Source organism: Protopterus annectens, chromosome 9.part0, assembly GCF_019279795.1.
Source record: "Protopterus annectens isolate FY-2018-M chromosome 9.part0, PAN1.0, whole genome shotgun sequence".
Lineage (NCBI taxonomy): Eukaryota > Metazoa > Chordata > Ceratodontiformes > Protopteridae > Protopterus > Protopterus annectens.
In genome coordinates, this window is record NC_056743.1 from 1308795749 (window position 1) to 1308867837 (window position 72089).

Here is a 72089-nt window from a genome sequence, read left to right on the forward strand (position 1 = left end):
GGAAAACAAAGAATACATTCTAACAAGGGAATGCAGAACTGGTCATCTTTTGAGCAGAGCAGTGCTTGAGACAAACCGAAGTAACACCCAATGTCATGGGATTCATTATAATGCAGCATCAATCAACTGCAAATTCAAGACAACAATAACCCGTATTTTACTTAGACAAAGTGTCCTGTTATGATTGTAGCAGGTTTTGAGCTTGCTAAGTCTGTAGATTGTAGGGTGCTACAGTGGGGAAAGTTTATACACCGAGAACCCTCTTGGGCATATCAAGCATGCATACTTTAATGATGATTGCTGCTCTATAGCACAAAGGTGTCAGACACCTGCTTCACAAAACGTCTACAAATCAACTGCATTTTCCATGTTATATTTGTACGCCTTTTCAAGGCAATTCACGAGTTCAGAAAATATAATTTTTTTTATCAATGCTGATCATTCAAAACATTTGCAAGATAAACAGTTAAATACAGAAGAGTGTACCTTTTGTATTTAAGAAGTTATTTTACACTGGAGGGGGGGGGGGGGGTCAGTTAGAATTACATCCTTACACAGGGGTCAGGGTTAACATTTGTCCATACCCATTGAACCTTAAATACATTATACATAAACCATGCTTCCAAGATAATCTGCCACGGTTGTCTTTTTTTTCTAACCAGCAAGAAGACTTTAAATTATCTCTCACTTTATTATTTTTCTATATTTGTGCATTCCAAACAGTCTCCACCAAGCATAGCTGTCAAAATCTTACCTCCAGAATCTTGGACAAATCCAGAAATAATCAGGGACAGTCAGGGACTCTTTTTAAAATATTGGTACTAATACCTTTAGAAGATGACAGGGTAAGACACTATGAATTAACATTAATTTTCCGGAGTAAAGGGAGTATATAACATTATTATTATTATTTATTACGTGTAATCGACCACATTGTTTCCCAAAGTCACCAGTTTTAGGAGGGATTAGGATGGACAGGGACAGAGGGACATTTTCAACCAAAATCAGGGACGTCCCAGACTATCAGGGACAGTAGAGAGGTGTGCGCCCCCCCCCCCCCCATCCTCTTTTTTCTCTGCCTAAAGTATGTTTCTTGTTGCATAACATAAATCAGTCCCGGTTACTGCCGAAGGTAATCGGCATACACTCAAATTGTAAATGTCTTTCGTGCGTAACTGACAAGCAAATTGTACTGAATAATCTTTGTTGAAACAAATAAAAATGTAAACACAATGCTCCAAATTCCAAAAGAAAATAAACTGCATCAATCCAGAGAAATAACGGTGATTATATGGGTCAGTGAAAGGATGCTGGTGAAATTTTAAATGCCGTAATGGTTGAAAATACTTTCCCTTCCTTGTAAATACGCTTTAACTGGGGTTGAACCGACACCCACGCGTATTTTCCCTGATGACTATTTTATTTTCAGCTTCACTCGTATCATTAAAGCAAGCTACCATGACCATCAAAGTGGAGCTAGTAAGATTATTTCGTGCTAAAATATGCTGAAGAGCAAAAACAGTATAGCATACCTCTCAAATGTCACCGATTCTGACTTAGATTTTAGCCTTGTCCCTTTTAATCCCTCCTAGAATTGGTGACTTTTGGCGAAAAGGCGGTAAGTTACACTTAATAAATAATGAAACTAATTAAGAACTATAGTTTCTTTTACTTCATGAAATGTATCTTAATTCACATTTTCTTACGCTGTCAATATCTTAGGCTACTAGTACAAACATTTTAAAGTGTCTGTAATTATTTCTGGATTTGTTCCCGATTCCGTTGGAAGGTGTCTTTGACTGCTGGAGAGCTTTGGATACTGTAAACCACATTAATCCTGACTACGACATGATAACGTCCACTGAACTGACTAAACGCATCTTTACTATATTTTGCTTTATAGTTTTCATCTGAAATGCCCACTCATCCTATACAACAACCTTATGAATAACTCTAGAGACGAATTTATTACAATAAGCCAGAGGACAGGTGTGTTGACTTAAAATGACTTAACATTCTCCAAAGCTTTCTTAATTCTAGGCAACAGTAACGTATTCTTTATAGGAGGTTCCCCAATTGAGCATCATTCCATTATGTTAAAGTTATACTTAAAGACGAAGTTAAATTCTCAGGATCAGGAGATGTTACATAGCACATCATTTTTCTTATGACACCCCTCGAGGGTACTTCATTTCGGGGAAAGTTCCTCATTTTGAATCTTAAAAAAAACTCCATGTACTTATCTAACAGTTCCACATTGAAAGTGTCCGTCACAGATTCAGTGTTAGGATTTTTAACTGATATCAATGGTAAATAATACTGAATAATATTAATTAATCAAAATAACTTTTATAAGTATAAAGTAACACATTTAACCATCCTGCAAGCGTCCTAGTTGAAGTTGTTAGTTAGCTCTAAGTGTTTAGGGTTTGCCCATTTGTTCCACTTTATGAGGGATAGTCGCCCTCATTTTGGAGGTCCTACATGGATGGACTCAAAGCCCTGTCACTTATTGCTGGTATCCTCCAGACTGCTAAGAGGTGACCTGTGTCTGGCTTATATGACACCCTACTACCCATTACCAATGGAGTTACTGCAGGTCAGCAAGTCAAATGGCATCAGAAATACTCATCTAGGGAGCTAAAGCTCTTGTGTAACAACAGAATGGTTTGGAGAGAGAGGCATATCCTGCAGGGGATACGGCTGCTGTGGAACAGAAAACATAAAACAAAGTTCATCCCTGTCCATATTTAAGCTCAACTTGGCTCTATGGATGGGAAACAGAAATGTTTCTCCAGGACTGCCCCCCGTACTACCAAGGGACAGAGATAGCTCTTAAATGCTTTATCCCATGCATGCGTCCCTTCAAATGACTTATGGTATGTTCCTAGCTTCTCTGATTAGGGGTATCATATAATTATCCACCCATGGGATGGGTAAGGCCAAACTACAAGCAAATGGGATAAGTTATTTCAAGCACAAAAGGGGACATTTGCAAAGCTTAAAATGGCCCACAAGAGCAGCTAGCCTAGTACTTATGTATGAACCTATGAATGTTGAGACAGTACAGTTGTGTTAGTAAACTTAACATTACAGAAGATGGTCCAAAGATCACATTTGCAGTAGCCTAAGCTATATGGGTTATATCCTGTTAAGGATATAACAGCCAAATAGCTTCCAACACTTGAACTTCCACAGACCCAAATCATTAGTCAGTACAAGCTGAGCTGACTAAAAAGTCAGGTTTCGGCACCAAGGCCTTCCAACCTTTCATGCCACTAGAGACAGGGAGGTTAAAACCCCGAGAAGGACAATGCTAGGAAAACAATAATAATAAATGTTCACATCCTGGTATAAAAATACAAAAATAAGGGGGATGGAGAGTGGGAGCTGCTACTGTAGCAGTTATTCAAATGTCTACTATTACGGTGCATTTACTTGCACAACTGTATTATGCACTACATATGGATAACTGCTGCAGTAGCCTACTTTGTATGAGAAGATTGCTGTAGCTTAAAATGACTGAAAGGAGGAAAGATGAGGGTTCAGTAGGCTCTGGAAAATGGTTCTAGCAAAACCTGTCCTAGACCTGGAGAAGGAATTTAGTTTAAAGTTCATTGTACAAGCATGCAGAGAGGGCCCAGTCACTACTTCTAGAGTACTTCTAGAATCTAACCCTTTCCAATAAAACACAGATGAAGCCAAGGTCTTAGTAGAATGAGTCTTGAACCTGTCTGGAATAGTTTTGTTGTAGTGGGTATAAGAAAAGATAATAGCAAGAGAACTATTTGGAAATAGTCTGTTTTAGTACATGTCCATTTTTACCTTCACAAAAAATGAGCAACTGATCAGAAGTCCTGAAAAAAGTATGTTCTGTCAAGGTAGCACCTGAGTTGTCTGAGGATATCCAAGGTATGGAGTATCCTTTTTCCTTCATTTTTAAGTTCTGGAAAAAAGACAAGGGGATGGATAGTAAAATACAATACCACTCTAGGCATAAATGAAGGATTACTTCTTAAGGAAACTTTATCTTTCTGGAAAATGAGATAAGGTTGATGCACCATAAGAACTTGTGACTCAGATACTCTTCTTGCAAAGGTTAAAGCAATTACTAAGACTGTTTTTGTTGTCAAAAACCTCTGGTCGTCTTGATGACCTGGCTCAAATGGAGCAATAGTTAGATTTTCCTAACACTAAATTAGGGCCCCAAGGAGGAGACAGCTATTTTCTGGTAGGCTTGGCATGCAGCACTAGTTTCAAATACATTTTCACATGAGACTGCGTTGAGAGAGGGATATATATATATATATATATATATATATATATATATATATATATATATATATATATATATATATATATATATATATATATATATATATATATTATACGTGTGTATATATATATAGAGAGAGAGAGAGAGAGAGAAACAACCATGCTGAAATGGCAATTAAATTAAGTTTCTCTGAGGAGTAAGACAGGGCATAGAATCATAACTCACACAAATAATGTAGAACCAGAGAAACACCAGCCCTGAATATATGCTTTTTTTTTCTTGGCACCAACTACAGAACCATTTCCATTTATGTACTAATATATGATTTTCTAGTAGCAGCATTTCTTGTCTTAATTAATATTTGCTGCATGTCTTTAGAAAAAAATAGATGGCTAAAACATATTAAAATTCTTTAATCCAGGCAGTCATTTGTTGTCATTTAGGTTCAGGATGAAGCAAAAAAAAACTGGTCTTATGAGAGCAAATCTAGTCTGTGAGGAAGCTTGTGGTAATTGCCCCTGACCATTTCCAAAAGAAGGGAGGACCACTGTTGCCTGGATCAGAAGGTAGTCACCACAATGGTCTTTGGGAAGTCCTTCTGAATTTTCAGAATGATAATGGATATTAGTGGAAAGGGTTGAAAGCATACAGGAACATTCCTGTGTCAAGAAAAGAAAATGCATCTGTTTCCAAGATTTCTTTAATGAAGTCCTGGAGAAGAATTTTGACAACAGAAAGATCTATTTGAGATGTTCCTCAGAGATTGATCAAATCTTGGAAGACCTTCTGATTCATTTGCCATTGGTGTGGGTTTGTCCTGGTCCTACTCAGCCTGCTTGCTACACAGTTTTGTTCTGATAGTATGCAAGATGCCTGCAGAGTGAGAATGTGCTGAAGAGCAACATCCCAGGCTACTAATGCCAGTCTGCAGAGAAGTAAGATCTGTTTTCTCCTTGCTTGTTTATATACCACATCACTGTGGTTTTATCTGTAAACACTTACCTGAGGACCACCGATGATTGAGAGAAACAAAATCATTTATAAAAGCTAAGATCTCTTTTATGTTTATATGTTTTGGTCCATCTTTTTTGTTCAAAAAACCTTGGACTTTTATCCCCCTAGACACTAATCCTTAAGCAAACTCTGAGGTATGTGTAGTGACTGACTCTGCTAGAGCAGAAAGGTAGAGTAGAATACATGGATTCTGTGAAATTTGGTGTCTCCAACAAAACCATCCCTTTTCACAAATATGAAATATCAGGAGGTGTTGGTGCTGTGATAATAAAGATTTCAAGTGCCATTGGATTTTTTTTTCATTTGGAATCTTGCAAGTGGTATCATGAGTATCACAGATGTCACAAGAAAAAGTATCCTGAAGAATTCTCTTGCCAAAACCATAGTATGAGTGGAAAAACTAAGGAATAGACCTATATACAGATCTACTTTTTCCTGTGGAAGAAAAGCTCTCCAAAATAATATGTTAAAAAAAAGACAATCATATGGGAAGGAGTCAGACAAAAACTGTTATGTTCTCCTGCAATCCCAGTCTGTGTAGGAGAGCCCTTATCCGAGTGAGAAATTCCTGACACTTCACAAAAAGACTCTGCAAAGATAATCAAATCATATAAATGACAAAAATGTGAATGCATTGCAGTCTGCAGTAGCTATCATAGAAGCTAGACATTTTATGAATGTCCTTGGAGCAGTGTTTAGACCAAAGACTAACGCAGAGAGCTAATAATGTGACCAAGGCACAGAAAACCTTAATAAACATCTAAAATCTGGATTCACTGGAATGAGATGATATACATCTTATAAATCTAAGATTACCAGAAAACCCAAGTGGGAAATAAGTGCTAAATTGTAAATTGACAACATTTTGAACTTGGACACTACCACAAACTGGTTCAGAAAGGAAAGATCCAGATCTGTTCCCTAAACATCTTCTTTCTTTGGTACCAGAAACATCTTTGAATAAAACTCTTCCCCTAACTGAGGAGGTGGGATAGCATCTATCACCCACTAAGACAGCATATGCTGAAAGATAGGAGGGAAAGGAAGTGTTTTGTGTGGTGGGTGAGGAGGAACCCCCCCCCCCCAAAATGTGGAGAGATTATTTTTGCCACCTACAATCTTGATGGATTACTTTTAGAACCCAACTGCCTAAAACAATCTGTTGCCAAAGATTAAAATGAAGGTTCAGACTTTCTGGAAGAATTAAGGGACTGTCAGGGTGGGTTGGAGGAGTCCTTTAAATAGTCAATCAGACATATTAGACTGTCTTTGTTCTGGGGGGTTCTTGTTCTCTGTTTGGAACCTCCTGCCATTGCTTTTTAAACATTTGCTTTAGAGGGAAAGTTGAATCCCTCGATAAACATGGAGAAGGAGGGTTAAAAATCTGAGAGATCCATTTAATTGGCTTGCTTCTGTCATCACATGCTTTAATAACCTCTGCAGCAGAAGACCTCAAAACTAGGTCTGTATCCAAGGGAGAATTCAGAATTTCATTATTGGCATTCTGTGTGTGTGTGTGTGTGTGTGGGGGGGGGTTGAAAATGCAGCTAGGCATACCTTCTCATAACAGGTCGAGTGGCAGCAGCCCTAGAAATGATATCAATAGAATCATATGCACATTTCAAACAATGGGTAGCCTCCTGAAACACAGAAGGAACCAAGTTAACACAAATCAGATTTCTCCTCAAGAGGAAACAGAAGACAAAACATTCCTCATACTCTCAAAAGGAGACATGAACTTTAACATATGAGCTTGACAGTTGAGAATTCTGCAAACAAGTGCTACAGAAAAATGCACTTTTTCTCAAATGTATCAAAAGCCTTCCAGTCCTTGTTAGAAGGACACAGATTAGCATTAACCAAATGCTTAGCAGCAGCTGGATTTCCTAAAGCAATAGCTGCTGGGTCTGATCTAAGATGATTGTATAAAAACTTAAAAAAAGGAGGAACTTTATAGAATCTGATTGCTTTCTTGGGGCAGCAGGCTGGCTGTCAGGTAAGTTACAGGCTGTGAGAAAATCATTCCCCAAAGCAGAAAAACAACAGGAAGAATAGGAGTTGGTTCTGGGAACTGCAGTTGTAATAAATCATGATACTTTCAGGGACTGAGAAAAAAAATCAGTACTTTCCCAATTAAACAACTGACTGATTATCTAAACAGTTTCAGAAAAAAGAGAATCCTTCAAAGGAACTGGCCAAAATCACCAAAATCCAAATCCTCATCAAAATCCAAATCAGAAATCCGTGGAGAAAAAACTTAATCTGTTCCTTCACAATCGGTTTGAGGTTCAATCTTTTGAACCTCTTCAGAAAATGAATAGGCCATTTTTCACTTACCAGAGACAGCCAAACAAGAGGGGTCAAGACCCTGAACTAAACTCTGTGCTAAGCCCAATACAATACTTCTGTTCTGACTAAGCCAGACAGGGGAATACATATGTCTGTTTTTTTGTTTCTTTTTGACTGGATATTCTGAAGAAAAATACCCACTTTGCCAGGAAAGCCTTCTCTACAGATGGGAATAGCTTTCTAGCTAGGCAGAGTGACACTCTTTGCCCCTTCGCCCAGGACCAACAAGACTGGCTGTCCCTTGCTTGTCAAGAATCCAACAATTGCAGAGGATGTGTCTAACCCCAGGCCATGGTTCCTGTAGGGACTGCACCAACAGGAGCCTGGGGAAAAGATGAGTGGTCTGAGTATACAGTTTTGGCCACAGTAGAGTCACCTATCTGCAGCTGAGGCACTTTCACAGTCTACTGTAGTGGCAAAGGATGTTTAATAATTGTTTTCTTTTTCTGGCTAGACAAAGGAAGAATCAAAAGATGCCTCATTCACAGGGAAGCCCGAAGCAATAATCAGTAAAACAGGTAAGTAGTAAAAATGTAGCTCTTTCCCCATAAAAAAACACAATAACAAAGCACTTTAAACACTTACCCTAGCCCCCAAATGCAATTAAATAAACTGGCACCTAAGAAAATGTTGTTTAAAATAGGTTTTAACTTTTACCACAAATGTAAAAAAGTGATGACCCCATTAAATAGCAATTAAAAGTCACATGACAGTAATTAAAAACACTTTTTCTTAGCTTTAAATTTATAATTATACCAAAAAGTACAGTTTCTGTCATTATGACTAGACTGGAAGTTTTTCCACAAAGAGAACATATCTGCCTAACGATGGAATGCCAATTGTTGATCCTTGAAAACCTACATAGGAGCACTCTCTTCAACAGCAGGAAAGCTCTGAAGGGCTCGGAGCCCAAACTTGTCTTTCAGTCAGCCCAGATGGAGCTGACTAACAGTTTGGGGATATGGAAGGTTCCCTGAAGCTTTGGAAGCTGGCTGGCTGTTACACCCTTAGCAGGATATAACCCATATAGCTTGGGCTACGGCAAAAGTGATCCATATGAAGAAAGTCTACGTTTCTTATGATGTGCTTCCTCTAACCTGACATGTCTTACATCAGTATGCTGACTATGAGAAACCTAATTGTAAACGCTATTATGATACTATGCTCTGCTATATAATTCTAAATCTGTTATTATATGTAAAGTTGTATGAATTATTATTTTCTTCTTCATTGTAGCTAGGCTGCGACAGAAAAAGAAATCTAGCAGTCCTGTTAAAGTACCTGCGAATAGACAGACAAACAAACAAAATTAAAAGAAATGAAATTACTTCATAATGAATAATTCATCCATAAGAGCTATAGTTCAGATGCATTGTTCACACACACACACACACACACACACACACACACACACACACACACACACACACACACACACACACACACACACACACACACACACACATACACACACACACACACACACACACACACACACACACACATATATTTATATATATATATATATATATATATATATATATATATAGAGAGAGAGAGAGAGAGACTGATAGATATATAGATATATAGATATAAAATCACATGAGCTCGCATAAAAAATGTTTGGTTACTTGTATTTCCTTAATGGCTTCCCATTTTAATCATGATATTCACTCCATGAGCCGAGTAACCAGTATATTTGCATTAATCTTCCCCTTCCTATCCATAGTTTTAGCACTAACTCCTCATTTCCATCCTGATTTTTTTTTTATACTTACAGTAACAGAGATATTTTTGATACTTACTGTAATGTATTATCTATGCAGTAGTCACATGTGCTGATCACATGCTGGCCCTACAGCCGTTCAGCCCCACAAACCACTTATGCCTCGTCATACAGCACATCCACCTTCTACATTTTGTTCTCTAATCCAGGTGTTTTGTAACCTTTTAGAGACTTTCTTTGCAATCTATTCCTCAATACCTCTCTACAGCACCCTATATTGTCCCTCTGCTATGATTTTTATAAAGGGTCTAGCCTTCTTCCACCATAGTTCTGCTTCCTTTTCCTTTATCTTGGTGGTTGCTGTCCTTTCCCCCCCTCAAAGTGCTGCATCCCCCCTTCGCCTCCTGTCCATACTGCTCCCATATTTCTCAGAATGATTTAAACAGCTTACACTGACTACCATAAATATGCCCTCTGTTTTCTTTTCCCTTTTCCTCTTCATCTCTTTCAGTTCTCACCTCACTATCCTTCCTCCCTTTACTACTGTCTTCATCTAACCATTCTTTCAATCTATCATATTCCCCTTCATCCACAAGTATCCAACCCATCTTTGCTAATTCTCTTCTCGTTACCTTTTCTGTTTTTTTTTTCTGTCTCCAAAATCTGCATTGATTTCTTGCCTGTAATTCCTGTATTTGCTAGCTAATATTTCCCCTACCATACTCTTTACCTTCTACAGCATATTGTTGCCAATATATATATATATATATATATAATTTAAAATCATCTGGACTTCTCCATCTTCCTCTCTGACCTGTTTTCCCAGACTTTCCCATTCTGTCATCTCTTTATTTTCCTTCCATACAAACTGCTCAGACATCTCTTGCATTTTCCTCAGATTCTTGAGACATCAGTATAAGCAGAACTCTTAGGTTCATAGGTTCATTATCTGCCCATTAGGCTTTCTAAGGCTTTCTTATAAGTCTTTGTATAGGTTCATATTAAGCTGCACCTTCTCTGTTGCCCAAAACTATGCCTTGTATTGGCCTATGCCTAGTGATTATCATCCATTGGTCAAGATCCCTCCTGGAATCTCAAATAATCCATTATGCAAGGCCATGCAAGTCTCAGGATTTGATCTGCACCACACCCAGTCTCAGGATGTCTTGATCATGTGGGAGCAGCATGTTCTGCTCTCCTCCCGTGTCAAGGTTTCAGTCTCCAAACTGTAAGTCTTAGGGTTCCGCCTAGATTTAGGTTTGGAGTTATATTTTGTGAGGCATCTGAGGTTCATCAGGGTTCCATGGTCAGGGTTACAGGTCATATTTGATGAAGCGGTATGAGACTGAATAGAGCTGGAGTTTATTCAGTCGGCAGCAGACATAGGTTATTTTCTTTTTATCCCTTTTTTTTTTGAATTTTTTTTTTTTTTTCCTTTTGGCAGGTGGGAGGTCATTTATATTCCCCTGCAGCCTTTTTGGTGAAGGCATTGTCTAATGATCAGTGATGTGGGGGGGGGCGGGAATGACTCCGATGAGTAATGTGAATTCCTTCATGATCAGGTGGGCAATGATCAGGTGGGCAATGTAGAAGGTTTTCAGTGTGAAAATCAAGTGCACTTGAACACTCAACCTAACAAACCAAGGTCCACTGATCTCTGGTTTCCCTTCTGTGCTCAAGTGATATATTCCACTAACATTGTTGGTAACCTTGTTATGAAGGGTTATCCTATGGGTATCATTTCTTGATATATGGCTCTTGGGCCATGGCCCATTTTTCTGGCTTCTTCGTGACTTTAGGCTATCTGTTTCATGTGTTGTCTTCTGTGTTTCGGGCTGTGCTTGGTGCTTCAGTCATGCAAACTTTGTGCCCTTTCTAACCCTGTTTCCTTAACCCTCAATGAAAAACAGAGAGTGGACCAAGGACAGAGGAGGGACAAGGCCCAGGGACACCACTTGTGACGAGCTTTGAGTCTGCTGATGGGCCCACTTGATTCTGAGTGTGCTGACACTCTAGTCCTGTGTGTTCTGAACCCATGCATTTTGTATGATGTGTATTCAAGCTGATGCATTTTGATTGGATACTCTGATGAGTGTGTTTGTGGGTCATGAGTGGGAAGGCCTTTGCCAGGTCAAGGTAGGCTGTATTGGTCAATTGCCTTGTCTCATGAAAGTCTCAAAAGTTTAAAAAGTTTATCAAAAGTTGTGCAAATTCATCATTGACCAAGCCAAACTGGGTTGGATCCAAGCAAGACAAGTTCTATATGTTTTATTATTGAGTCCATTTATGATCTATGCACAGGCTTTGCAAAGCTTTGTCAAGTTAATGGGCGGTAATTTCCAGAGGTCGGTGGGGGCCGCCCGCCTGTGTGACCACTCACAGTCACAGCCACCTCTTTTGCATTATCCCGAGGAGGTGAGGTGAAGATTAAACAGCACTGTGACTAATGGGCGGGTTTTAATTCCTCATTGAGTTCATGGAGCACACAGCAGGGGACACCATCCGGTCCCATGGATGCTGTGTTTTTTGCTTTGGAGAGAGCAGTTCTCACCTTTTCCTTATTACTCCCTCATTCCCTGCTAAGGTACTTGCCATCTCATCTTCGACCACCTGTTCATCATTTTCTGTATCCTTTCTAATCCTCTGATGCATTTTTCTTACTGGTCTTCTTCACCCTGCAGTATGCACATAGCCAGAAGTATCTCATTCCAGTCTCTACCTTTGGTACCCCCTCCCAAAAAAAAAAAAAAAAAATGCTTCCTTTCCTACTGGGACCAACAACAACTGACATTTCCATAAAAAGTGAATATTTTCATCACCTTCGGTAACTACTTATTCACATCATCCAATAGACACATGTAGACATCTGCAAACAAACCATTTAAAACTACATCTGCTCGCCTCATTCCTCTCAACCTGTTAGAGCAAGAAATCTGTACAAAGTCATAAATAACAGCAGGACAAAGGCCCAAAATAGGGATCATTTTTCAATATTGCTCTTGCAAACTTAGAAATTGAGAGAATAACAGGTTTTGCAATAGCATGCATTTTCTGAAGGATATGAAGACTGAAAATAAAATGTTTACCATTATTTTCTGACTTCAGCCCTCAACAATTTGTCAGTCATTTGCCAGAAAACTAAAATTTTATGAGAAATGGACTAAAAATATGAGTTAAACATCTGGAAATTCTGCAAAAATCTGTTGAGAGCTATGATTCACCTTCCCTTCATCTTATCCCAGTCCCCCTCTCACTTAGGTCACCAGCACTTTCATTAATAGTGAAGAGGATAGTCTTAAGACTGTTTGGCAAATGTACAATGCTACTTTATGACCATTTTGTGCCACACCCAGATAAACATCATAATGAATGTCTCAAGATCAGAGTTATGACCACAGACTTTTTTACGATTTCATCCGTAGTGACCCGGTATAGTTAATGCCTTTTTTAATTGCCTGGCTGTTACATAGTTGTGATCCCTTATCTTTTCATGAGACAGGAACCCCTATGCTGCCTGTGGCTTATTCTGTCAAACAGGGACAAGCAGCAGCAGTAACAGCAGCACCGTATCGGACCCTTTATTGCTATTGTCCTTGTGCTCAGTGGTCCTGCTGCAGCCCCATGAGTTACCTAAATGTGCTCCTGGAATTTAGCACATACTCTACAAAACAATCCTTACAGGAATAGCATTCATTCTCCCAGATGGTGCAAATTAAGTCTAGGGCCCACCTCACCCTATGACCATAAAGTAACTGAACTGGTGAAAAACCTAGGGTTTCTTGGGGCCTCTCTGTATGCAAAGAGGAGATGGGGTGTTTATTTTTCTACTTCAGCATAAACTGGTCTGCATATGTTGTCAAAATAATCTTGAGAGGTGGGATTAAACCTCAGCATCATGTTACTCGTTTGTGGATGATAAGAGACAATCTTTAACTATTTTACTCTACAGCACTTTAAGAAACAGGTGAGCAGGTCTAACATGAAATTAACATCTCTGCTAAAATTTCTAGAAGTGCATTTGTCACCTTCTCTGCCTCAGTAGTAGATAGAGGCCCCGACTTCATGGTACCTAGTGGCATAGTATTTCATTACCAATATATAACTCTTATATATAGGGCTTGGGGTACTATGGAACCCCCTCAGTGTCTATGGCTACTCTTTGAAATGGTTCCTCAATAAGGGGCAAAGGCATTAAAACACCCTTTGATTTGTCATCTGCCTTGCCAACCTTTTAGCACTAATTATTAGTTCTGCATTGTCCTCTTATGTCTATTCTAATACCAGGACAACAGAACTATGCATAAACATCTTTTCTGTGCTCTGTACACTCATACAAGGGACAACAGCCAGAAGTGCCTGATGGTACTACCAGCTGTTCCACCACATTTCTCTAGTTGCCTTTAGCAGTCTACCTTTTGTACAGTAACCATCTCTCCAAGCATTCCGATGTTTTTATATTATTATTATTATTTTTCATTGTTTCTTTACTTGTTAATAGTTATGACTGATGTGATCTCTCTCTCTTAAAAGCATAGGAACATAGAAAGACTTGGCCTTTCTAAGCTGAGACAAGCAAAATTCCCAAATTCTACTTTTTATCTTTTATACATAGGAAATAGTTAAGTTGCAGTTTTGTAGTACATCAACATCTTCTTTCCAGCAGAGACATAGTTGCTGTCCCATGGATACATTTATGATTTTCCACCCATTTGTCCAGACTATATTTGAATTGGGTTAGGGCTTTATTTTACATGGAGGGAAAGTCTTTTCCAGAGCAGTGGAAGCTTCTATGAGATGTATCTGTCTCTCCTCTTAGCAATGTTTTCTTTTTTTCTTCTACATGGATAGGGTGCAGACCCTTGGGTAGTCCATAGCAAGTATTAACACAAGACAAACCATCCCCACAATGATAATACCTCTATCATCTCCTTAATATGGCTTTCATTCACCACATGCCACTATGGACATTTGAACAATGAATAGCCCACTTTGCTACACCAGAAGCTTCTAACCTTAAGATCTCAGTATGTACTGGAACCAGTGACTTCCCTTTTTTCATGCAGAACCTAATGTGCAGGTTTAGACTGCTTTCAGTGAGTTCCCTTATGCTCATGTGTAGATCTAGGTAAACCCCTCTTGTACAATAGTGCCTTACCGGCAAGACAGAAGTCGCCCTTTTTGCTTAACTCCTCAGTAGTTGTACACTGACTGACCTGCAAACCAAAGTCTCACTTCCTCAGGCAAAGCACTGAATATTTACTCACTTTTCAAAATATCTCCAACATTTCAAAAGTAGGAATTTAACACTCACTTACCCACTTACTAAAAAGTAAGTGTTTAGTTTTCTATTGAAGTCACTGATACTGTCCTATGCCTTTTTTCTATATTCCCTAAACATTTTCCTCTGAGCAATCAAGTACAGTGTTTTAACATTTACATAATGAAAACAGTCAGTTTCATTTAATTAATTATAGAATACATTGCTCCATCTGAGAGTTGAAGAGTTAAAAACCTCACCCATTGCATGTGGTTTATTTGGTGTGTACTGCACTCATATGAATGTCCAAATAAAACTATTACGGTCATACACCGTTTAATGCTGAGGAAAGAATTTAATACTGCTTTTGTTAATCTAGCAAAATTTCTGCATCTCCTTTCATTCTGGCACTGCTTTTCTCTTCTTTTTTTCTCATTCATCCTCCCTTTTCCTGTACCTCAAGCTGTTTCATTCCCTTAGTTGCTTTTATCTCCAGGTATATCACCCACAGCATTTTGAGTTAAAGTTGAAAAGTAAAATTACAGTGGCTACTAGGATATTTCTCATTTCAATGACTTGAGCTTCAGCTGCAGTCAAGCTGGCTAATACCTCATTCCTGCTCAGGCTAGCATGTGCAATTCCCTTTGATTTATGTAGTTTGTGCAAGTGACATAGTCCCATAAAACCAGAACTAATTTTTCTATGTTTCCCCACTTATTCTATCTAAAAACATAAAATATCTGCTGTACATTGTGTGTTTTTGGTATATTTTCCATGTGGCTGTATGAGTATATACACATTTTTGTATAAAATATATTTCACGCGATATAAGTCTTATTTAAAAATATCGCACTGCTGCTACCAATAGGCATAAAGGACAGCCTTAGAGTATGTGTCAAATGTGCACTGCTGCCTTATACTATGAGTAGTACCTGCCACACCCAGATAAGCTTCATACTACACAGCTGGAGAGCAGGTTTTTGATTACCTACTTCCCAGGATTCTACCCTATGCATTCTCTGCTCATTGCTTTGCAGTCTTAGCTTAACAACAACCTTATCTTAGCTTGTACTATTTCACATTCAAACTCACAGTGATTTTTTTAGAGGGGGCTAATAATGTTTTTTTTTGTTACCAGCATGCTTTTATTCCACTTTGGTATCATGCTATCACCAGCCAGACTAGTCTGGTACTCTAAGATCACAGTTACTGAACAATCTTTAAAAAGATAACCAAATAGCATTAGTATATCACAGCCATAGCAAAAACATGTGCACATAAAAAGAGTTCCAACAACTGTATTTCAGCAGTGTAATTTACCCTTATGTAATTCAATACGCAGACAGCCATAAGCTTTTATGGTTGAATGATAAAGTATATTACTTAAAATTATGCAAGCTAGCTTCACCAGCATAGAGGTATAAAGCCTAGCTATGTCCCACATCACTAGAGCTTGATTAGTGGCCCAGGCACCTGCTGGAGCTGGCTGAAAGGGGAGAAGAGTGAAGGGGTTGTGACTGCTAACCTTTATGGTATCATGCTAGAGCTGAAATATCCCCAGTGGACAATGGAGAAATCTCCATGATGTACTCATTCCAGAAATGATTATCTGCAGACTAATATTCATGAAAGTGAGTGAAATTGCCATGCTATTCCCATTGTATAGCCTATAGTGGGAATACTCACTGGGTATGCATGGTGGATTAAGGTCATAAAGTGAAAACAACTTTCCCCTGTATGGATGACAGCACCACTGTTGGTTCATTAGCCCCTCACTCTTAGGGGAGAAAATAGGCTGTGAGGCTTTCACCCCTGGATAATCAAACAGGCCAGCTAAGTGGCTACAGGGAGGCTTATTGGTTATCAGAGTGGGATGAGAGCAGAACATTTTCAAAACACTCTGATAATTAAATATACAGAAGACATGCACCCTTGTATAGATGACTGCAAAAAATATTAGACAATTACTTTCAGAAAAAAGTATTAACTGCATTGTAGGTGGTCCTATGCCTATTTTCTAACCTAGCTAACCTATTTTCTAAACATATAAAACATAATTCCACGTAAAAAAGAAATACAAATAAAATTGCTGAGCATGTATTTATCTTCAGAAAAATATAAACTACAGTCTATCTAGTCCTATACATATCTTCCAAATAAGTGATGACAGTCGCTAACTATTTCTAATGTGTTCATTGATTCAGGAGTAGTAGAACCACTGCAATTCAAATTATAGCTTGCTACAAATCAAATTGTAGCTTGCTACAGATCACCCACCATGTCCCAGGACCCCCATTCTGCATTTCTGGAAACACTGGGAAACATAAAGGTCCTACCAAACACCCTGATATTGGGTGATTTCAATTACCCAAACATTAACTGGGAGAACTACTCAAGTACTAACTCCCTTGCCCAACATTTCCTAGAATTTATAAACTCAAATGCCCTGGATCAGCTGGTCAACACCCCCACCAGTGGTGACAACATATTGGACTAGGTCATCACCAACAAGGGTGACTGGTGTTCCACACCGGAGGTCAACCCCTTGCTGGTTAGATCTGACCATAAACTAATCACTCTGGATATCCACATTCCGCCCCCACCCCCGGTCAAAGAAACCACCATTAAAAACTTTTCAAAAGCAAACTTCATGTTACTTAAGACGGAGGTGGAAAGTTTCAAAGCCCCCATGCTAAAGGATGACACTGCCCAAGCTGCAAAATCCTTTACTGGTGCACTCTATGGGCACTTACAAGAATACATGGATCGTGCTATCCCAAGGAAAACCAAGACTCATTCCTCCAAGAAAAGGAAACCAGTCTGGTGGACCCCTGCCATAAACAAGCTATACAATAGAAGGAGGAAACTAGCACAGAAAAGAGTAAAATACCATGAAGGGAAGACATCTCTGATCAGTATCAGCAATAAACTATGATCCCTCATAAAATCATCCAAGGCTAGCTACAAAAGAAGAATTGCCAAGGAGTCCAAAGATAACCACAAGGCATTCTTTTGCTATGTCAAGAATCTAAGTGGCAATTCTCAGATCTACTCGGAGTTAGTCCAGAATGGCACAAAATACACTGAACTGACCGATATCGCCAACATCCTGGATGACAGGTTCAGTGCAAACCTCACCCCCCTCTCACCCCCAAAAGGGCCTATAACCATACCAGAAGAATGTAGTGCCCTGAAATCACAGACACTCAGGTTAAAACAGCCCTCTCCAAAGCCAAGAACACAGCATCAATGGGACCGGACGGTGTCCCAGGCTGCATCCTACATGAGCTCAAAGATGAACTAACCCTTCACCTAAACATACTGTTCAAACTCAGCCTCTCCACAGGCTACGTGCCCATAGAGTGGCACACAGCAATGGTTATTCTGCTCCACAAAGGTGGAGCCACAACAGACCCCAGGAACTATCGCCTATAAGCCTGACTAGCTTGGTCTGCAAGGCTATGGCGCATCATCATGGATCTCATTAACAGAGACATTGGGAACCTCCAAACACTGGACCCTACCCAGTTTGGCTCTGGTAAGGGAAGATTATGGCTCCTAAACCTGGTGGACTTCTTTGAGACAGTTACTAAGGCTATAGACGAGGGGAAAGGTGGTCCACACAGCCTATCTAGACCTCACAAAGGCATTTGACACCATTCCTCATTCTGGTATTATAGACAAGCTCACCAGCCTGAACATAAACCCATACATCACAGGATGGGCTGCCAACTGGCTCACGGACAGAACCCACATGGTAAGAGTTGTGTGAGCTAGGTCTGACTCTAAAGCAGTTACAAGTGGCATTCCCCAGGGCTCAGTTCTAAGACCCTCCTGTTCGGCATATACTTCTCAGAGGTACAGACAAGCACAGGAGGACTATGGCTGACCAAGTTCACAGATAACTGCAAACTAGGGGCTATAATTGACTCTCCGGCTGACACAGACATCCTCCAAAAGGGTCTCAATGAGACAGATACCTGGTGTCAAACCCATAGCCTCAAGCTAAATGCCAAAAAGTGCATAGTCATCCCCTTTAGAAAAAACAAAGTACCCACAAACTACCACATGGGTGGCAGCCCCGTAAATACGGAAGACATAATAAGGGATCTGGGGACCCAAGTATATAGTAATCTCTCCTTTGACAATCACATTGCCAAAGTGGTTAGAGAATCCTTCTATGTGGCCCACCTAATCACAAAAGGGTTTGCATCCAGATCAAAAGAGGTAATTGTGCCCCTCTACGCATGACTCATCAGACCCATCATAGAGTACAATGCCCCATTTGGGATGTACCTTACAAGACACCTGCAACAGCTGGAAAGACCTCAGAAGTACCTCACCAAGAGGATCACTGGCCTAAAACAGATGCCCTATGCTGCTCGACTGAAGAAACTCCAGCTGTACTCGGTTGCATACCACCTACTCAGAGGTGATCTCTGCCTGACATACAAGGCCATGTCCAACCCAGAATTGACAGACATGCTCCACCTAAAGAAAACAATATCCCCACAAGCCACTTGCTCTAGGTATCTAAACCTCACCACAACAATAAATAGGACATGCTGGAGGGATATATTCCTGTCCCAGAGACTTCCCATGCTCTGGAACAAGATTCCACTCTACATTAGGCAGAGCTCCTCGATAGCACTCTTCAAGAAAAACCTTGACAAGTGGATGGGAAACAGAAAGTTTGCCCCAGGGATCACTTCAATGACTCTGCTGGACGGAGGCACAGGGAACTAATCTAAGGGGGCATCAAAAGCCAATATATTCTGGCTAGGCTTAGAAATGCCTTTGGGCAGATAGCCTAGTATCTACCTATGAACCTAAGAACTTATAAAACCACACAAACACAAGTTTGCTGTGTAATTGGGAAGCAGGTTCTCTTACTTTATCTCTGACTGTCCATGGAAGAACTTCAGTGTTCCCAACCAATACACAAATGCAGACAAACTCACAAAATTTATGTATGTATGCATTTATTAAGTTTAATTTAGTTTAGTTACTTTACTGAGGGGGACTTTGCCCATATTCTGGAGAGGCTCAGGAGGAAATGTTCCACATTAAAATATTATAAAAATAAATAATAGAAGCAACTAAATTTTCAGTATCATGAACACTAATTTATAGACATACACTGTTCATGTATGCAAAGTATGTTCATATATATATATAAAAGAATGCTTTGTTATGCGGTTGCAGAGTCTAGCAATATGCGATTGTTGTAGCACTTTTAGTGCATTCAGTTTTGAAGCAATGGACTTTCAACTGTACAACAGCTAATGTAAATGACACGTTGTGTACTGTGCAATAGTTGTCCAGTTTATATGCATGATTAGATTATATAATTTACTAGAGATGGACTTCTTTAGTAGAAATCTGTGCATATTTAAAGGTACTATATATGCCATGCTAGAATACTATCATACCTTACTGGAATTAGAAAGTAGAGATAGTATGTGCACCTTGCTCTTGTTATGGACAGGTAATGATCCCACCAGGGTTTAGAGCCTGTTTGGAGACTCAGTGTATATGAGGTTTACTTATACTTCTGGATGGTATGAGATTAAGTAGTGCATAACTCTTAGCAGAAAGGGCCACATGGCTGGTTAATAATCTAAAGAATTGTCTTGGAATAGATCAGCACTGGCAGATATTCACATAATACTGTCTCTTCTGGTACAATTCCCCTTCTGCATTTAGGACATGATTCAGTATGCTAATGTCAACAGTAACCAAAAATAACCAGAGGAGCCATGAACCACAGGCTAGAATTCAGCAATCATAATACTGTAATAACCACATGCAGCTTGAATAGAAAATTTTAAATTTATAACGGTCATCCTATCACATTTTGATGAATTATATTAATGTGATAGGATGAAAGTGCTAAACTACACTTTTCCATTTAAGCTGTGTGTGATTATTACAGTGCCTTTTTGGTGATTACCACCAGCAGTAAACCAGTTTTACCGTGGGCAATAGCCATTTCTGATTCTTTGGAAATCCTACTGCAGGGACTATCTTGAGCAGGTGCAGCACTGTGGTGGGATATCTCTCTGGCCTACCACAAATTCTAATGTGCCATTCTGGTGAAGCAGCATATGCTAATTAGCTATGTGCTGTCCCTCAGAAATGCCTAAGGTAAGTGATTTATGCAGCTGAGCAATTCATCAGACCACTTGTTTGTGTAAATCCTTACCACCAGCCATGTTAATTAACTCTGCCTAAAGTTTGCATTCACTTAAAAAGTTAGTAAAGCAACAAGTTGTGCATTCTGAATCATTTTCTGAACAGCAGGATGAAAATAACCTCTAATGTCTGTCATTATTGACTGAATGTAAGCATTTCTGATTTACAGTGATACCATCAGGGATATCCTGTAAATTCAGACAGGTCCAATGGCAGAGATCATGTTAGAGATAAGTGCAGGGGAGATTAGCGCTTAGGTAGTGTTGGGGAGGGCCGTGCATGTGTGTATGTGTGACTGCATGTGTGAGTGTCTGTAGTGGTAAGAGTGGTGTATGGTGTGTGTGTGTGTGTGTGTGTGTGTGTGTGTGTGTGTGTATACGTGCACACATGCATAGCAGTGGTGATAGTTAAGGAATCGGTAATACTGGTGTGCGTGAATGGGTGAGAATGTACATGAGTGCAATCAGGTAAGAGAGGGGCTGAATGTGGTGTGTGTGTGTGCGTGTGTGTGTGTGTGTGTGTGTGTGTGTGTGTGTGTGTGTGTGTGTGTGTGTGTGTGTGTGCATGTGAGGGTGGGTGGTGACCATAACTCTCAACTCTCACTAGACTAATGAGCAGTGGATGCAGTACATGGTGGGATTATACTCCAGGGAACATTTACTAGGTCTAATTACTGAAAACATTAATATAACATTTTTCTCAGCATGAAAGATGTTTCGGGGGGTGCTAGAGACCAGGGACACTCTTACATAATACCATCATTAGCTTAAAATGTTAAGAGAAAGTAGCTGTTGAATCAAAATATGAATTTCAAGACATATGAAACTCCAATGTCTGGCATTAACTTACTGAACTTGTTAATGACGTATATGAGTCATGTTAAGACTTCTCAACAAAGGAGGAGGGGAACATTGGATGACATCAGGGACTCTTTCTAAAATGACTCTAATCCACTTAAATGTTAGTACAGCAGCAGGTCTTCATCCTGATGAATTTTCTGAACAATAAGAAAAATACAACTCTAATTTTTGACAATATTGACTGACTCTAGACATTTATGATTTACAAGGGACAGAAACAACATCAGGAATGTTCTTTAAACTCAGGGACAGATAAGAGGTATGTGTGTGTGTGTGTGTGTGTGTGTGTGTGTGTGTGTGTGTGTGTGTGTGTGTGTGTGTGTGTGTGTGCGTGCTTGTATGTTTGTATGTGTGTGTATGTGTGGAATGAATGAATGAAGGCAGTGTGATAATGTGAGGTACTGCTAGCTATACCAGGAGAAGTAGGGCAGTAGATGCGTAACACATGCCAACATAGCTAGCTAGATTTTTTTAAAGAATTATACATCATTTGTATATCAAACTGATTTGTAGAGATGCTTACACTGAAAATGTATTTGTAAAGCTGCTTGTGTTAAAAATGTATCAACAGTGGGTTCTGACTGTATTGTAACTTAGGAAATGTATATCTGTTAACAGGGGATACCAGAAGAGAAGAGGTAAATTTCAATCCACCTAACCTTGATAATAGTTTGAAATTAAATTACATGGCTTAGGCCATAAAGATTGTATCTTGCAGTTCTCAATGCAGCCAGAGACAAAATGTCTGTACTAGGAAGCTTTCCACATTGTTTTTGAGGTGAACAAATTGCTACTCTGGAAGGGTGGAGGTTTGAAATTGTTTTATGACTTCCAGGAGCTGCAGCAGATCTTACCAAGGCTCTGTGTGTGTACATTATTGACACATATGTGTTAAGTCCTGTCAGCTTCTAGACAAAGGGGGTAGCATAGGAACCAGAAGTCAGATGATCAGAATATGTGATGTCATTCTATAATCCAGCACTAAACATGATATTTTACTACTAGGTGAGACTGAAGTCTCATGGCAGTCTGTTTTTGGAACCTGACAGAAGGACCCCTCACCTGTGTCATCTTGCCTTGCTCTATTAAATGAACCAGGGAACAGTAATTCTTTAGATCAGTCAGGAAAATATACTGAGATTAGTGAAGTACTGTTTTTTTGTATCTAAGTGAATCTGTGTTATTTTAATATTCCTGTGATTGAAACTCTGATGTTTACTGTAAATAGATATTTAGTATTTTCATGTTCTTGTCTTATTTATGATTAAATATATTTCAACTTTTCATTGTGGCTGGTATTTTAGAGAGTATATTAATCCCTGAGAGTAGTTATACATATTTGGTGACAGCTCTGGCTGCTCCTGAAAGCCTTGCTGTTGGTCAAACTACCATTTGTATTAATATTAATTTCACTCAGTATAATTAGGTACCATTGCAAAAGCCTTAGAGTAGCTGGCTTTGGAGTGTCTGGTGGCAGTGTAACTACTTTATAGTCTAGGCAGAATGAGGCCTAGCTAGTAAATCTGTGCCAGCCTTTCCCAGGTGTATGTATGTTTGTGTGTGTGTGAAAATCAAATATCAAAGCTTGTGTATGTGTGTGTGTGTGTGTGTGTGTGTGTGTGTGTGTGTGTGTGTGTGTGTGTGTGTGTGTGTGTGTGTGAGTGCGTGTGTGTGTCAGTTGTTTGGAGCAAGGACACAGGTTTCACAGAGAGGGTGCTAGAGAACTTGGCTTGAACACTCGGCTGAGGTCTCAACTCTATAGCTGTGCCAGTGGGGAGTCTTACTGGGTACCTGGAAGAAGACAGATAGAGAAACCAGTCCCTGGACTGAGTGTGTTTCCTATGTGCTCTGAAGGGATATTTTGCTTGATGCAGAGATCTGCATCTGGAACTAATGGGTGTATCCATTTTTTTTCCAAGTGAATGTCCCTCTCAAGTGCTACTGGTGAGGATCCAGGCTCTTTGATTACTGGCCCAGAGTGCGGACGTCACATATTGGTGAGCAGTGGTGTGGATATTAATTGATCTTCTGTAGGCTATAGGCAGTTGTCACTGAAGGTGTGTGTATTCTCAGCAGCCACGAGGTAAACATTCAGAGTTTAATTTCACAACAGTTTTATTTATTTATTGTTAATTTAGTTTAGCCAGGGAAAACAGGCAAAGATGTCAGCAGAGGATGATAGCAAGCTGACAAAGAAACAGTTGGGCAAGGTGTGTGAAGGGCTGGTGCATGCCATCCTGAGTAAAGAGGAAATTATTTCAGCCTTAATCACAGCTCAGACCAGCAGCCAGGAGAATGACCAGTCTGTTGGGGATTTGCAAGCCTCAGAAACAGGACAGTTTACCTTCTCCTCAGTGGACCTAAAAGTAGCTTGAAATTGAGGCCAAATATTTGGCACTAGAATCAGCAGAAAGACTGCGTCATTTCGAGGATGAAGAAAATGAGAAACAATGTCAACATGTGAGGGAGATGATGACTCTTCACCACAGTCATGAAGGTAATGAGGAAGAGAATAATCAAACCCCAGAAGCAATAAAGGTCAGTAAATTTCTTCCACAGTTTACAGAGGGTGATAATTTTGATCAGCTCTGCTGAGGTGCATCATTTCTGGGACATTTTACAAAATTCCTGAGTCTCCAAGACTAATCTAAGTGCTTTTTCATTCACGTATTTATTGCATTTGCACTTGCCTATCATTTTTATCTGTGCCTTATAGCTAATTTATCACATTTGTACTGTTCTAAAGCAATTTACCGATTTAATGCATTTCATTACTGTTAAGCTCTATTTCATTGCTATTTATGGCAATTCATTACTGTTAACTGCATTTTACTGCATTTCATTACTGCTTAACTGTACTTTTTCATACTGTGAGTTCTGTTTTGTCTGTACGTGGTTAATCTGTGTTTTTTGTGAGTTTTACTGTGTTCTTAACACTTAAATTGAGTAGCATAGTCTAGATACAGGTTTGCTGCATGCAGAGCTGTTTGTTTTTGCCTTCTGTGTTTTTGGCAGCCATCTTGTGTTTGCCTTCTGTGTTTCTGGTAGCTGTCTTGTGTTGGTATGGGCCTATCTTTTCTGACAGTGAGAGTAGTAGGGCTGTCTGGACCTTGTCTGCATAAGCTGATTGGTGAAGACAGCAGGGGCTTGCAGGATTAGAGAAATTTCCATGTTACCAGCATCTTCCGTTTTTTGCGGTATTTAAACCCCATGTTTGAGCTGGTTTGCACTTTATGTAATGCACACAGCAGCTGCACTGTTTTTAACCCATTGTGAGGTATTCCAGCTGCACTTTTTTGCTTAGTAGCACTTGTGTGATCACCTAGTAGTACTCATCTTAGACCTTCCACCTTTTACACCATTAGCTCTCTCTGGCCTCTCTCCTTCAAGTTCTGATAAATATAGATGAACAATTTCCTATGGTTTCTCCTGCCAGTCTGGTTGATATAGACATCCTGAGACAGTGTAGCAACTGCCTCATGTACACGGACAACCCTCTACTACTACCATCTAGGAACACAATTTGTGAGAGATGCAATTACATTAAAAACCTAGAGTCTATGCTCTCTTCCTAACAAGCCAGTATATCTGGCACTGAGAAGGTTGTCAGCACAAACATCACACCTCAAACACCACCCACACCTACACAACACACACCCACATATGTGGAGGTCCACAACAAAAACATACCCAAGAAAAAGAGACCTCCAATGCAAAAATACAAGTGAGCTCCACAGCCCACCACACACCACACATAGTCCACACACCTGTGTCTCACAGCCACTAAGGCCTACCCATAAACCCAACATATTAGTCATAGGAAACTTCATTGTGAGACACACAGATGTGCCCCTCACCAGGCTGGATAAGGAAAAAGTCATGATTAGCTGTTTGTTAGGTGCCAGAATCTTCCATATTACACATGCACTCAAGTCTCTCAACAACAGGTACTGTTAAAGCTTTGTCATTGTCCATGTTGGTGTTAATGATTTGAGACGTACCTCCCTGGACTATATGAAGAGAGACATGATCGAGCTTGCTGAATATGTGTCCCAGGAAGATATGTCCCTAGCCTTAAGCAGCATTCTACTGCCACCCAGAATGATGCCTCAATACAAACAGAAAATGATAGACTTTAACAATTGGCTTAGTTTCTTATGTCATTCCAAGGGTATTCAGTACCTGACAGCCTGGGAAGACACGATTGACAGACCACAATGTTTTTCCAGAGATGGCTTGTATCTGTCTCCCTTGGGCTTCATGCTTCTGGCAAAGGTTCTTGCCTCCCCTATAGTGCATTTTTTAGGCAATGCCATGAGGTCAAAACTACAAACATGAACATTTCATTAAAATGCAAATTAAAGGTCATGCTACTAAATGCTAGGAGTCTAAACATGAAACTGCACTCATTGTAAACATTCTCAACCCCAGATGATGCTGACATTTGTGCAGTCACAGAAACCTGGTTCAAAACTGCGGAGAGTACCTCACCCATACCAGGTTACTCATCCTATCATACATTCAGACCTCAAACCATGGACAGCAAAGCAAAAGGAGGTGGAGTTTCAGTATATATTAAAGATATAAACACCTCCAGGCTGGTCAAACGGTATGATGCACAGGAGACACTCCAAGTGCAGTTAACAATTGACAAGACCCCTATTCAAATTATAGCTAGCTACAGGCCCCCCACTTTGACTCAAGATGCCCATTCTACCTCTCTTGACCTGTTAGAATCTAAAACGATTCAACCCTTTACCTTGATCCTCAGTGACTTTAACTAACTAGACATAGATTGGAACAACTACTCATGCCAAAACACAAATGCTCAGAGATTCCTTGATTTTGTCAGTGCAAATGCTTTGGACCACCTGGTTGACACCCCATACAAGAGATGATAATATCTTGGACTTGGTATTAACCAACATGGGTTTACCTTCATGTGTGAATTTTGCACAAGGGCGAACAGCAGTTGTCCAAAAGGACGTTTGTAAAGTTTGCAAATGCTGAACGGAAAAAGGTTTGAATGTGCAATGAGCGAATGCACAGTGACATTTGCTCATTGCATATTTGGCATTTTGGGGTGGCTTGCATTATAGTGGGGGATCAGAAAATGGTCCCTTTCCCCACTGTAGTGCGATCTCGGAGTTAGAATCTTAAAGTAGGGGGGATGGCGCAGCCCCCCACATGGGGGGTGCAGGGGTCTTGCCTCCTGCTTTACACTTCATTACATTTTATTTTTGGCATTAATGTTTGAAAATCAGTGAATCTGCTTTTCGATTTGCTGATTTTCGAACATTGAAAACTGTCGCTGTTTTGATTTTTGTGGTTATGGTTCGCTCATATGAGCAATCGCACCACTGTGTTTTGCTGTTGTAAAGGTAAACCACCAACATGAGTAACCACTGCAGGATCCCTACAGTGTCATCCTCCCTGTTAAGATCTGACCACAAAGTGGTGACTTTCGAAGTCACCATCTCTGCTGACCTCCCTTTGCTAAGGTCAAACATAAAAACTTCTCCAGAACTGATTGCAACCTCCTGAGGCAAGGTATAAAAAGCTTCACATCCCCCTCCCCCTCCATAGGAACTGGCACAAATGTCCAAACGTACACCAAAGTACTATACAAGCATTTATATAGCTGCATGGAATCAGGAATGCCCGAAAGGACAAAATCATCCTCTTCAAGGAAGAGTAAACCTGTCTGTTGGACATCTGCAATAAATAAACTATAATAAAAGAAAAAAAAAATTCTGTCCAGGACAAAGAAGAAGCAGGTGTCTAAATGGAAGCAATCTCTCCTAAACATGAACAAGCAAATAAGAGCATTAGTGAAATCCTGCAAAGCAAACTTCAAGTCCAAACGGGCCACATCTACTAAAGACAATCATAAGGCCTTCTTCACATATGTCCGCAATCTCAAAGGAAGCACTGATATATGCTCAGAACTGGTGTTCAAGGACACTACATAGACAAATGTCATAGATATATCCAACCTACTGGCAGACAGTTTCAGCGAAACCTTCACCCTCTGTCCCCCCATCAGTAATCCAGGATCCCCAACACCTGCCCCCTCCCATTATCCCTAGGGAGCACGTCATCACCGCCTTTTCAAAGGCAAAAAATACAGCCTCCATGGGACCCAATGACATCTCAGGCTGCATCCTACATGAACTCAGGCAGGAACATGCAGCACCATTAGGCACCTTATTCAACTAAAGCCTGAGTCCAGCTTCATCCCAGCTGAATGTAGGACAGCCTCTGTTATCCCTTTGCACAAAGTGGAGTGTCCACCAATCCAGGATATTATAGAGCTGTCAGCCTAACTAGCCTGATCTGCAAGGCCATGGAATGGACTATCATGGCCTCATTAACAAGGACATTAGCAGCCTCCAAACACTTGATCCAACACAGTTTGGTTCGTCAAGGGGAGGTCATGCCTGTTAAATTGGTTGACTTCTTTGAGACGGTCACCAAAGCCATGGATGAGGGGAAGATGGTGCACACCACTTACCTTGACCTGACCAAAGCCTTCGATACTGTTCCCCACTTGGATATAATAGATAAACTTTCTCAACTAGGCATCAATCCATATCTTACTAGATGGGTAGCAAACTGGCTCACTGATAAAACCATCTAGTCAAAATAGGGAAGCTACCTTAAGCAGTAGACCCATAATGAGCAGTGTACCCCAAAGGATTGGTCTTGGGATGTATGTGGTTTGGGATATACTTTTCTGAGATGCAGGCCAAAACCAGTGGGCTATGGCTGACCAAGTTTACAGATGACTGCAAGCTAGGAGATGTCATCAATTCCCCTAGTGATGTGGACAAGAGGGTCTCACCCAAACAAATAACTGGTGCCAGAAATATGACCTCAAACTGAATGCTAAAAAATGCATCATCATCCCCTATGGGGAGAGTGACATCCCCACAAATTATCACATTAATAACAAGGTCTTAAACATGCAATCAGTCATGATGGACTTATTCACCCAGGTTGATAGCAAACTGACTTTCAACCACCATATTGCTGCCATTGTATGGAAAGCTTGATACATGGCCCATCTTATTAGGAAGGGTATCTTGTCCAGGGACAAAGAGGTCATAACATCCCTGTATTCTTCCCTTATAAGACCCATTATTGAGTACAACAACCCTTTTGATATGTACCTCACAAAGTACGTGCAGCAGTTAGAGAGACCATAGTTGTTCCTTGCCAGAATAATCCAGGGCCTCAATCATCTACCCTGCACAGCTAGACTAAAAGCCCTGTCCCTCTTCTCATCTCATATGGACTCCTCAGAGGTGACCTCTGTCTGGCATACAAAGCAATCTCAGACCCTGCCATAATGGGAATGCTGCATATCTGCAAGTCAAGCTCCACTCGAGTAACTCAAATGCCCAACCTCAGCCTGGTCTGTGACATCAATAGGACTTGGTGGGACAGATTTGTGTCCCAGAGACTCCCCCTTCTGTGGAATAGACTCCCTTTCCATGTCAAGCAGAGTACCTCATTCACCCTTTTTAAGCACAACCTTGATAACTGGATGGGGAACAGAAAATACACCCCTGGGATTCTACCTGTGTCCCTGCTGGACAAGGGCATGGGGTGCTGACTTGTCAGAACATGGACTACATTTTTAGCTAGGCTTGTAAGGGCCACAGGGCAAATAGCCTAGTAACTTCCTATGATCCTATGAGCCTATGATAGTTTTAGTCATATATTTGAAAGAGTAAGTAAACATTATGATGTTGACCAAGGGCTTTGGGTACAGTTCTTGACCCCCTTACTCCATGGTAAAGCTGTAACTGCTGTTTCTAAATTGTCTGATATTGATTGTTTAAACTATGACAAAGTAAATCAATGTTTACTAGAATGTTTTAACACTTGAAGCTTACAGAAAAAAAGTTTTGTGAGCAAAGACACAAGGCAGATGAAAGTGTGTGTGATTATACTGCTGAGTTAAACACTTATTTTCATAGGTGGGTGAGTGGGTATCAGGTCACCACTTTTGAAGGGCTGACAGACCTTAAGGTGAGGGAACAAGCCCTTAGCACTTTGCCTGAGGACATGAGAACAGGTTGGCAGATTAAGAGTGTAACTCTGCAGATGAGCTAGGGAAAAAGGGGATCTCTACTTAGCAAGCAGGGCATCACTGCACATAAAGGGGATACCCAGTGCTGCACATGGATATAAGGGAACCCATGGTGGGCAGCCTAAACCACCCCAACAGATTCCACCAGTAATAAGGGAAGCCACTTGTTCAGGTTAATGGCTAGGATCAAGGGTTAAATGTTTTAAATGTATCCAGTGGGGCTATGTATCTTATAGATGTCCATGGAAGCAAAGTGGAGAACAAAAGGTGGGGGAGCCAGCAAGTGCGAATAACAGTATGCCAGTAGTAAGTTGTCTAGAGACAACAGGGGTACCAAACTATCACCAGAGTTTATATCCAATCTTAGTGGATGGAAAACAGGCAACTGTTAAGAGAGACACAGCCTCTGACATAACCATTGTAAAGCCTGCAGCAGGTAAAATGGAGCAGTACTTACTTGGGCAGTCAACTCCAGTCAGAGATTTTGGAGGGACCCCATTCCAAATGCCTTTGACTAAGGCTTATCTTGACTAGAAGGGTAGAAAAGGAAGCAAATAGGAGTGTTTGAGGATATCCCTGTAGATGTCTTCATAGGGAATGATTTGATAATTTGCATAAGATGAATTGGCCTTGTTCAAGAGAAATCTTGACCAATGGATGGGAGATTGCAGATAAATATTCTCCTTGAATGTTTTAGCTTATATCTGTATTTTCTCATTTGTAACTAATTGTAATCTCTGCATCTGAAGCTTTTCTCCTTGGGTTTCTGCTGAAAAAGGGCACCTGCCCAGCTAGACTAACCCAGTTAACAAACAGCAAATAAATAAACAAATCTATATAAATAAAAATGTAAATGTTTGTTTGTTCAAAATCTTAAATCTCCAAAGGTTCTTCACCGATTGCTTTGAAATTTTCACACAATGTTGCATTTGAATACGCACGTGTTTTTATATACCTACTATTATATAGATGTCACACGTTGCATTCGAATATGCACGTGTTTTTATATGCCTACTCTGGATTCTATATATTTGTATACAAATATGCAATTTTATATGTTTTTGTTATAACTTTCTTACTTCTTTTTCAGTGCAATCAATCTGCTTTAGTTCATCCAAATAATGCCTCGCAGAAGATCAAACTTAGGTCATCGTACTCGCAGAGTGGAAGCAGTGCGACGAGTAATTGTAAATCAAACTGAGGAAGAATGGGCATCAGCAAACGAGCAAAACAGATAAAGAATGGTTCAAATATGTGCCGAGGAAGCAGTACAGCGACGTGCAGCCAGACTTGAGGATGCACGGTTGTGAGCATGGCGATCGTGTTCTGCAGCATCAGATCTGCTTCGTTCTCCTCGATCGACACCAGCGGACAAAATAAATGCTTGCCTGAAATACTCTACTTTGTGGTGACACGTAAAGACGTTAAAATTAACTACAAATATGCATGTCCAGCTGTAAAACGATCGATCAGCTGAGATATTCTCACATCAATTGCTGGAAATTGGGAACGGAAAGGTGCCGGTTGATCTGACCTCAGGACGGATTTCATTGCCTCATAACTTCTGCAATTTAGTGACATCAAAAGAAGTATTGGTTGAAAAAGTATTTCCCAATATTCAAACCAATTATAAGAATCACGATTGGCTGACTGAATGAGCTATTCTTGCGGCCAAGAACAAAGTCGTCTACGAACTTAATATTATTCAGTCTAACATTCAAAGCGAGCCAGTCACATACAAGTCCATCGACACTGTTGTGGAAGCAGATGAAGCGGTTAATTATCCAATAGAATTTTTGAATTCACTCGATCTGCCAAGGATACCACCGCACATACTGCAATTGAAAATCGGCGCACCAATTATCATGTTGCAAAATATCAACCAGCCAAAGCTTTGCAACGGCATGCGGCTTGCAGTAAAAAAATGAATGAGCAACGTCATAGAAACAACACTCTTGACAGGACCTTTCAAAGGTGAAGATGTCCTCATTCCTCGCATTCCTATTATTCCAACGGATATGCCATTTCAGTTTAAGAGATTGCAATTCCCAATTCGATTGGCATTTATAATCACCATCAACAAAGCTCAGGGTCAGTCTTTAGAATTGTGCGGTATAGATCTACACACAGATTGCTTCTCACATGGACAATTATATGTTGCGTGTTCTAGAGTCGGCAAACCAGACAATCTCTATATCTGCACAGACAATGGAACAACAAAAAATATTGTATACCCACAAGCATTGTGAAATTAAACATATTAGAAACATGCGCTTTCTCTTTTCTTTCTTTTCCATTTAACCAGACTGAGCCACAGCAACGAGTGGCAGGTACAGCTAGTAAATAAATAAATAAAATATTGCAGTATCTTGTGTGTATGCAGTTACACAAAGTCAGGCTTGGAGACAGGCATGTGAGTCTGGTAGCCTGGGGGAGACCTAGACAGACCCCACACCTGAAGCCAGGGCTGGTGAGGTGGCTATTTCAGGGAAGGAGCTACCCTGTAGCTTCCACCTCCAGTTTGCTGTCACCCCCACTCTCTTTCATATAAACTCTGTCTACAACAAAAAAAAATATTTTTTTAAAATGAATACATTGTGTACTGTGCAAATAAAGGACATTTGCACATTCCTGTTTTTAATTGCCCTCAAGTACTCTGTTATTCTATCTTGAAGTCTGCATATGGTTTTACCCATGTAAAAACCATAGCAGGCTGTGCAGGTGGCTATATATACTAACATCAAGGTGTTACAACTGCATTTCCCTGGGCAGGCTAGGGTATAATTATAGTTCTTTCCCAACACACATGGTCCATAATTTATAAATCTGCAATATCTGCACGCACCACACTTGTACATTAAAGAATTGTGGTGTTTTGTATGACCACTGTGCCCTTCTAAGATGTTCTTAATATTCTTCCCCCTACTGTAAACAACTCTGGGATTATTTCCCAGCTTAAGTTTTGTATTCAAATCTAAACAATTATCTCAACTTCTCTTAATAGAGGAAACCAGCTGGGGGGCCAAATTATTATATCTCAGTATGAAGACATCCAATGTCGTTGATGTTCTTTCTACATGTGTCACCCCATTGCTAGTTCTCAAAATAGGAATAAAGGAAGTTTCCCTTTTCTTCATGATTTCCTTCCTGATGCTCAATAATGAAGTAAGTGGGTATCCCCTATCTAGAAACATCCCAATCAACTTGTATATCTCATTTTTGAAGGTGTCGATGTCACTAACTAACCGGGATACTCTCACCATTTGTCCTTTTATAATGCTCTTCCTTTGGTGCAATGGGTGACAACTTTTGTAGTGTAACAAAGAATTAGAGTATGTATCTTTCCTATAGATGTTGCTATTTAGACCTTCAATTGCCTTGGTCAGATGTATATCTAAAAAATTAATCTCACATGGGTGCAAAGAACTAGTGAACCTAAGGAAAGATGTTGTGCTGTTCAAGTAATTAACAGTCAATAGCATCAGTTTCATTACCTTTCCACAAAATGAGCATATCATCCAAGAACCAGTTATACAATTTTGTTAGTCATAAATTCCGCTGTGAACACATATTGTTCTTCTCAGTGAAGGAGAACCAAATTGGCAAAAACAGGGGCACATTTGGACCCCATCACTACCCCTGTCTTCTGATGAAAAAGTTCTCCTCCAAAACTTGGAAGTTGTTTTTAAGTATTATCTCCATAAGTTCAAATAGAAGATTAATTTTTGTTCTGACAATCTTGTTACTTTTAAGTAGACTTTCATGAAACATGACCAAACCTTCTTCATGGGGTATCACTGAAAATAAGTTTACTACATCAGTCGTAAGAAATGTAAAAACTTCATCTTCCCCCATTATTTTCAAACATTCCAGGCAGTGTCAGGAGTCCTTAAGAATGTGGTTGGCACCCTCTAAAAGCTGGACTAGCCCATTCGTCCACAAATGCTGGAAGAGGTTTTGTTTTTGAACCCCTTGTTGCCACTATGGGTTTAAAAGGTGGATTGTGTATATTCTTGTGGACTTTAGGGATGCCAAAAATAACTGGAATGAAAGGGTTGTTCACACTCAAGAAATTGAATTCTACCTCGTCCAGTGCACCCTGGAACAATGCATCTGTAAGAAACAGGTCAATGTTGGTATAGGCTCTATTAACCTTGTTTCTAGAAACTCTATGATAGGTATCTGAATCATTCAAAATCTCATACATTTTAGAAATATAATCTATAGTAGCCATAATTACAACCCCCCTCCTTTGTCTGGTTTCATTGTTCTATATTCTTTGTTCGTAACCAATTCAGCCAATACCATTCTTTCATCAGGGGTCATGTTGTCAATCACAGTTTTATTCTCAGATATAATTTTTCTTAACTCTTTCTCACAGAATTTTTCAAAGGCCAGAATGTCTGGATGATTGGGGGGAACAAATGTACTTTTTCTCTGTAATGGATGTATCCTATTCAAATCCAGACCAGATTGATCACAAAATAAAACAGTTTCAGATTTAGCTGTCTGGTGGAAAGTTTAAGGTTTTTTAGCACATCCACTATATCCAAGCAGAAATTAGGCACAAAGGTTGTACCCTTCCTTAACAATTCAGAATGTGCATCCTGTATAACCATATTGCTGTTTGCATACAGAGAGGTACCCCAGGAGTCCACAGATTTTTCACTGTTTGAGTTGTTGTATGGGATAGGGTGAGGGGGCATTTATATTTGATTCATGATGAGTAGGAGGATGAGTGTGAATCCCACAAGAAGTCTGTTGTGGCATTATGTCCCAAACTTCAGGACAAGGATTAAGGAGCTTATGGGCTTGGCCCAGAAGAATGTGGCAGGAGCCTAACAACAGAAAAGGCTCTTTTATGACAGGAATGCTCAAGCCCGAGAGAATGTTGTGGGACAACAGGTTATATTTCTCATTCCTGTCAGACACAATAAGCTGCAGGCAGCTTGGGTGGTACCCTTCAAAGTGGTAAGGAAGGTCAGTGATGTTAACTACATCATAGAACTGCTAGGCAGGAGACAGGGGCACAGATTGTACCATGTTAACATGATGTAGCCTTACCATGACAGGGAGGCCTTTGTGTTGAGTATTTGCAGTGGATGGGAGGAGGGGTCTGAGGGGAATCTGGTGACTGATCTCCTCAGTGAGGCTCAGACTGACTCCTCAGTAGAAGGGGTAGCAATGTCCCAACAGCTATCCCCTACTCAGGTTCAAGAAATCTGAGCAGTGTTGGAGTGTGGGGCACATTCACTCGGGAACCTGGGTGGACACAGGATCCCAAAACCCTATCAAGCAAGCCATTTACAGTGTGACTGAGTGAGTCAGACTGAATCTGAGGGAGGAGATACAGGAAATTTTTGGAATCGGGGGTAATCCAGGGGTCCAGCAGTCCCGGGGCCTCCCCAGTGATGCTGGTAACAAAGAAAGATGGTAGCACCAGGTTCTGTGTGGACTACAGAAAACTAAATAGTTACACAGATTCAAATGCTTACCCCATGCCTAGGACAGATGAAGCCTTAGAGCAGCTGAGTGGGGCTAATTATCTGACCATTATTGATCTGACCAAGAGCTACTGGCAGATGCCCTTGACTCCCACCACTAGAGAGAGGTCAGCCTTTGTGATTTCTTTTGGATTATATGTATTCACAAAGATGCCCTTTGGATTAAAAATGCCCTAGCAGACTTCCAGAGGCCTGTAAATCATATCTTAGCAGGAGCAGGATATTATTCCCTTGGTTACCTTTATAATATTGGCATCTACAGCCATTCCTGGCATGAACACCTTCAGCATATCAGGGAGATCCTGGGCAGACTGCAAAGGGCAGGGTTGACAATTAAGCCCTGTAAATGTCAGGTGGGTATGGCAGAGGTCTCATGCCTGGGACATAGGGTGGGGAGTGGTAAGATCAGGCCAGAACCTGCCAAAGTGGTAGCTATTTAGGTGTGGCCCGCCCCTGTTATCAAAAAGCAGGTAAGGGCATTCTTGGAGACAGTGGGGTACTATAGAACATTCTTTCCCTCTTATAGTACAATAGCTGCTCCCCTTAAAGACCTGACAAGGAAAAATAGGCCAGACAAGATAGTATGGATCACAGCCTGCGAGCACGCATTACAAAAGCTTAAAGGGACTTTGAGAGGACCACCTGCTTTAACCAGTCCAGATTACAGCAAAGAATTTGTTGTGCAGGTGGACTTCAAACCATGGGGTGGGAGCTGTACTCAGACAGGTTTTCTCAGAGGAAGAAGAGCACCCAGTTGTATATGTTAGCTGTAGACTCCAACTCAGGGAGTAATGTTATGCAGCTACAGAAGAAGAATATGTAGCCATAGTATGGGCACTGCAGAAACTTCAACCCTATCTGTATGGAAGGAAATTCACTGTAGTTACAGATCATAATCCCTTAACATGACTACACTGAGCCAGCCAGCAAAATACCAAGTTATTAAGGTGAAGCCTAGGGATGCAGGTATATGATATGATAGTGCAGCACTGAGGTGTGTTTAGCAATGCCAATGCATATGAGTTCTCAAGGCAGCATATGGGTTAATGTATTCCCAGATACACTCATTCTTCTCAAGCAATGTTTCTCCAAGGTCACTTGAGAAACTAGCTTGAGTCTTCAAAGTTGGGAGGGATGTGCGATGTGAGGTACTGTCAGCTATGCCAGGAGACACAGGGCAGTGGATGCGTAACATATGTCTACATAGCTAGCTGGAATTTTGTAAAGAATTATATGCCATTTGTATATCAAACTATTTTGTACAGATGCTTGTGTTGAAAAATGTATTTGTGAAGCTGCTTGTGTTAAAAATGTACCAACAGTGGGTCCTGACTGTATTGTAACTGAGGAAATGTATATATGTTAACAGAGGATACTGGAAAACAAGATGTTAATTTCAATCCACCTAAATTTAAAAATAGTTTGAAATTAAATTACCTGGCTTAAGCCATAATGATTGTGTCTTACAGTTCTCAATACAGCCAGAGAAAAAAGTCTGTACAAGGATGCCTTCTGCATTGTCTTTGGGGTGAACTAATTGCTACTCTGGAAGGGTGAAGGTTTGAAATTGTTTTATGACTTCCAGGAGCTGCAGCGGATCTTACCAAGGATCTGTCTGTGCGTATTGTTGACACATATGTGGTAAATCCTGTCAGCGTCTAGACAAAGGGGGTAGCATTGAAACCAGAAGTCAGATGACCAGATGTAGTTGATGTCATTCTGTAATCCATCACTAAAATGATATTTTAATACTAGGTGAGACTGAAGTCTCATGACAGTCTATTTTTGGAACCTGACAGAGAAGGACCTTTCACCTACTTCATCTTGCCTTGCTCTAGTAAGTGAACCAGGGACTAGTAATTCTTTAGATCAGTCAGGAAAATATAGTGAGATTAGTTAAGCACTGTCTGTATCTGTGTGACTCTATTCGTCTGTTATTTTAATATTTCCTGTGATGGTGATTAAAACTCTGGTGTTTATTGGAAATATATATTTAGTATTTTCATGTTCTTTTCTTATTTATTATTAAATATATTTAAAAATTTCATTGTGGCTGGTCTTTTAGAGAATATTTTAATCTCTGAGAATATTTATATATATTTGGTGACAGCTCTGGCTGCTCCCGAAAGCCTTGCTGTTGGTCAAACTACCTTTTGTATTAATATTAATTTCACTCAGTATAATTGGGTACTCTTGCAAGACCCTTACTGTAGCTGGCTTTGGAGTGTCTAGTGGTAGTGTAACTACATTATAGTCTAGGCAAAAGGGGGCATAGCTAGTAAATCTGTGCCAGCCTTTTCCAGGTGTGTGTGTGTGTGTGTGTGTGTGTGTGTGTGTGTGTGTGTGTGTGTAAATCAAATCTCAAAGATTGTGCCAGCTGTTTGGAGCAGGGACACAAAGCACTGGTTTCACAGAGAGGGTGCTAAAGAACTTGGCTTAGACACTCGGCTGAAGTCTCAACTCTATAGCTGTGCTAGTGGGGAGTCTTATTGGGGACCTGGAGGGATACAGATAGAAAAAACAGTCCCCGGACTGTGTGTGTTCCCTTTGTGCTCTTAAGGGAAATTGTGCTTGATGCAGAGATCTATATCTGGAAATACTGGGTGTATCCATATTTTGTTCCAAGTGAACATTCCTCTCTAGTTTTAGGGTCCTTGATTACTGGCCCAGAGTGGGAATGTCACAGACAGTATCTGCGAAGAGATGGGTAGGTCACCAGCAGTGATTCCGGCAAGGGCAGCATAAAATGCCTGCTCTTGCAGTAATTACAGAGTAACTCAGAGACTTGCAGATTAGGAGATAATGAGGGCTTCATTCATTGTGGTCAGTGTGTCTCTGAATCGCTAGTTTCTGTACTTTCTATAAAAAGCTCTTTTTTGTTGCACCCTTACAGCTGGGCATTAGATCCTCTAACTGTTCTATTTAGTGACAGGTCAGCAGTTTAAATCTGTGCCATACGGCACTGTTTACCTAAAAAACTCCATCCATTTTATAGCAATATTTCTTCTCTAAATGAAAGCAACAAACTGAGTAGTGTGTATGTGTGTGTGCTTGAGTGCGTCAGTGTGCATGTGTGTGTGTGTGTCTGTGTGTGTGCGCATCTCAAAGCAGTTTGATTCTCAGCATTTTGTACATCTGTACTAAAAAATTATGTGCTTAATTCTGTACAGATTTATCATGCCCTCATCACCATTTTCTCTGTTTGTATTTCTAACATCTGCCCTGTTTTCTTGCTCTTATTTCCTACTCAGGTAATAGTATCTGATATAGCTTTCCTCATCATCATCTTAACCTCTGACCCCCAGCTCTCAGTCATTCTCATTCACCCCACTCTTCTGTTCTCCTACACAAACCTTTCACATATGACTTGCCACCTTTTGCATTCTTATCCCTCAATGACATTACTGTATATATATATATATATATATATATATATATATATATATATATATATATATATATATATATATATATATATATACACTCTATCATCCTTATGAACCATTATCACTCTGTTAAAATACTCAACTCCTTTGTCCACCTGGCCTGCATTTTCTACACCCTTTCCAATGCTCTAATGCATTATTTTCATTAGTCTCCTTTACCCTCCAATATACACACAGCACAAAGCATATCATGCAACTCCTACTGTTGGTAATCCCCATAATATCCCTGCAACCTTCACCACTGGTAGTAGCAGCAGCTTATTAGGGTGTACAGTAATCCTGACTCTTCCACAAAGACTGAATATTTTCATCATCCTCAGTAATTGCTTATTCATGTCAGCTAACAGCAACATGCAGCCATCTGCAGATTACTTTTCTACTTCCCTTCCCCTCCATCCCACCTTCTCCTCCTTTCCCTTTTCCTCCCTTCCCTCTCCCTCTCTTCCTTTCCCATCCATTTCCTTCCCCTCCCTTCCCTTCTCTTCTCCTTTCTTTCCCTCTCTTCCCTTCCCATCCCTTCCTCCCCTTTCCCTTCCCTTCCATTCCATCCCCTTCCCTCCACCTCCCTTCCTTTCACCTCTCTTCCCCTCCCTTCTCTTCGCTTTGCTTCTCTTTCATAGGTTCATAGGTTCATAGGTTCATACTAGGCTATCTGCCCTAGGGCATTTATAAGCCTAGCCAGAGTGTGTTTGGCTTTCGCCACCCATTTTAAATTAATTTTGCTATGCCTTTTTTTGAGGTTAGTATACTGTGCCTCTGTCTAACAGTGACACAGAAGTGATACCCAGGGTAAACCTACGATCTCCCATCCACTCATCAAGATTCCTCTTGAAGAGAGTCAATGTGGGACTCTGCCTAACCTGGACTGGGATTTTATTCCAGAGTGAAGGGAGCCTCTGGGTTATGAATCTGTCCCTCCAGCATGTCCTATTTATTTCACTGCTGAGGTTCAAGTCTCTCGAGCGTAGCTCGATGGGATTTGGATTTTCTGAGGTGCAGCATGTCCATTAATTCTGGGTTGGACATGGCTTTATCGTCAGGCACAGATCGCCTCTGACCAGGCGGTATGCCACTGAGTAGAGCTGGAGTTTCTTTAACCGGGCAGCATATGGTATCTGTTTGAGCCCTTTGATCCTATTGGTGAGGTACTTTTGGGGTCTTTCCAGTTGCTGCAGGTGTCTGGTAAGGTACATCCCAAAAAGGGCATTGTACTCAATAATGGGCCTGATGAGGGATGAGTAAAGAGTGCGATGACCTCCCCTGATCTAGATGTGAATCCCTTCATGATTAGGTGGGCTATATAAAATGTTTTTCTAACTACTTTGGCCACGTGGTTGTCAAATGAGAGATTGCTATCAACTTGGGTCCCCAGGTCCCTAATGACTTCTTCTGTACTTAATGGATTACCACCTATGTGGTAATTTGTGGGCACTTTGTTTTGCCAAAGGGGATGACTATACACTTTTGGCGTTGAGCTTGAGGCCATGGCTCTGGCACCAGTTGTCTGTTTCTATGAGGCCCTTTTGGAGGATGCTTGTGTCGGCTGGAGAGTTGATTATGGCGCCCAGTTTGCAGTCATCTGCGAACTTGGTCAGCCACAGTCCTTCCGTGTTGGCCTGTACCACGAGAAATATATACTGAACAAGAGAGGTCCCAGGACTGAGCCTTGTGGGATGCCACTTGTAACTGGTTTGGAGTCTGACATGGCTCCAGCAATTCTAACCATGTGGGTTCTGTCCTTGAGCCAGTTTGCAACCCATCTAGTGACATAGGGGTTTATATTTAAGCTGGTGAGCTTATCTATAATGCCAGTGGGGTATTGTATCGAAGGCTTTTGTGAGGTCCAGGTAGGCTGTGTGGACCACCTTCCCCTCGTCAATGGCCTTGGTGACTGTTTCAAAGAAATTGACCAGGTTTAAGAGGCAGGATCTGCCCTTAACAAAGCCAAACTGGGTAGGATCCAGTGTCTGTAGGTCCCCAATATCTTTATTTATGAGGTCCATGATGATCCTTTCCATAGCTTTGCAGACCAAGCTAGTCAGGCTTATGGGGCGATAGTTTCCAGGATCCATTGAGGCACCACCTTTGTGGAGAGGGACCACTGTTGCTGTACGCCACTCTTTGGGTACATATCCTGTAGTAAGGCTAAGATTGAACAGTAGTTTTATGTTTGGGTTTAGCTCTTCTTGGAGTTCATGTAGGACGCAGCCCGGGGCACCGTCTGGTTCCATTGATGCTGTGTTTTTTGCTTTGGAGAGGGTGGCTCTTACCTGACCATCTGAGATGTCAGGGGGGCAGCACTCTGTTGGGATAGATATTTGCCCTTTTGGTGGGAGAGGGAGAAGTTTGCACTGAACCTGTCAGCTAGGATGTTGGCAATGTCTGTGGGCTCGGTGTATTTTTTGTCATTTTGGACTAATTCTGAGCATATCTGGGAATTCCCACCCAGGTTCCTAACATAACTAAAGAAAGCCTTGTGATTATCCTTAGTGTCCTGTGCAATTTTTCTCTCGTAGCTGGCCTTAGACGATTTTATGAGTGCCCATAGTTTTTTGCTAATACTGATCAGAGATGCCTTCCCTTTTTGGGATTTTGCTCTATCATGTAGTAGCTTCCTCCTTCTATTGTATAATTTGTTTATGGCTGGGGTCCACCAGACAGGACGTCTGCCTCTGGAGGATTGGGTCTTGGTTTTATTTGGGATTGCATGATCCATGCATTCCTGAAGGTGTTCATAGAATGCGTTTATAAAGGATTCTGCGGTCTGGGCCGTATTTTCCACAGGCCCGGGGGCTTTGAAGGATTTCGCCTCGGTTTTGAGGCATGTGAAATTTGCTTTAGAGAAGTTTTTCACTGTGGTTTTCTGGGCACGGGGTGGGGTCGGGATGTGAATATCCAGTGAGATTAGTTTATGGTCTGATCTTACCAGTGAGGGCAACACTTCTGGTATGGAGCATAGTGTCCCCATGTTGGTGATGATCAGGTCCAGTATGTTTTCCCCTCTTGTGGGAGTGGTAACACGTTGTTCCATAGCATTTGAGTTTATAAATTCTAGGAACCTTTGGGCTAGGGTGTTGGAGCTAGAGTAATGCTCCCAGTCTATGTTTGGGTAGTTGAAGTCGCCCAATATAATGGTGTTTGGAGAGACCTTCATATTTTCCAGTATTCTCAGGAAGGCCAAGTGGGGTTCCTGTGTTTGGGAGGGTGGTCTATAGCAGGCTATAAACTGGAAGGCAGTTTACCCACAGTTAGTTGCACATGGATAGTCTCTGATGCTTCGTGCTGTGCCACCAACCTGGAGGTGTGGGTATCTTTGTGAATATTGATACTCCCCTCCTTTTGTGGTTCGGTCCAAGTTTTGGGGCGAAAAGCATGGTATGAGGTATAACCTGGTAGTGCTGGGGTGCTCTCGGGAGCCTTGAACCAGGTTTCTGTTACTGCACAGATATCGATGTTCTCCATGCTAAGGAGAGTTTGCGTGCATCTTGAGGTTTAGACTTCTGGCGTTGAGTAGCATTACTCTTAGTTTCTTATCGCTTGTGATACCTATGGAGGTGGGTTTGTCTTTTGAGCCTTGCCTAAAAAAGGCACTATGGAGGTAGCAAGAGCCTTTGCCAATATCCAAAAGCCCAGGGGTGACAGGTGCAAGCTGTCCCTAGCGAAGCATCGTGGCTTGTCGAGCATGTCATCCCAGGCTGACAGGCATTGGATCCCCTTTGAATGACACCAACACTTAAGCCAATTGTTGAAATTGATCATCTTATCTTCATATTGTGGCATCATTCTTGGTGAGGGTAAGATGCTACTCAAGGTCAGGGTCATATCGGCCTGGGCTACATGCTCAGAGAGCTCCTCTATGTCTCTTTTCATGTAGTCCAGGGAGGTACGTCTTAGGTCATTCACACCAGCATGGACAATGACTGAGTCATATTTGTACTTGCCTTGGGTGACCTGAGTGCTTGTGTTATGTGGCGGATCCTGGCGCCCGACAGGGAGCTCACCGTGGCCTTCTCCTTGTTCAGCCTGGTGAGTGGGGCGTCAGTGTGCCTGATGATAGAGTCACCTATTACAAGTGTATCAGGTGTGTTGTTTAGCCTTAAGGGCTGTGACTGTTCGACACACTGGCTTTGTGAGTTATGTGTTGCACGTGTTTTGTTTTGGGGTAGCGGTTGCTTGGGTGTCTGCTTTGGAGGTCTCTGCTGCTTAGGCAGATTTTTATTTAGAGCCTCTGAGTATGTTTTGTGTGTTTATGTGTTTGGTTTGTTGTCGTGGTAGGTCTATGTGAGACTGGAATTGTAGTGAGTGTGGTTTCCTTCTCCTCCTGACTGGTTACGCCAGTACTGAGTTGACAGAGCTTAGCCTCCAGTTTGGCTATATGGTTGCATCTCTCACATGTGTTGGAATTTGTTGGGAGGAGGAGAGGGTTGTCTGTGTACATGAGGCAGTTGTAACATTGCCTCAAGATTCCCAGATTCACCTGCTGGACCAGAGAGGAGACTGACAACTGACCTTTGGACATGCTAGAATAGTATTGGGAATTCCTTTATAATTGAAAAAAAGGGCCAATGGGGAACAAGGTACTCAAGGAGAGTTTGTGAGGGTGTAGTGCTTTTAATTTTTTAGAGCTGACTTATATAATTGCTTTAGTGAGCAAGTGCCAGGTAACTTAAATGCGATGTGTTACAGGTAACTTAAATGTAAAAACGACAAACAGCAACTTTCTTTCAAGTGAAACAAGGAAATAAGTACAGTAAGCAATGCAGATATCACTAGGGATCCACAGAAGTGCTAAAAGGCTGCGTTTTAGGTGGAATTAGCATTTTAGGGAAATAAACAAACAACAAGCATACAAATAAAGCTAGATTCAGCAGGCCTGGATCTAGTCTATGCTACAGCAAACAAGGTGTACCAATTTCAGTAAGAAACAGTTAGAATATGCAGGCACTATAAGCCTTTAACCAGAAATTCCCTGCTCAGAAGGGCAGAGTCCAGCCTCTCCTCCCACAAGAGTGCAGACCGCAATCCTTCTTAACGTAAAATAACTGGCCTGAAGCCCAAGTGCTTAAACCAGAACTAATACACTTTTAGAATAACAGACACTGAGCTCTCAATCAGCAGTTCCTAACTTAGAAGGATGTAAGCTACCTGTCCTGCCACCACAGTGCAGGCCACAAACCTTCCTAATGTAAAACAACTGGTCTGAAGCCCAGCAGTAATAAATACAACTGAATACTTTAAAGAATGCCTGGATTAGTGCTCAAGTTATACAAACAAAGCTAGATTCAGCAGGTCTGGATCTAGTCTATGCTACAACAAACGAGGTGTACCAATTTCAGTAAGAAGCAGTTCAAATATGCAGGCACTATAAGCTTTAACCAGAAATTCCCAGCTCAGAAGGACAGAGTCCAGCCTCTCCTCCCACAAGAGTGCAGAACACGAACCCTCTTAATGTAAAATAACTGGCCTGAAGCCCAAGTGCTTAAACCAGAATTAATACACTTTTAGAATAACAGACACTGAGCCCTCAATCAGCAGTTCCTAACTTAGAAGGATGTAAGCTACCTGTTCTGCCACTACAGTGCAGACCACAAACCTTCCTAATGTAAAACTGGTCTGAAGCCCAGGTGCTTAAACTAAAAGGCTTACAATGAGTTACACCAAGCAGTAATAAATACAATTGAGTACTTTTAAGATGGCCTTAAAAGCAAAATAAAGTAGGAAAATAACACAAATACAGTAAAAGCAGATCATTTTTTTTTTTTTTTTTTTTTTGGAAAGAGAAAGGAGTAGCAGAAACTAAGCTGATTGGCCTTCTCAAATGCTCTCCCTGTACTGGGTAGAATGAGGTAATGACACTAGACTGGGAGGAGGGTCCCAGATCAAATTTACACTAGGGGCGGGCAACTGCAAAGCCACCAACTATAAAAACACTATACCAACTGCAGAAATGTTACTCCCAGCTGAAAAGCAGCAGTGAGCCTTTAAATGAAAGTTTTAAACAGCTAAAGGAGCCACTAGAAAAAAAGAGTTTAACTGCAACAAGCAGCAAGAGTTTAACTGCAACAAGTTCCCTTCCCCTCCTTTCTCTTCCCTTTATCTACATTCCCTTCCTCTACCTTCCCCTCTCTTCTCCTCCCTTCCCTTTCCCTCCCTTCTCTTCCCTTCTCCTCCCTTTCCTTCCTTCCTCCCCTCCCCACCCTTCCCTTCCCTTTCCTTCCCTTCTTCTCTCTTCTCTTTCCCTCCCATCTCCTCTCTTCTCTTTCCCTTCCATTTCTCTCCCTTCCCTTACCCTAATTCTCCTCTGACTCACCCCACTAGGATCTCTATTAATGGTAAAAGCAGCACTGGTAAAAGTGAATAGTCTTGATTCATGCCCTATTCCAGTAAAATTTCTTTAATATCTTCCCATTGATTGATACCCACAATAGCAGATTCATATATAGGTTCATAGGTAGGTACTAGGCTATTGGCCCTAGGGCCTATACAAGCCTAGCCAAAAAGGTACCTTGGCTTTCTCCACCCAAGAAAATTATTTTTCTGTGCCCCTGTCAAGTAGAACCACAGAAGTGATCCCCGGGGTGAATGTCCTATTACCCATCCAATCATCAAGATTTTTCTTGAAGAGTGTTAATGAGGAGCTCTGTTTGAGATAGACAGGTAGTCTGTTCCAGAGTATGGGAAGTCTCTGGGACAGGAATCTATCCCTCCAGCATGTTCTGTTTATTGTGGTGACAAGGTTTAGGTCCCTAGAGCGTGTAGCTCGGAGGGATTGGGATTTCTTTAAGTGGAGCATGTCCAACAGCTCTGGGTTTGACATAGCTTTGGATGTTAGGCAGAGATTGCCTCTGAGTAGGCGATATGTGACGGAGTAAAGCTGGAGTTTTTTGAGACAGTCTTCGTAAGGCATCTGTTTGAGGCCAGTAATCCTCTTTGTGAGGTATTTTTGCGGCCTTTCCAGTTGTTGTAGATGTCTTGTGAGGTACATACCAAAAGGGGCGCTGTACTCTATAATGGGTCTAATGAGTGATGAGTAGAGGGGAACGATGACCTCTTTTTCTTTGGATGAGAAACCTTTTGTGATGAGGTGTGCCATGTAGAAGGATTTCCTGACCACTGTGGTGATGTGATTATCAAAGGAGAGACTACTGTCCACCTGTGTCCCAAGGTCTCTTATCAAACTTTCGGTGTTAAGTAGACTACCGCCTATGTGGTAGTTCATGGGTACAGAGTTTTGGCATTGAGCTTGAGACCATGTTTTTGACACCAGGCATCTGTCTCAGTCAGGCCCTTTTGTAGGATGTCCACATCATTAGGAGTTTCGATAGTGGCTCCTAGTTTGCAGTCATCTGTGAATTTAGTTAACCAAAGACCTTCTGTGTTAGCCTGTACTTCAGAGAAGTAGATACCAAACAGGAGAGGACCCAGGACTGAACCCTGTGGTACTCCACTTGTCACTGGTCTGAAGTCTGATTTGGAGTCTGCTACTTTCACGGTTTGGGTTCTGTCAGTAAGCCAGTTGGCAACCCATCTTGTGACATAGGGATTTATACCTAGCTTAGTGAGTTTATCTATAATTCCAGAGTGGGGGATGGTGTCGAATGCCTTGGTGAGATCTAGATAGGCTGTGTGAACCACCTTACCCTCATCTATGGCTTTGGTGACTACTTCAAAGAAGTCTATCAGGTTTAGGAGACATGATCTTCCTTTTGCAAACCCAAACTGTGTGGGGTCCAGAGTTTGGAGATCTCCAATGTCTTTGTTTATGAGTTCCATGATGATACATTCCATGGCCTTGCAGACAAGGCTCATCAGGCTAATGGGGTGGTAGTTCCTAGGGTCTGTTGTGGCCCCCCCCCTTTGTGGAGTGGCATAACTATCACGGTGCACCATTCAATGGGCACAAAGCCTGAGGTGAGGCTATGACTGAACATGGTACTTAGGTGGGGTGCCAGTTCATTCTGTAGTTCATGTAGAAGGCAGCCTGGGATGTTGTCAAGTCCCATGGATGCTGTGTTCTTGGCTTTGGAGAGTGAGTTTTTTACCTGTGCAGCCATATATTGCTTTGACCCCATTTTATGAAACTATCACCCAGACCACTACTTCAAATATCTTAAAGATAGACTTCCACTTAACTTTGCTGAAAGGCTTTTCACCATCAGTCATTACTATGTAGAATCAAAAACCAATATATTGCCAGGTAAAGCACCCTCTATTAAGAACAAATCATGAACACAGAAAAAATCTTAGAGGTGTGCAACATGCACTGTAAGGATAAATCCAGTAGAATAAGTCACAGTCCATAAAATTCATTAAAATCCAGGTTTAATGACAAAACAGGATAAAAACTGCAGGAGTAAGCGCTTCATCAGACATTAAATGCAGCAAGGAACAAGTCATTTAAATACATAGCAAGTGTCAGCAATTGACAAATCACATGCTGAACATAGTTTAGAATAATGTATCATTAAAAGGGCAATACAAAATTGAGATTAAAAACGAGCATAGTTATGTGAAATCGTACATAATTGTATAAAATCAGTGTTTCAAAGGTCTATTTGTTAGGAATGGTCTGAGTGTGAATCTATCATTAAGTCCAAGCCTGTGGGCTTGTAATTTCAAGATCCATTTCCCTTCCCTCTCCTCAGTATTATTCCTAATATTACCTAGTCTTCCACCTTTGTGAACAAGTTCCAAGACCTTGAATTTAAAAACGTGTGAGGCATTACTATCTAGGACATTGCTGACACTTGTTATGTATTTAAATGACTTATTCCTTGCTGCATTCAATGTCTGATGAAGATCCTGTTTTGTCATTAAACCTGGTGAATTTTATGGACTGTGACTTATTCTACTGGATTTATCCTTACAGCGCATGTTGCACACCTCTAAGATTTTTTCTGTGATCAGTCATTACTATACCTCCATATCTCTCCTTTCCACCCATTTCTTGAAGTTTAATAGCAGCCATCTGCCTCCAGTGAGGTATAAATGGATGTTATCTCACAAACATTACCTCTGTATCAACCACCAGCCTGGGTAGTATTTTCTCCTGCCTTACCACTAAAGCTGTTGCAACATTTTTATTTTTGCACCAGTAGTAATCATTAATCATCATCATTATCCTCCTCCTCCTCCTCATCATCATCTTTTTCCCATTTTTTACATGGAGTCAGCATGTCTTGCCAACTGTCAATATCATTCTTGATTAAGCACTTCTCTCCTACCTTCTTCAGTGGTCATGTCTGACTGTCACAGGTGTTCTGTCATATAATACCATCTTTTTTCTGAACATACTTGTTTCCTCTTGCATCTTCCTGTCTTTCACAAATCTTCAACAGTTTGTCTTCTGCATTTCTGCATATATACCTAAACCACTACAGTCTCTTCTCCTTGACCTCTGCAATTGCAGCTACTTTGGCTTCACTAGTAATCATTGATAACATCACGTAATTTGTTTGGTCTTCTCTTGCATTTCTGCCTTTAGGCAACATCTTCACTAAACCTCTCTCATCACAGTCAGTATCTCTTTCATCATAACTTTCTGAAACCTTACTGACATGTCTTGAATCATGTCCATCCTCACATATAGTGAATTTCACTGATTACTCATCTAACCTACAGTTTCCCCCTTATCAGATACCTCAATGCAGTCATGACCCTTACAAGTTCCACCTCCCAAGTTCATGCTTCCTTTTCCTTCAAGAATACCTATGGCCAACAAGTATCTTCCAACCTCTCCTAATATCTTCCCTGCATCCCTTCTGTCTCCTATCTTATACAGTTCTTGACAGAAATTAGAAAATACTCCCACAGGCATACTAAACATTTTATCACAGTTTAACTTATTTTTATAATTATATTGTTTTCCTCCTTCTGATACTCCTGCTTCCAGGGTAACAATTTTCTACTCCTCTCCCCAAGTCCATTGCGTAGCATTTATTCTCCATACTCCAACCACTGAATGCCCTCTCTTCCCATTTTTTTATTCTCTTTTGCTCCTCACTTTCCTCCTCCCTTTTGAGTGTACTGCTCCATTCTCTTCTTGATAACTTCTTATGTTAAATTGGCCGATCCATAATTTTTCCTTGCCAGAATTCCTTCAGCCTTACTACTGCAGTTCTTCCACCTGTTCCTCCACCATTGTGTTCTCTATAATTACATTCTGTACCATATCTTTAATTCATCTCCTCTCACTTTTTTACCTCCACTTCCATGGATTCCACCTCCAACATTTGCTTTCCCCATCATCCATTGCGGCACCATGTGTCATCTAAACTAGTTCTTTCTTCTGTTTAGTGCCACATTGCCTACTCTATCCTTTCATCTAAGAACCCCATGTAACCCCCAACTAGGCTGCTTGCTTTCTCATCTTGAAAAAACACAATTCTTTGTCATCCATTGTAATATCCCCAAACATCCACTAAACCCAGCTCATCAGTTCTACTCAACCATTTGTATATCTCTTCAGTTCCTATCTGTCAAACAGACTGTCCTTGTCCACATATTAAAATCCTCTCTGATTATCATCCTAGCCTCTCCTTTTGTATATCTGCAAAACTCTTAGAGATGCATTTAAATAAAAGTCTATTGTCATTGTAGGGCCAAAATAAGAACACCACTGATACATCTTACTTCCTCATCTGGTATTCAGTCATGAACCCCCTCCCACCTTCACTCTTCTCCCCACTAGCCTCACATGACACAACCTACTTACACAATAGCATCACCACTTCTCATTACCTGCCCCTTTTAATACAGTCCTCCTACATCATATCTATCCCCCAACACAGTTTGTCTACCTCCTTTTTTTTACTTTACCTCTTGTATCATAACCACATTGGTTCCTATTCATCTTAACCTAACATTCAGTCTCTCTGTCTTTCTTTTCAAGGAATTACTTTCCATACCCCATAGAATAAAATCCACCCCATCTCCTTTGCTAGCTTTACTCGCCCCCTTTTCCTATATTAAACAGTCATCCTCTAACTCACATTGCGTTCTACAGAGTTAGGCTCAATAGGCCTTTAGGTATCATGGCATGTGACATCAATAGTCTCATCCCAATCTTCAGGTTGCATCTGATATTCTTCATCTAACTTTCTGCCAGCTGAAAACCCTCCAGCTCAGGATATTGCTTCCAAATGTATCCTCTGCTGTTTTACAGACACTAACATCCCCCTCACCTGCAAACCTCTCAAATATCAAGCATCCATTCCTTTCTTACCATCTTTTCCTTTGTCCTTCCTTTCTATTTTGCACCATGCACCCCCGTTTGCACTCTTGACAGTTCCCCAGAGTCCTCTCACTTACTGAATAGCTAGCCTGCTGTCAATCAACTCACCTTGACGTTTATCTTTTTTTACCTCTCCCTCTGTTCATTCAGATGCTTAGCTGTCTTCTCTCTCCTTAGCTGTCCTGCCCTATTTCATTTCTCCTCTTCTTAGTCCAAAAATGACGCTACAATCTATTTTATCCTCCCCTCTATGAATTATTTTCTGGGCCTAATAATTTGTTATATAGTGTGCTCTGGTGTGGTTCTCCTAACCTGTCCGAATATCTTTCCCCAGTATTCGATGCACACACACACACACACACACACACACACACACATACACACACACACACACACACACACACACACACACACACACACACACACACACACACACACACACACACACATATCTATTTATTTATCTGTCTATCTATACTATACTATACTATTAACTGACAGCACATATGTGAAACAGGTTTGTTAGAATGCAAAAAGTATGATGCCTGATGTCTATCATTTTGTAGTTATTCACATTAATACATCAAAATAATACACAGCATTATGCTCTGTTAATATGGATTGCACCTTTCATTTATAAATGTATTATCACATCTAAAGATATTTTAAAAAATGTTAAAAAATATTATGTACACCCCATCAATCGCATAATTACCTAATATATATCCTAATATTCCCACTCTATTGCTTGACCTAAAGTAAGTAAGTCTGTTTCCTGTATGTAAGCAATGTGCTTCCTGCGTGCATTAGAATAAAAGACCGTGTTGACAGGAGTGATGAATAGCCAAGAGCTGTTCAAAATTAACACAGACATTTGTCTAAAATAAATGTGGAAGGTGACCTCCCGGATTGCAGTTCAGAATATTTTCTTATTTCAGCAACTCCAGGTATAGGAAAGTAACACCTTATGCGCTGATTAAGGAGTTTTCCAGTACTGATCTTCTTTCTCACATGTGCATGCAAGTGTCAAAATGAGCAGGTGTAGTAATTTTCTACATGTATGTGCTATGTAGCATGTTGTATTAAATAAAATTATTTGTACATAAAGTTAGGTTGCAGTACTTCCTGAGAATGTGTTGGATCAGTTCACATATTTGTTAATTATAAATAAATAAACTCACAGAATGCAATGGATTTGTGACAGTGGGGTAGCCCAGCAGCTGCAGGTCAATGTGAAAGTGATAAAAGTCTCATGCTGCAGATGGCACTATGGGTAAAACCTAAGTCTGTCATTAAAATGTTAGGCAACACAATGACAATGCTTCAGGAGTGGTGGACATATGCGCACACACACACACACACACACACACACACACACACACACACACACACACACACACACACACACACACACACACACACACACACACACACACACACACACACATACACATATGTTATAGTAACTTATTCACCATTAACAAACTTCTTTGTTATGCAAAGTGGTTTGGAGAGTTGAAATACTGTATTATACAGTTTGCCACTGGAGTGATCACTGCATTTTGGTGGCATATTGTATGACACTTTTCTGAGGCTTCTCATAGTTCTTGATCATAGGTACAATGGGACATGCAATGTTTTCCATCACATCATCCTGTTTCTTTCCTAATTTGCTTTACATGGAATTATTTTTCTATTTTTCTTTTTTTCTATAACAAGAGTTGTTTTATAAGAAGCATAAGATGTCATACTAAAGCCAACTGAAGTGGCCGGCACAATCCACTTTTGATCTTGTTCAAGTATTCTCAAATACTTGTTGCACTTACTTCATGCAATTAATGCAATATTGTGTGATTTTCACCTAGTTTTTCTGTCTAAAACACTACATAAAGCAGAGATTAGTCTGACTGAATACATTGTACCCTAACTCTACTATTTTTCTTGTGTTTCATGCTTCAGATGGATTCATGTGTCGTGGGAGGCTTCCAGGTTTTCTTGCAGCAACTAGTCCTGGGAAGTTGGTATGGGCTACTACAACTGTAAATAAATAATTCAAATGGGATCCTGGCAAAAGGATCAAAGGTTATTTAATCAAGAGCCATTTGTGCAGAGTAAAATAGCTGAAACCATTTCAACACAATTAGACTTTATACTTTTCCCCAGTGTTCTGGGACCATGAAATTGGAATAGGTAAGTTTGTGGGTGAGTCTCCCATCTGGAGGGTACAGGAGGATTTGTCACTTTTGGTGCTTTTTATTGATTTTTCTTCATGTAAACATCACTCACTGAAATTACCTTTAGTAAACAGGCTTGAAACGTTTCAAACTGCCAGATGCATTCTGTATCAAATTCTATGACAGTGTCACACAAACAATCAATAGCAGAGGTATGTCTCGCTTCAGTGTTACTGTCACATATGGGTAACATTTTTACTGCAGGTGTCATATTGAAAAAGTTTCCCACTATTTATTTGTCTTTGTTGACAGGAAAAGTCTACTGGGCAGAGCCCATTTTCAACGAAGGCCTGGGTAGAAAAGCTCCACCACAGTACATTTATATTAACAAGCGAATTTCAGACAATTATCAGAAAAACAACAGTTACATTTTTCATGAAAAACACAAACATAATTACATGTCAGATATATACAGCAAAGTATCTACATCAACTATTGCAAGTCTATATAGTTGCTCTAGCTGTAAAATCTTGCAGGAAGTAAATGTATTTGATACTGCAGAAGAGAAAATGTAAAGAAGGTTAGTGTTAAAAACATTTCAGTAAAGAAAGGTTTGCAAGGAGTTCAAGCTACATAATGAAGTAAGTTAGAAAATTATGTAGGAAGGGAGATTTTAGTATTGTATAGGTCCGTCAAAGGTTCAAGAGCTATAATGATGTAAGTTATAAAATTATGCAGGAGGGGGTGGAAGATATTAATATTCTATAGGAGGATAGTGGTAACAGCATAAGACAGAGAGCATGGTACAGGACTGGTTCTATTTAGGATGCATGTTCCAAACTGGTGTTATCTAGAAGGTTTATAACTTAGGTATACAGAGGATGCATGAGAGAGGTAGAGTAGTATATGAGGGAAGTTAGAAAAAGAGCAATATGAGAAGTGTTGTTTAAGGGGGTGGAAAAGGAATGCATTCATTTAAGTGCAGGAGGGAAAGTTGTTAGGGGTATAATTGGTCGAGTAGAAGAGGGCAAAAATTAGTGATAAGCAATACGAAGTTTGTGTTTTCACTAGAGGTCTCAAACTCGTGATGAACATGAGAATGACCTAGACTGGGTAAGTTATTGTTTGAGCTGGATTTTATAGCTTGGGAGTTTATTAATCACTAAAGTTTGTAAGGATGAATTGTCAGTGCATCTATTTCTTACTTTTGTAGGCCTTTCTGCTATTAATTGACAGCAGAGTGACCATCATATTTTATTGTCAGTAACAGTAATTCTGCTGTGTGATATAGTAGACATCAAGGAATTAGAAGAATATCTTGAATCAGACAGACTGCCCTAAGTAAATGAATGTAAAAGAGATGTATTCCAGGCAGTCATAGATCTGGCCCTTAATAAGCACTTGGTTCAGATGACCTTTCAGTGTTAGCATACATGACGCTAACAGAGGTGTTGGGAAATGCTTCAGCCATTTGTTGGCTCACACAGCATCAGATCAGTCACTTAACTCATTCACATTCTAGAAGTTGTCACTACAGTGCTATCGAAATAGTGTGACACAGCATACAAATGGCCTTCCAACTAGCCCATTTCACCTCTGGGTTTTGAACCTAAACTTTTGCAGAAATGTTGACATCCTGCAAGAATAAGATGTAGCTATTCTTAGTAAGTGATTTTGAAATAGGTTTTATGAGATGGGGGGGGGGGGCTTTCATCAGCACCCACCCACCAGGCTGTTCCTGCCTGCCTTCTGTACATCTAACACAGATTGAAAAGATGGGGTATGATCTTTTGAGAAGGAAAGAAGGCATTTGATTAGGTAAGAGAAGGCATTATGCTTGTGATAATGGAGGCTACAGGTTTCATTAATGTCTTCTAGCCAATGAAAGGAGTCTGTATAGAAACCCAAAAGCAAAGGGAAGTTACAATAGGGTTATGTTACAGCATTAATGATATGTAAGGGTACAAGGCAGTTCAAGTGCTTTCCCTGTAGTTTTCCAATGAAGATTTGGAGCGGTTTTTAAAAATCATTGGTGATGACGTGGTTGTAGAAGTTATCCAGTCACATGGACAGGCAGAAGCTCTGGAATATGTATGTTACAGATTATTTTTACAGGGCTATCAGCAATCTTTGGGTATGTCACTAGGTCGTGCTTAGAGCTATAACAGAATCTAAATGTATAGGCTTAATAAAGCAAAGTAAATGTTTTATTCAAAAACCTTGGCAAAGGTAAGAAGGATTATTGATTTAAAAGTAGCATGGTGGAATGGGAGTTTTTGGTATCCATGACTTGGGATGTTTATGGATCCAGTAATGATTAAAAAGGAACAGTGGAGAAGGTAAAGGCAGACCAGCAGCAGAGGCGTGAGTTCCATTCTCCTCTTGGGCAAAGTTAATATACTTAAAATAAACATTTCACAAGGGTGTTACATCTACTTATCAAGCTGCTGGTGTTTATAACTCCAGAATGGATCAAGGATTTGCACCCCCACTGAAGCAGCATTCATATGGGAATAGAAGTAGCCTTAGATAGGTCTCAGTGTATTGATTTTGCTGTTTAAAGAAGGGAGCATTTGTCTTCCAAGTGTGATATATCCTATTTAGTACCAAAAATCAGGAGAATTATCCAGTTTAGTGTTCAGGCCAGTAGTGGATCATATATGTTCTTGAGGCTGGGTACATAATTGCAAATGTTCGAGGGAATTTGTGAGTGAGGTACAGTTTTCTTATTCAAGTCTCAGCATGTTTCCCAGAAATATGATATATCCTACCATTGGTTGGTAAGGATTTGCAAAAACTGAGGTGTCAGAAGAAAATCAAGATATATTTTGGCAGCTTTTCTACAGCAATCATAATCTAAAGAAATGGAGACACAATGAGGGACAGGGACATGAATAACTTTGGCATGATACATAGGGTCTGTTCTTGCTGATGGAGCGGTATACATCCAGGCAGTTTCAGTAGTTATTTCCATTGACATGAGTGCATTGGGTATGCTGGTTTGCAATACCTTGAGAGTTAGGTAGGTTTATATTGCACTTCTGTATCACAATCAGATGGGGCATTTGTGGGAGTATATTCCTGAAAGACTGAACACTGCCAAAGGGATGAGAGACTTTCTAGAAAACTACTGCAGATGTTCAAGCCCACTGTGGCTAACATCTCATTCTGGGGCCAGCAGATGGAGCAGACATGTCAATAATACCTTTCAGCCATCAAGACGAAAATCTTAAGCATATCCCAATGCCAAGAATTAAGTCTGTCTGCCTAAGCATGTGTGGTGATGTATATTGCATCCCAATGCTTCTAAGTTATTGTCATGTAGATACCTCTAATCACTTTGTCAAATACTAGTAGAGAGGAGCAGAACTGAAGCATATGTTATGTTATTGCTAATGCTTGCAACAATATGAAGATGTGGACATGATTTTTCTTAGTAGTAGACTCCCATGCTTGTGTTTGTCAGATAACTCCTGAGAAAGGCAACTTGTTTACAGGCTGATTGCTCTCTGGCTCAAGATGGGTGTTTCTGGTTTTCCATAATGGGTAATTGCTTACCCTAGAGGAGCTAGAAGTTGTTTAGAATTGCGAGAACACAATAGAAAGGGTCTTACCAGTTGAAGTTTGTGCAGAGCCTTTGACTCTGATGTTAAAAACATTAAGTGCTCAAGATAAAATGTTTTTGGTCGAAATTATTTAAAAATGACTTCTTGTCTCTGGAATATATGGTTGCATTTTACAGTGGGAAGGTGTGGGAAAATAGTCATTGACCTTGTTTATGTGTTAGCAAAATGTCCCTTGTTAGGAAAAGGCTGGGAAAATGTTTTGCAAGCCCTGTTTTGTGACAGTATTCCAATATTTGCTCTTACTTAATCCTTACCTGAAAAGTGGCAGACTACCACATCTCTGTGGAAAGTGTATGTTTTGGTAACACTTTCACTCTGAAACTTTGATGGTGACCAGTAGCTATAGATATGTCTGCATTGAAGAAGGGTTGCAGCCATGTTTTTAAACACATATCATTTTCTAGGAAAGAGAATGAAACCATTTGGTCCTGTGAGATGCCCCTTTGGTCACATTGTCATCCTGACTGTGTTCCTTTTCTTTGGATATGCTATTGTGAGTATTTGGAAGATGTTGGGAGAAATCAATTTATTTCATTTTTTATTTCTTGCTATTACATTTTACTTATTCTCTTTCACTGTATCATGCTTATTTTATTCAGATCATCTTGTTTCATCATCTTTAATCTCTTTTACTGTAGGATGCCCATTTTATTCAGATTATCTTCTGAGATCATTTGCTTATTTCTGCATTTAGTTCTGTTATCTATCATCAGGCCTCAGGTCAGTGATTTAATGATTATTAACTCTTTATGGTAACTATGATGCAAAGTACAAATTATATCCTGTCGAGAGTCATGTTCGAATTATATATTACATATAGCCTGGTTGGTGATTAGTTATTTGAAAGCACAGTTTAATAGTGTGTATAGACAATTTGTTATACTGAGTATTTTACTTGCATACCATATTTATGCACTGATGATAATTATCATAAATTAAGGTTGCCACCTTTTTTGTATGCCCAAAGTGGGACATTTCTTACCGAAATAAAAGATTTTGCAGAACAGGCCAAGCCTTTAATCAATGAAAAATGCTTACTTTGAGTTTAATACTAAAATAAAGATTCAGTGACATAGAACCTTTATTGTTTGTTTTCTTTTATAAAGTATTAAGGTGCTTCATATATGTTAGCAAGGACTTCTGCAATATTTACTGAAAAATCAGAAAATAATGTTTCTATTTAAATATCAGAGCATTTGACCCCCTCACAGGACTCAACTACCCAAATTAGAACTGTCCTGCAAAAAGATGGACAGATGGTAACCCTATCATGCATTCATTTATGCCTTCTACGGTTGTTCTCTTAATCCTACCTAGTGTATGTACACACACACACACACACACACACACACACACACACACACACACACACACACACACGCACACGCACACGCACACACACACACACACACACACACACACACACACACACACACACACACAAACACACAAACACAAAACACACACACTCACACCATACCTATCACCTGTCCAAAATCTTTCAGAATGTCAAGACATTCGCCTCGTATTTTTGGTCTGTTCCTTATAAAATTTGCGGTTTTCTGGCAAATCATTGAGGACTGCATTCACTAAATAATAACATATTTGAGTTTCAGACTTCATATCCTTTAGAAAATGCATGTTAATTCAAAAAGAGTTCATCCTAGCAACTTCTAAGTGTAGCTTCCTCTCACTACCATGTATACTACTCACTCAGTCTCCTCTTTTACTCTTCTATCTTCCTCTTCCATCCCATTAGCCCTTCTAGCTTGTTCCACCTTCGTGTGGAGCTTTTGCTTTATATCTGCTTGAGTTTAGTGCAATATTTGTACATACGATTTAGGTATATGAGTTTAGAACAGTATCTGTTTGAGATTAGTACTATCTGTATATACATCCCACCTTTATTCCTAGCCTTTAGCTAGATTTTGGTATATCTGTTCATTACTATGTTTCATATTGTATGTATATCTAATGTTTGCTGCAGTATATATTACTTGCTATTGTATGTATATTCAATTGTTCTTCATGTACTCTGCTGCTCATTTGTTGTTTTTGTGGAGCTTTTCTCCCCAGAACTCCACTGAAAAAGGGCGTAAATAAATAAATAAATATTCCTTATTTTGTGCTTTTGCACTCACCATTGTTTTGTGCTTCTTTGTCAGAATTCCTGCAATAAGAAGTTGAGAGGTATTTTTTCTCTCTGTCTCTCTCTCTCACACACACAGACACACACACACACGTACACACACACACACACACACACACACACACACACACACACACACACACACACACACACACACACACACACACACATGCAGAATGATGAACAGTTTGGAGGACCATCACTTCACCTGCACCATGTCTTTGGGATGTACTGTTATGGGACATAGAAAACGGAGGCAGACTATAAGGGTATGCAGAGTAAGGACAGAAAGCACCCACAATGAGAATATGAGAATGTATGTTTTGAAAAAAGCTAAATCTTTACATGCACCTTGGCTGATTCATATTTCTTATTGCAAGTCAAAACACCTTCATTCATTTCTATGGGGTTTGCTAAGAACGCACACTTATTATTTTTTATATTTGATAAAGGTTAAACTGGCCGTCAGTTGTGCAATATTCTTGCTGAATGGCCATTCTGTTGAATAATTTAAACAATTTGGCTTTGCAAAAATATATGAATGAGTAATCTGATGGGCAATAGATTGTAAGTCTTTGAGCAGTTGTACAAAACAGGGTGCAGTTACAAGGGTACAGCAGCTTCATGAAAATTAGCACAGTTCTGACAATCTGGATTAATTTAAAGGTGCACTATGTCTACTTTCTAACAAAAAACAATAGAGATTTATTTCACTGTCATACTGCAAGCGCAGTAAAAATATTTGGTTTAATGTTTGTTGTCCAACGTCATTTAAATAGCTTTAATTGTTTGTGATGGTTTAGTTGTTTAACAATCTTAACTCATTCAAGCCTATAATGCCTTTTTTGTATACTTCCACTTAATACCCATAGCGTCTCATGGCATCCAGGCCTAGCTTCTCTAACCAGGTGACTTACTGCCTAATAAAAGGCAGCAACACAAAGGAAAGGAGCAATTATCAAAATGACTAAGACTGTTCATAAGTTCATAAGTGTGTACTAGGCTAATGGCCCTGGAGACTTTACAAGCCTAGCCCAAAATAATTGCCAAGGCATCATGCCACCCGATGTTAGTTCACAGTGCCCCTATCCAGTAGGGCAACTGGAATGATCCCTGGAGTGAACTTTCTGTTACCCATCCACTCGTCAAGATTTCTCTTGAAGAGAGCCAGCAAGGTGCTCTGCTTGATATGAAAGGGAAGCTTATTCCAGAGTATTGGCAGTGTTTGGGAGATGAACCTGTCCCTCCACCATGTTCTGTTAATTGTGGTAATGAGGTTGTAATCTCTGGAGCATGTGGTGCGGGGAGGGGGGGGGCGATTGGGATTTCTTTAGGTCTAGCATTTTAAGTACGGCTGGGTTGGACATGGCTTTGTAAGTCAAGCAGAGATCACCTCTAAGTAGATGATAAGAGACTGAGAACAGCTGAAGTTTCTTGAGTCTGTCCATGTAGGGCATGTGTTTAAGGCCTAGGATCCTTTTTGTGAGGTACTTTTGTCGCCTCTCCACCTATTGTAGGTGTCTTGTCAGGTACGTGCCAAACAGGGTGTTATATTTGATGACTGGTCTAATGAGGGATGAGTAGAGAGGGCTGATGACCTCTTTCTTCCTGGATGCAAAACCATTGGTTATAAGATGTGCCATGTAGAAGGACTTTCTGACAACAGTGGCAATGTGGTGGTAGAAGGTGAGATGGCTGTCAACCTGGGTGCCCAGATCTCTTATGGTGCCTTCAGCATTCAGTGAGTTCCCATCAATGTGTTAATTCATGGGAATTGATTTTTTTTCCAAAGGGGATGATAATGTAGTTTTTGGCATTAAGCTTCAGGGCATGGGTCTGACACCAGTCATTGGTCTCAGAGAGGCACTTTTGTAAGATGTCTGCATCACTCGGGAAGTTGATAATGACTCCTAGCTTGCAGTCATCAGCAAACTTAATCAACCAGAGTCCTTCTGTGTTGGTCTGGTCTTCTGAGAAGTAGATGCCAAACAGGAGAGGGCCCAGGACTGAGGCCTATGGGACTCCACTCGTGACTGGTTGACAGTCTGACTTGGAATCCACAACTTTCACTCTATGGTCCTGTCTTTGAGCCAGTTTGCAACCCACCTAGTGATGTAAGGATTGATGCCTAGTTTGGTGAGTTTATCAATGATAGCTGAGTGTGGAATGGTATCAAAGGCCTTGGCCAGGTCAAGTTAGGCTGTATGCACTGCCTTACCCTCATCATCAACCTTGGTGACTGCCTCGAAGATGTCAACCAGGTTCAGCAGGCAGGATTTCCCCTTGACAAAGCAAAACTGTGTGGGGTCAAGAGTTTGGAGATTGCCTATATCTTTGTTAAGCAGGTCCATGATGATGCTCTCCACAGCTTTGCATACCAGACTCGTCAGGCTAATGGGGTGATAGTTCCCAGGGTCTGTAGTTGCTCTCTCTTTATGGAGCAGGATGACTGTAGCAGTGTGCCATTCATTAGGGACATAGCCTGAGTTAAGACTGTGATTAAACAGGGCACACAGATGTGGTGCCAGTTCATTTTGTAACTCATGTAGGACACAGCCAGGGATATTGTCAGGTCCATTGGATTCTGTATTCTTGACTTTGGACAATGCATATTTTACCTGTGCTGCAGAAATGGTGGTTTCTTTTGAATTGTGACTGTTTGGCACTTGGTCCATGGTTGTTGCTCTATTGCTGATAGTTGCTGAAGTAATTTGTTATGTGAGATCATGTCAAAGGCCTTTGATAGGTCTAATAGTATTATGGAGGCGTGTAGGTTGGAATCCCTAGTTTTGTTTACTATGTCATTGAAGGACGTAAGAGCTGTTGCTGTGCTGTGAGTTGGCCTGAAGCTATGCTGGGTGGATGTAAGAAGATTATTATGGGTGAAGTGGTTAAGTAATTGAATATGTATAAATTTTTCAAGTAGTTTGGATAGGGGAGAGAGGATAGAGATGGGCCTATAGTTTGTAAGCTCGGTAGATTTACCTCCTTTGTGTAAAGGGGTTATGATTGATTTTTTTCCAGAGGGTTGGGACATAAGATTATAAGATGGAAAAATACTCTGGAATGCAAGGATGTGTGTGTAGGCTCCTAGATGTGTGGCATTCCAGAATTTAAAGGTGGACTGTTTAACTGAAAATGCCTGCTACCATCTGTTTTCAAGGTTGTTACCAATGGATCACTATTTCTATTATGGCTGTATTGAATATATCTGGAGTGTAGTAGAAGAATTCACTATTATGTTATATGATGCTGAACCTCTTTTACTTCCCTTGATAGTACCCTAGACTTCAGGGCACTTACCTTAAAAGTTTGGTGAGAATCAGTGCCCTGGGCAGAAACATGTACCAAACTTTAAATTATTGAGAATCCCCCTTCCCTGTGGTACAGCAATGTCAGAATTAGCACAGTGATGGGGGGAAGCCATGTAACAAAAATATTTCAACTTCTCTTTTTCTGTATGAATTGCATTCTTTTGTCTGTTATTAAGAGGATTGCATTATGGAAAGTCCTGGAATTTCAACTTTGGTCCATGCAATTAAGTGACCCAGCCCCCTGACAGCACACTGAATCCTTCACTTTTGTTAGTACTGCGACTATAAAGCAATACTTTTGTACTGTAGCATAGCAGCTGCTTAGGGACACAGTTTAAACATGCTTGTGGCAACATATATAAATGTGATAAATGGTTGAGAAAACAAGTTATTTCAGTTGAAGTTAGTGTGTCCTTTCCTTCTCACCTGTCTTGTCTACTGTGCACAGCTGTCAAAAAAAATCTTAGACCTGTTTTATATCCCTAATAGGATTAAGGTAATTGAGTGACTACAAGAAAAAGCAACAGTTTACATTCCAGGCTTTCCAAGCAACTTCATCAAGTCCCCTTTCCTTTTGAGAAGCTTTGATTTTCCATAAGCTATTGTTACAAATTAGTAGAGACCTGTAGTAGCGACACTCAGTATTCAGAAGTACTTACATGGAGCATCTTTTTAGAGAAACAGTGAAAGATACATGTTATAGTAGTTGATGCAGGAAAGAGCTTTAGGCAGTTTGCACCTTTAATAATACATTTTGGGAGGAGCTCAGTTAAGAAAGTTTATTTAAAATGAGGTACTCAGACTGGTGGTACACTACCCTGAGTACTCAGAATAGCACAGTTTTGCTATTAATAACTGAGATTCACTGTGTTCTAAATGTGATGGCACTCAATAATTTTGTAGTACATGAAGCACCATCATTAAGCCCCAAAACTGGAAAATACGATAAACTTATTATGCACTACTGTACAGCGAGACCTGACCATAACAGTGCTTTGAGATGTGTATAACATAGTGTTATGATCGGGTCTCCAATTGTAACCACATTATTATGTGTTTGAGACATAGGTGCCAAGAAATTCACCTTGAGAGTGTTTTATCACCTTTTAAAGCCAATAAAGCATTTAGCTGCTCTAAGTGGAGAAAAAAAAATCAGGGACAGTTTTTGAATCCTGTTTTAATTTAGTTAAATAAGTTAGTTACAGACTGACATCTGAAAAGTGCTAGGGTCAAAACAAAAGTATGTGCCAAGATATTCAGGCACACGAGAGTAAATCAACATCACTTGCTTGAGATTCAACTGTATTAGTGCTTAAGGTGCATGTAATATTTGTTACACACCTCTGGAAGTGTTGTTACAGTTGGGTCTCATGCTACAGGAGCACAAAACATGTTTAACTTTTTTCTTATTTTAGAGTGTTATCACAAAGTTCCATGTACTATAGCTTTACTCTCTAGGTGAATTTCTTGGCATCCAAGTCTCAAACATAATGAAGTGGTTACGATCAGAGATCTGATCATAACCCTCTATACTGAGAATCTGGACAAGAAAATACAATACATGTAGTGACAGAATCAGGATCAAGAATGTAATTGTAAGTAAAGTAACACAGGACCCACTAAACATAAATGGCCAATGTAATGTTTTACTGAAATGAAATAAGACGTTGGAAAAATAAAATCAGGAATAACATTTTATTTTGTAGAAAGGTGTAGCCACCTGCATTTGTAGCTTCTTGGCTAGCTGTTTCTTGTATGGACCATTGAAGTAAGATATCACCAAATCATATGAAATAACATATGCACAACATTTTTATGCATCCAAGATTTCACAAAAATGAACCATGAGCCATTAATTGTTTGTTGGGAGAATGGTTTGATACAAATGGACCATTTTCAGCCATGTAAGCTAAAGAGCAAGGTACATCCCATATGTATCTTGAACATACATTCTCATATAGCAGAGAAATATTTGCATAATTAGACCTCTACATGGTAACAGTACTTTGGCACATGAAGTGCAATTTAAAATGCTTGATACTCTAGGTTTTATGTGCCTTCACAAGACAGTATGTTTCCAATGAGAGCATATAGACTAGATTACAGTGATGTACAACATCTCTATACAACAGGTTAGACATTTAGCTATTTATTATTTATTTGTTTTATTTTACATTTGTTTACCGGGAAAGTCTGACTGGGCAGAGGCCATTTTCAGTGGAGGCCCAGGGAGAAAAGCTCCACAAAAAGTGACAGTACATACAACACTAGAAACAGTAAATGCAGCATGACAAACAATATAAACAACATACGTTACAGTAGATGCAGCAAATTTAACAGTAGGTACAACATTCGATATGGGACTTAACATAATGATTTTATTAACATAAAACCTATAAGTATTAATTTACATTTGTAAAGGAGAAATAATTCTAGATTTATCACAAATTTAAGAATTAAAAAAGAAAGAAAAACATAATACAGATTTATTTTATTTATTTATGTTACATTTGTTGACCGGGATTGTCCGACTGAGCTGAAGAGCCCTTTTTCAGCGGAGGCCTGGGGAGAAAAGCTCCAACATATTATACAATTTTCATTATAAATTAGCATTAAACAGCAGATAAGATCATTGTCCAAGAGACAGGCTGAATAATTAATGGAGAGTGTACTTACGATAACAGGTATGGCAAGACAGGCATGGCAAGTTATTCCCAGTGTTACTCAATGGAGATATAAGCTTGCCACTATACTAGATGACTTTTTTTTTGTTAAAGAACTTTCACTTATTCTTGCATCAGTGGGTCTGTAAGCAGTTCTTTATTATGGATGCACTTATGCAAAACTGTGACAGAAAATGAGCTGTCTTGAGTACATTTCTAAGTTTATTTAATGTTTACTTTTATTTAGCTGAACACTTTAAAATAGTGTTTGCAAATTTAGATCTTCCCTCAATTACTTTTGCTTGCCTTGCCCATTGTGTGTGTGTGTGTGTGTGTGTGTGTGTGTGTGTGTGTGTGTGTGTGTGTGTGTGTGTGTGTGTGTGTGTCTATGCGTGTCCGTGTGTGTGATGCTATCAGAGTAGGTGGGCTAGTCATATTCTATTACTGAAAACTATTTAAACTAAAATTTGCAAGTTTTGGAATGGGAAAAATGTTGGCTACGAATTACATGAACATAAGTACATTTATAGTCATGCTTTGCACAAAGAATATATGAGAGAATGTGCAAAAGGAGGCACATAGATTCCCCCTTGGAATCTCTCACAGAGGATAGTGACTTAGTTAAAACTTAAGGCATGCACTGCTCTACTTGATAAGATTGTATGCTGAAGTAGAGTAACTTGCCTTTTAGTTCTTTTTCCCCTCAAACATCTTTATTAAATTTCCACATATGACAAAGGCAATATTATATTTATATAAATGAAAAACATACAAAATTATATCACTTTAGTTGCAAAGAGTTTACATCACATACACCATTGAAACAACTGTAGTTGTCAGCATTATCCATCATTTATAAACCATCCAGTCAGTGTCAGTTAAGCATTATATAGCTCATTCAATTCCTGCCTCTTAAACCTCATTCCTGCTCTGCATATATTGTTCCCACAATTCCCATTTTTTTTCCTATGTAGTTTGCTCCTTCCCTTTTCTAAAGATCCCAATTCCAGTTGCTTTATCTCTGTTATTATATTCACTAGTTCTAGTAAAGATTCTCTAGACTTTGATTTCCATTTTCTAGTAGTTGATTTTTTTGGCAGCCACCATAATTAGACTTAACAAGGCTTTACTATGTCTAGGCAATTCCAATTCTGTTGCATAACTCAAAAAAAGCATCTCCCTAGTCAGACCAATCTGCTCACCCAGAATCTCTGACAGATCATCACACTTCCAAAAAATATGTTCCCAGCTATCTCTTTCTTGCCCTTCACACCTCCAACATTTGCTATCCACCTGAGGAAAAATTATTTGGAGTCTACTTCAGGTATAAAAATACCTATGCAAACACTTCCAGGCAAAGATCCTATATCTTCTAGACTTTGTTGCATAATTGGGAGATATACATATATCCCCAATTGTCTCTGTGAATTGCTTATCCAAACTCTCTTCCCATTCCTTTCTAAGCTCCTGTGATCGATTCTTATAATTATCATGCAATATTTTATGTGCTCTACTAATTATTCCTTTTTTAACAATAGCTTCTGTTCTGGATTCTATTAAAAACTCTACCAGTAATGGTCTTTCATTTAGGAGTCCCCTATTTCTTTCTCTTTGCCTATACTCTGATATCAGTCCTTGATAGAGAAGGCAATCTGTAACCTAGAGAGTAGCATAGCTCTAGAAATCCCACCGTTTGTATTAAGAATGAGTAAAAGTCTGTCTGAAGCTGGCTTCAGAAAAAGTAACCGACTAACTAAATGGTGAACCATATGGTTTTGAACTTCAGATGTTTCTGCTCACTTTCTTTGTCTATGTCATTTTAAAGAATCCTATAGGACAAATAATATATTTTTTCAGATAAATGAAAAATACAGTTTTTTTATACAGATTTTCTTAAAACTTTGCAGTGTGGTATCTTGGAAATGGTCTTCTGTGACTTCTAAAATCATATTTGGGTTAACATATAAGTGTATGAATTGTACATCTAAAACATTATAGAAAAATCCTTTGAAGTTCTTTATGATGTTGTAAACTCCAACAGAGTTTGTTTGACAATTTTATTCAGGAGTTATTTACATGTAATGAATTTGTGTTATTTATGTCTGAAATGGAAGTGGATAATGGGACCAACTTTGCATATGTCTGCATTACTTGGGCCACTGGTATATGCCGCATACAGTATTTGGAGCTACCATAGAATGTAACAACATTACTGGACCATGCAAAATTTCTTCGTGGTATTAAAAGCATGACATTTTTTGTAGATTTATGAAAGAGCTACAGTTCTGTGATAGTGTTGATATGTGTACCATATTTATTAGGCGACATTTTCTGAGCATCTATGGAAAAGGGATCATAAATCATTTTGTGTAGCATGTCTTTCAGTTATTCTTTATTGGGAAGTGGGAGTAAATAGCACTACACGCACATGCTTACACTTTGTACCATTCAGAAGCAGTATCCAGGGATGTGCCCTTGCTTTTGGATAATGTTGTGAAATGTATACTCAAATGGCATGAGCAGATACAAAGGGCCAGGGTACAGAGGGGATGTTTACTAGGCCCAGATCTTGTCAGACATCAACATTTTAGACAAGAAATGCCAATAACACAACATCATAATGACACATAAACACAAATAACTGAGTTAATAAAAAAACTGGATCAAACTGTCCTCTGCTAACATCAGTACAGCAGCAGGGAATGCCTCAGGAATGAACATCCTATTACCTGTATCATAAATGAGATTGCATGTATCGCAATGGAAGATGGTAAAGCAGTCAAAGTGTTTATAGTACTTCATGTTTAAAATAATTCTGAAAGCCTTCAACATTCTAAAAAATTCTTGACATGAATATTTCATGTTTCATATTTCATATTTGACCATAGCTGGAAAACGCATTTATACACTTGAATAAGGCAATACATTATTATTTACATACATAGTTAAAGTAAAGCTACAAGTATTCCATGAATATTTGATATACTTGACCTGGATCACCAGACATTATCATTAATATTAACCAAATCAAAAAAAGGAAACCAAGACATATGCCCAAGACCAGAAAAAAAGTCACACCAACTAATTTCTGTGCATGGGTTTAGTATAACACTCAATTAACCACTTTTGTCCATATGAAACAAGGGACTTCATCAGAGTGAAAAATCAAAATATGGTAGCGCACAATTTAAATCCACACTACCCAGTCACTCTTGAGGAGTGGTAAATGCATTCTCATTTAAAATAGTTGCATCCAATAATCCAGACAAAAATCATGTTAAAACATATTCATGTCTAATTTAAATAATGCAATATAACTGATATAATAAAATAGTACTTATACAATGACCCCCCCCATTAATATTCAAAAACGTGCACACTGATTCGCATGCACGTTGTAAATCAGAGTTATAGTAATGGAAAAAGGTCGGTTTGCCCGGACTTTTTCCATTACTATAACTCCTTTTTTACAGCAACGAAGAACGCAAGATCTCCGATGCTTCACACTGTCGGGCTATGTTAAACTTGTTTAACATAGCGAGACAGCTTTAAAAAAAGCAACTGAGATTCTCCGTTGCTTTTTTTAAAGCTGTCTCACTATGTTAAACTCCTTTAACATAGCGAGACAGTTTGTAAAAAGCAATGGAGATCTTGCTCTCTCTGTTGCTTTTTTAAAACTGTCTAGCTATGTTAAATGGGTTTAACATAGCGAGGCAGCTTTAAAAAAAGCAACGGAGATAGCAAGATCTTCGTTGCTTTTTACAAACTGTCTCGCTATGTTAAACCCATTTAACATAATAAAACCAAAAGGAGAAAAACCATACTGGAGGCAAAAAATAATAATATGGTAAGCACTTTCATTTACTAAAATAAGTAAACTTCTTCAGACAGGTCTGAAGAAGTTTACTTATTGTAGTAAACGAAAGCGCTTACCATATTATTATTTTTTGCCTCCAGTGTGGTTTTTCTCCTTTTGGTTTTATTATTTAGTGGTGTCTTCCTTTTACTAAACCCATTTAACATAGCGAAACAGTTTGTAAAAAGCAACGGAGATCTTGCTTTCTTCGTTGCTTTTGCCCACAGCTCTGATGTACTGCGTAAGTATACACATGTGCAGTACATCAGAATTGCCGATGAATACCAGACAGCTGTGGAAGGGCAGCAAGGAGGTATTATACAATGCCATTATTTAAGAAAAGTAATTATTTTTTTTCTTAAATAATGTCATTAATATAATAATAACACGCCTGGGTGTGGGTAATGCTGGATTTACCCACGGTTGGCTTTGTTTGGCCACTCGGGCTTCGCCCTCATGACCAAACCACACCAACCGTGGGTAAATCCAGCATTACCCACACCCAGGCGTGGGTTATTGCTATAATAACAGATAAGGTAAAAGACATGCATATAGCATTCTTGAAAAACAGGTTCCCTATCACTTCATTGAGTACATGAATATTGAACGCTTACATCGTCGAATATTCACGTACTCCAAGTTTGTGAATTTTTTTTTCAGTACAGTGAAGATCTGGATTTTTGCCCTTTCCTCACTGTAGTGCGGTCTTGCAGTAGGAATATATATTTAGCGGGGGTGTGTGGGGGGCACAGCCCCCCACAATAACTTCTTAGAGTATGTGAATATTCAACGATGTAAGCATTTGATAGTCACGTACTCGATGAAGTGATATAGATGCGAAAAACAACAGTACTTTGCAATACAATGAATACATGATCGTTAATACCCGAGGGACACTAGCATTAAGTTATAGTTGCTACCCATGTAAATTACTTGGTGTGACATTTTTTAATTATATTTATCATTACCAATTTTTTCATTGAATTCCACTTTTATGCTATTTGAGCATATAAGCAGACTTAATTGAAGCTTGTAAAACCTTCCAAAAAGCTATAATCCTTATTGTGAAGCAGTGCCTCATGCTTGCTGTACTAGTCAATGTTGTGGAACTGAAGGTGTTCTTCACTTGATGAAGACTACTGCATGAGAAATTCCATTTTCTTAAAAAATATAATGACCTCAGCACTGATTGAATTAGTAATAAGGTGCTGAGAATAAATGGTTCTGTATACAGGGTCTGAGGCTAGTAGGGGCTTTGCCCCATGTGTGTGCAAAAATGACAAATTCCATTGCAGACTGTGTTTGACACAGTGAAGAATTCAAATGCATGTTGCTGACGCTTGAATTCAGAAAATCCTTCTTGTAGCTTTCCTTGATCTATTAAATCTATAGAGTCTTTTTAATTTTATAGCTTGATGAGGAGCTTTCTAGGCTATTGACTACAACTTGCCTGTTAATTACTGAATGCAGTATAGGTCAAATTAAATTGTCCTTTGCACATTTGGAGATAAGGGAGAAGAGTATATTTTATTTCCCCATTCCCTGTTTTTGAGATATTTATACTCCTATTGTACTTTTCTGAACTTCCTTTGACTCTTTCCATTTTAAATATGAAGGAAGGTTCATTTAATGATTTTGCGAATGCTGTGTGTTCAGATCTTCTTGTTCTTATTAATGGTATGTAAATTACTAACCGAACACTGAGCAATCTGAAAACTGTAAGGGTGGTATTCATACTCTAGGATTTCGTAACTGTTTAGTGGTTATCCAAGATTAATAACTCTACAAGTAGATCTGAATAAACCTAGTGCAGGTTATTTGCACTGACTAAGGAAATCTGAAGGAGGTTTGATAAACATGCCTACTTTCAAGAAAGCATAAAGTACCTGAAGATAAGCATTAAAGTATACACGAAGGACTACATGAAAGCTGTAGACTTCATATGACTTCTTATATACTCAGATATTGTGAACAAATGCAGCTATGCACAGTCATGTTTGAAAGACTTAAGGCAAGCAGCAGACTGCTCTGTTTCTATTATTAATAGTAGAAAAAGGAGTAAATTATGTTTTGTATAGGGGCAACCTTATTTAAACACCATGATGTTTTCAGTAAAGCATGGAAAGGGGGAGCTAGGAAAGAATGAAAAATGGGGGACACAGCAAAGAGTGAGGCACAGCAGGAACGTATCAAAAGGGTTGTGCTGGAGGAGGTAGGAGAGGAGGGGTATTATGTTAATGTTGGCTGATAGATCCCCCTATTTTTTTTAAATTTATTTTTATATAAAAGGGTAGTGTTGGTTGGAAGTAGGTAAGGGGGTGTAGTAGAGAGGATAAGGGAAGGAAGGGGGTGATGAGGAGTGCTGCCAAACAACAGTTCCCAGTCCACAAGTCCTCAAAACATTTCTTCTGCCAAATGGTGTTGAAGTGGAAGATTCTAATGTTGATGCACAGGAGCCTGTGGTGGCGCAGTGGTCAGTTCCAACTGTGGCAGCAATTCTTCCACCTCTGAAGAGAAACTTTGATAGGCTGAAACCATCGGTCCATGACCTGCTCTGCCATATCCACAATCAAGTCTTGAAGCCCTCATTCAGTGAGGCTTTTTAAGCTGCCACATTCCATGTAGCCTAGAGGACTGGTGCCATGTCCCCGACTCTATGGGAATGTCCCTGGATCTCCTGATTCTCAAAATTATAGTGAGCTACCCTCTGCCTATATCTCTGCCTTCTTGGGAGTGAGTGCCACTGGACCTAAACAGTTTCTGATTCAACCCATTCAAGAAGCTCACACCGAGAAATAGCAAGAGGAGGAAAAAGTGCCAGCATTATTGCGGATTGCAAAGTAGATGGAAAAAGTGCAATAATGTCTTTTATTACAAATCCGCGGATGGTGCAGAAAAGTGCACCTCTATGTTGCCCTTCGTCTCACACCAATGTTTGACCCTATGCCTCATACCAGTGTTTGACCTGTGCCTTACACCAGTGTTTGACCCTATGCCGCACACCAGTGTTTGACCCTATGCCTCATACCAGTGTTTGACCTGTGATTGATCTGTGCCTGACACCAGTGTTTGACCTGTGCCTCTCACCAATGTTTGCCCTATGCCTCACACCCACATGTAGACAGAAGAAGGTTTCATAACCATATGCTGCTTTACATAATTTCTCTTTTGTATCTCATTATGACTTCATTGGCTTTTGCTGATTCATGACCTTCACTCATTAATGTAAGTGCCCTCTATAAGTTGCGGCTTTGCTATGCTCATTCACAGATAGCATGGATAACTTTAACACATTTGTGTAATGGCTATGAATACTACTGTAAGTGTCAAGATTACTCATATCAGTCTAAAATTCTTATGACATACCTCCCTTGTATCAGTTATATGGTACATTTTAATGCCCATAACTGTATGCATACCTCTCAGCATTATTACAGATAAAGAACAATATTTAGAATAACCTGTTTTTACATTTCTGTTTCATTATCAGAACTTTCAATAATTTATATGTTGTTAATGTTGCAAAATATGAAAACAGGTATAGAAATAGAAATCTGAAGTACTCTGAAGCATAACATACATTTGCAGAGGTGACTGAATATTCTAGAACATTATGTGCACAGCAATTCTGTTACCTGTACGAGTGACAACACTTTGAAAAATAAGCTACTGTTCCAGATAAATGAAGCTCCATGTCCTGTATTCCTGACATGGGGGATTTGCCCTCAAAAACCTCTGCTACGTATATACCTAAGTCCAAGATTGCTGTATCTCAAAATAGAGGCAATAATAGTTCGAAACACCTCAGCCTTGGACTTCATATATATTACTTTACTTTTGCTATTTCAACTCCATTATTCCAAGGATTGTTGTTAAGGTCACGGAAATTTAAATTTAATAAGGTGCCCATATTATTTGGAATTTCATTATGAACACGGGATCCAGTATGAAGAGTCAACTGGACAGTAATATATCACTCTCAAATGTGTTTCTGGGGTTGTTGTTAACTGAAGCTTGCCTACATAAATAATGCTTTGTTTCTGTTTAACTATTATTATATAGTTCAGATACGGAATGTTAGAAACACTCAACTGTAAGTATATTAACATAAACTTGCTTTATTATTCATTTCAACTTTCAAGCTATTCTGCACATATGTTCTGTATATTATATGTAATTTATAATTCAGTTGTGATGTGATATGTTTGATATGGAGAAAAAGAAGCAGCAATATCTTCGATTGTGATCACTGTGGACAATTTTGTTTTATAAAGGTTCATAAACCTTCTGGGATGCCATGTGCATAAACTTTCTTTGTGACATAACTCAGCAGTTCTATGTATTGTTTT